Consider the following 72089-nt stretch of genomic DNA (forward strand, 5'->3'; position numbering starts at 1 on the left):
CAACCCGATTAGAACGGAATGGAATGGAATGGAATGGAATGGAACGGAATGGAACAGAATGGAATGGAACGGAACGGAACGGAAAGGAATGGAATGGAATGAACCCGAGTAGAACGGAATGGAATGGAATGGAATGGAATGGATTCGAATGGAATGGAATGGAATACAATGGAATCAACCCGAGTAGAATGGAATGGAATGGAATGGAATGGAATGGAATGGAATGGAATGGAGCGGAACGGAATGGAACGGAACGGAACGGAATGGAACGGAATTCAAAGGAACGGAACGGAATTCAATGGAAAGGAAAGGAATGGAACGGAATGGAACGGAATGGAACGGAATGGAATGGAATGGAATGGAACGGAATTCAATGGAATGGAATGGAATGGAATGGAATTCAATGGAATCGAATGGAATTGAATGGAGTGGAATGGAATTCCATGGAATCGAATGGAATGGAATGGAATGGAATTAAATGGAATGGAATTCAATGGAATGGAATGGAATGGAATGGAATAGAATGGAATGGAATGGAATGGAATGGAATGGATTTCAATGGAATGGAATGGAATGGAATCGAATGCAATCGAATGGAATGGAATGGAATGGAATGGAATGGAATGGAATAGAATGGAATCAACCCGAGTAGAACGGAAATGAATGCAACGGAATGGAACGGAACGGAACGGAACGGAACGGAGTGGAATGGAATGGAATGGAACGGAATTCAATGGAATGGAATGGAATGAAATGGAATTCAATGGAATGGAATGGAATGGAATGGAATGGAATGGAATTCAATGGAATGGAATGGAATGGAATCGAATGGAATCGAATGAAATCGAATGGAATCGATTGGAATGGAATGGAATCAAATGGAATGGAATGGAATAGAATGGAATCAACCCGAGTAGAACGGAATGGAATGGAATGGAATGGAATGGAATGGAATGGATTGGAATTCAATGGAATGGAATGGAATGGAATGGAATGGAATGGAATGGAATCGAATGGAATGGAATGGAATAGAATGGAATCAACCCGAGTAGAACGGAATGGAATGGAATGGAATGGAATGGAATGGATTGGAATTCAACGGAATGGAATGGAATCGAATGGAATGGAATGGAATGGAATTAAATGGAATGGAATTCAATGGAATTCAATGGAATGGAATGGAATGGAATGGAATGGAATGGAATGGAATGGAATGGAATGGAATAGAATGGAATCAACCCGAGTAGAACGGAACGGAATGCAACGGAACGTAACGGAACGGAACGGAACTGAACGGAACGGAATGGAAAGGAATCGAACGGAATTCAATGGAATGGAATGGAATGAAATGGAATTCAATGGAATGGAATGGAATGGAATGGAATGGAATGGAATGGAATGGAATAGAATGGAATTCAATGGAATGGAATGGAATGGAATGGAATGGAATGGAATTCAATGGAATGGAATGGAATGGAATCGAATGGAATGGAATGGAATGGAATGGAATGGAATGGAATGGAATGGAATAGAATGGAATTCAATGGAATGGAATGGAATGGAATGGAATGGAATGGAATGGAATTCAATGGAATGGAATGGAATGGAATCGAATGGAATGGAATGGAATCGAATGGAATCGAATGGAATGGAATGGAATAGAATGGAATCAACCCGAGTAGAACGGAGCGGAACACAACGGAACGGAACGGAACGGAATGGAATGGAACGGAATTCAATGGAATGGAATGGAATGGAATGGAATGGAATGGAATCGAATGGAATCGAATGGAATCGAATGGAATCGAATGGAATCGAACGGAATGGAATGGAATAGAATGGAATCAACCCTAGTAGAACGGAAGGGAACGGAACTGAACGGAACGGAACGGAACGGAACTGAACGGAATGGAATGGAATAGAATGGTGTCAACCCGATTAGAACGGAATGGAATGGAATGGAATGGAATGGAACGGAATGGAACAGAATGGAATGGAACGGAACGGAACGGAAAGGAATGGAATGGAATGCACCCGAGTAGAACGGAATGGAATGGAATGGAATGGATTCGAATGGAATGGAATGGAATACAATGGAATCAACCCGAGTAGAATGGAATGGAATGGAATGGAATGGAATGGAATGGAATGGAATGGAATGGAACGGAACAGAACGGAATGGAACAGAACGGAACGGAATGGAACGGAATTCAAAGTAATGGAACGGAATTCAATGGAATGGAATGGAATGGAACGGAATGGAACGGAATGGAACGGAATGGAATGGAATGGAATGGAAGGGAATTCAATGGAATGGAATGGAATGGAACGGAATTCAATGGAATGGAATGGAATGGAATGGAGTGGAATGGAATGGAATTCAATGGAATCGAATGGAATGGAATGGAATGGAATTAAATGGAATGGAATTCAATGGAATTCAATGGAATGGAATGGAATGGAATGGAATGGAATGGAATGGAATGGAATGGAATGGAATTCAATGGAATGGAATGGAATGGAATCGAATGGAATCGAATGGAATCGAATGGAATGGAATGGAATAGAATGGAATCAACCCGAGTTGAACGGAACGGAATGCAACGGAACGGAACGGAACGGAACGGAACGGAACGGAACGGAATGGAATGGAACGGAATTCAATGGAATGGAATGGAATGAAATGGAATTCAATGGAATGGAATGGAATGGAATGGAATGGAATGGAATGGAATGGAATGGAATTCAATGGAATGGAATGGAATGGAATGGAATGGAATGGAATCGAATGGAATCGAATGGAATGGAATGGAATAGAATGGAATCAACCCGAGTAGAACGGAACGCAACGGAACGGAACGGAACGGAACGGAATGGAACGGAATGGTATGGAACGGAATTCAATGGAATGGAATGGAATGGAATGGAATGGAATGGAATCGAATGGAATCGAATGGAATCGAATGGAATCGAATGGAATCGAATGGAATGGAATGGAATAGAATGGAATCAACCCCAGTAGAACGCAAGGGAACGGAACGGAACGGAACGGAACGGAATGGAATGGAATAGAATGGAATCAACCCGAGTAGAACGGAATGGAATGGAATGGAATGGAATGGAACGGAATGGAACAGAATGGAATGGAACGGAACGGAACGGAAAGGAATGGAATGGAATGAACCCGAGTAGAACGGAATGGAATGGAATGGAATGGAATGGAATGGAATGGAACGGAACGGAACGGAACGGAACGGAATGGAACGGAACGGAACGGAATGGAACGGAATTCAAAGGAATGGAACGGAATTCAATGGAATGGAATGGAAAGGAATGGAATTCAATGGAATCGAATGGAATGGAATGGAGTGGAATGGAATTCAATGGAATGGAATGGAATGGAATCGAATAGAATCAAATGGAATCGATTGGAATCGAATGGAATGGAATGGAAAAGAATGGAATCAACCCGAGTAGAACGGAAAGGAATGCAACGGAACGGAACGGAACGGAACGGAACGGAATGGAATGGAATGGAACGGAATTCAATGGAATGGAATGGAATGAAATGGAATTCAATGGAATGGAATAGAATGGAATGGAATGGAATGGAATGGAATTAAATGGAATGGAATTCAATGGAATTCAATGGAATGGAATGGAACGGAATGGAATGCAATGGAATGGAATGGAATGGAATGGAATGGAATGGAATGGATTTCAATGGAATGGAATGGAATCGAATAGAATCAAATGGAATCGATTGGAATCGAATGGAATGGAATGGAAAAGAATGGAATCAACCCGAGTAGAACGGAAAGGAATGCAACGGAACGGAACGGAACGGAACGGAACGGAATGGAATGGAATGGAACGGAATTCAATGGAATGGAATGGAATGAAATGGAATTCAATGGAATGGAATAGAATGGAATGGAATGGAATGGAATGGAATGGAATGGAATTCAATGGAATGGAATGGAATGGAATCGAATGGAATCGAATGGAATCGAATGGAATCGATTGGAATGGAATGGAATCGAATGGAATGGAATGCAATAGAATGGAATCAACCCGAGTAGAACGGAATGGAATGGAATGGAATGGAATGGAATGGAATGGAATGGAATTCAATGGAATGGAATGGAATGGAATGGAATGGAATGGAATGGAATGGATTGGAATTCAATGGAATGGAATGGAGTCGAATGGAATGGAATGGAATGGAATTAAATGGAATGGAATTCAATGGAATTCAATGGAATGGAATGGAATGGAATGGAATGGAATGGAATGGAATGGAATGGAATGGAATGAAATTCAATGGAATGGAATGGAATCGAATGAAATCGAATGGAATCGAATGGAATCGAATGGAATCTAATGGAATGGAATGGAATAGAATGGAATCAACCCGAGTAGAACGGAACGGAACGCAACGGAACGGAACGGAACGGAACGGAACGGAACGCAATGGAATGGAATGGAACGGAATTCAATGGAATGGAACGGAATGGAATGGAATTCTATGGAATGGAATGGAATGGAATGGAATGGAATGGAATGGAATGGAGTGGAATGGAATGGAATGGAATGGAGTGGAATGGAATTCCATGGAATCGAATGGAATGGAAGGGAATGGAATTAACTGGAATGGAATTCAATGGAATTCAATGGAATGGAATGGAATGGAATGGAAAGGAATGGAATGGAATGGAATGGAATGGAATTCAATGGAATAGAATGGAATGGAATCGAATGGAATCGAATGGAATCGAATGGAATGGAATGGAATAGAATGGAATCAACCCGAGTAGAACGGAACGGAATGCAACGGAACGGAACGGAACAGAACGGAACGGAACGGAACGGAACGGAATGGAATCGAATGGAACGGAATTCAATGGAATGGAATGGAATGAAATGGAATGGAATGGAATGGAATTCCATGGAATGGAATGGAATGGAATCGAATGGAATCGAGTGGAATCGAATGGAATCGAATGGAATCGAATGGAATCGAATGGAATGGAATGGAATGGAATTCCATGGAATGGAATGGAATGGAATCGAATGGAATCGAGTGGAATCGAATGGAATCGAATGGAATCGAATGGAATCGAATGGAATGGAATGGAATAGAATGGAATGGAATGGAATGGAATTCAATGGAATGGAATGGAATGGAATGGAATGGAATGGAATGGAATTCCATGGAATGGAATGGAATGGAATCGAATGGAATCGAGTGGAATCGAATGGAATCGAATGGAATCGAATGGAATCGAATGGAATGGAATGGAATAGAATGGAATCAACCCGAGTAGAACGGAACGGAACGCAACGGAACGGAACGGAACGGAACGGAACGGAATGGAATGGAACGGAATTCAATGGAATGGAATGGAATGGAATGGAATGGAATGGAATGGAATGGAATGGAATGGAATGGAATCGAATGGAATCGAATGGAATCGAATGGAATCGAATGGAATGGAATGGAATAGAATGGAATCAACCCCAGTAGAACGCAAGGGAACGGAACGGAACGGAACGGAACGGAATGGAATGGAATAGAATGGAATCAACCCGATTAGAACGGAATGGAATGGAATGGAATGGAATGGAACGGAATGGAACAGAATGGAATGGAACGGAACGGAACGGAAAGGAATGGAATGGAATGAACCCGAGTAGAACGGAATGGAATGGAATGGAATGGAATGGATTTGAATGGAATGGAATGGAATACAATGGAATCAACCCGAGTAGAATGGAATGGAATGGAATGGAATGGAATGGAATGGAATGGAATGGAATGGAGCGGAACGGAATGGAACGGAACGGAACGGAATGGAACGGAATTCAAAGGAACGGAACGGAATTCAATGGAAAGGAAAGGAATGGAACGGAATGGAACGGAATGGAACGGAATGGAATGGAATGGAATGGAACGGAATTCAATGGAATGGAATGGAATGGAATGGAATTCAATGGAATCGAATGGAATTGAATGGAGTGGAATGGAATTCCATGGAATCGAATGGAATGGAATGGAATGGAATTAAATGGAATGGAATTCAATGGAATGGAATGGAATGGAATGGAATAGAATGGAATGGAATGGAATGGAATGGATTTCAATGGAATGGAATGGAATGGAATCGAATGCAATCGAATGGAATGGAATGGAATGGAATGGAATGGAATGGAATAGAATGGAATCAACCCGAGTAGAACGGAAATGAATGCAACGGAATGGAACGGAACGGAACGGAACGGAACGGAGTGGAATGGAATGGAATGGAACGGAATTCAATGGAATGGAATGGAATGAAATGGAATTCAATGGAATGGAATGGAATGGAATGGAATGGAATGGAATGGAATGGAATTCAATGGAATGGAATGCAATGGAATCGAATGGAATCGAATGAAATCGAACGGAATCGATTGGAATGGAATGGAATCGAATGGAATGGAATGGAATAGAATGGAATCAACCCGAGTAGAACGGAATGCAATGGAATGGAATGGAATGGAATGGAATGGATTGGAATTCAATGGAATGGAATGGAATGGAATGGAATGGAATGGAATGGAATCGAATGGAATGGAATGGAATAGAATGGAATCAACCCGAGTAGAACGGAATGGAATGGAATGGAATGGAATGGAATGGAATGGATTGGAATTCAACGGAATGGAATGGAATCGAATGGAATGGAATGGAATGGAATTAAATGGAATGGAATTCAATGGAATTCAATGGAATGGAATGGAATGGAATGGAATGGAATGGAATGGAATGGAATGGAATGGAATGGAATAGAATGGAATCAACCCGAGTAGAACGGAACGGAATGCAACGGAACGTAACGGAACGGAACGGAACTGAACGGAACGGAATGGAATGGAATGGAACGGAATTCAATGGAATGGAATGGAATGAAATGGAATTCAATGGAATGGAATGGAATGGAATCGAATGGAATCGAGTGGAATCGAATGGAATCGAATGGAATCGAATGGAATCGAATGGAATGGAATGGAATAGAATGGAATGGAATGGAATGGAATCGAATGGAATGGAATGGAATGGAATGGAATTCCATGGAATGGAATGGAATGGAATCGAATGGAATCGAGTGGAATCGAATGGAATCGAATGGAATCGAATGGAATCGAATGGAATGGAATGGAATAGAATGGAATGGAATGGAATGGAATTCAATGGAATGGAATGGAATGGAATGGAATGGAATGGAATGGAATTCCATGGAATGGAATGGAATGGAATCGAATGGAATCGAGTGGAATCGAATGGAATCGAATGGAATCGAATGGAATCGAATTGAATGGAATGGAATAGAATGGAATCAACCCGAGTAGAACGGAACGGAACGCAACGGAACGGAACGGAACGGAACGGAACGGAACGGAATGGAATGGAACGGAATTCAATGGAATGGAATGGAATGGAATGGAATGGAATGGAATGGAATGGAATGGAATGGAATCGAATGGAATCGAATGGAATCGAATGGAATCGAATGGAATGGAATGGAATAGAATGGAATCAACCCCAGTAGAACGCAAGGGAACGGAACGGAACGGAACGGAACGGAATGGAATGGAATAGAATGGAATCAACCCGATTAGAACGGAATGGAATGGAATGGAATGGAATGGAACGGAATGGAACAGAATGGAATGGAACGGAACGGAACGGAAAGGAATGGAATGGAATGAACCCGAGTAGAACGGAATGGAATGGAATGGAATGGAATGGATTTGAATGGAATGGAATGGAATACAATGGAATCAACCCGAGTAGAATGGAATGGAATGGAATGGAATGGAATGGAATGGAATGGAATGGAATGGAGCGGAACGGAATGGAACGGAACGGAACGGAATGGAACGGAATTCAAAGGAACGGAACGGAATTCAATGGAAAGGAAAGGAATGGAACGGAATGGAACGGAATGGAACGGAATGGAATGGAATGGAATGGAACGGAATTCAATGGAATGGAATGGAATGGAATGGAATTCAATGGAATCGAATGGAATTGAATGGAGTGGAATGGAATTCCATGGAATCGAATGGAATGGAATGGAATGGAATTAAATGGAATGGAATTCAATGGAATGGAATGGAATGGAATGGAATAGAATGGAATGGAATGGAATGGAATGGAATGGATTTCAATGGAATGGAATGGAATGGAATCGAATGCAATCGAACGGAATGGAATGTAATGGAATGGAATGGAATGGAATAGAATGGAATCAACCCGAGTAGAACGGAAATGAATGCAACGGAATGGAACGGAACGGAACGGAACGGAACGGAGTGGAATGGAATGGAATGGAACGGAATTCAATGGAATGGAATGGAATGAAATGGAATTCAATGGAATGGAATGGAATGGAATGGAATGGAATGGAATGGAATGGAATTCAATGGAATGGAATGGAATGGAATCGAATGGAATCGAATGAAATCGAATGGAATCGATTGGAATGGAATGGAATCGAATGGAATGGAATGGAATAGAATGGAATCAACCCGAGTAGAACGGAATGGAATGGAATGGAATGGAATGGAATGGAATGGAATGGAATGGATTGGAATTCAATGGAATGGAATGGAATGGAATGGAATGGAATGGAATGGAATCGAATGGAATGGAATGGAATAGAATGGAATCAACCCGAGTAGAACGGAATGGAATGGAATGGAATGGAATGGAATGGAATGGATTGGAATTCAACGGAATGGAATGGAATCGAATGGAATGGAATGGAATGGAATTAAATGGAATGGAATTCAATGGAATTCAATGGAATGGAATGGAATGGAATGGAATGGAATGGAATGGAATGGAATGGAATAGAATGGAATCAACCCGAGTAGAACGGAACAGAATGCAACGGAACGTAACGGAACGGAACGGAACTGAACGGAACGGAATGGAATGGAATGGAACGGAATTCAATGGAATGGAATGGAATGAAATGGAATTCAATGGAATGGAATGGAATGGAATGGAATGGAATGGAATGGAATGGAATAGAATGGAATTCAATGGAATGGAATGGAATGGAATGGAATGGAATGGAATAGAATGGAATCAACCCGAGTAGAACGGAAATGAATGCAACGGAATGGAACGGAACGGAACGGAACGGAACGGAGTGGAATGGAATGGAATGGAACGGAATTCAATGGAATGGAATGGAATGAAATGGAATTCAATGGAATGGAATGGAATGGAATGGAATGGAATGGAATGGAATGGAATGGAATTCAATGGAATGGAATGGAATGGAATCGAATGGAATCGAATGAAATCGAATGGAATCGATTGGAATGGAATGGAATCGAATGGAATGGAATGGAATAGAATGGAATCAACCCGAGTAGAACGGAACGGAATGCAACGGAACGTAACGGAACGGAACGGAACTGAACGGAACGGAATGGAATGGAATGGAACGGAATTCAATGGAATGGAATGGAATGAAATGGAATTCAATGGAATGGAATGGAATGGAATGGAATGGAATGGAATGGAATGGAATAGAATGGAATTCAATGGAATGGAATGGAATGGAATGGAATGGAATGGAATTCAATGGAATGGAATGGAATGGAATCGAATGGAATGGAATGGAATGGAATGGAATGGAATGGAATGGAATGGAATAGAATGGAATTCAATGGAATGGAATGGAATGGAATGGAATGGAATGGAATTCAATGGAATGGAATGGAATGGAATCGAATGGAATGGAATGGAATCGAATGGAATCGAATGGAATCGAATGGAATGGAATGGAATAGAATGGAATCAACCCGAGTAGAACGGAGCGGAACACAACGGAACGGAACGGAACGGAATGGAATGGAACGGAATTCAATGGAATGGAATGGAATGGAATGGAATGGAATGGAATCGAATGGAATCGAATGGAATCGAATGGAATCGAATGGAATCGAACGGAATGGAATGGAATAGAATGGAATCAACCCTAGTAGAACGGAAGGGAACGGAACTGAACGGAACGGAACGGAACGGAACTGAACGGAATGGAATGGAATAGAATGGTGTCAACCCGATTAGAACGGAATGGAATGGAATGGAATGGAATGGAACGGAATGGAACAGAATGGAATGGAACGGAACGGAACGGAAAGGAATGGAATGGAATGCACCCGAGTAGAACGGAATGGAATGGAATGAAATGGATTCGAATGGAATGGAATGGAATACAATGGAATCAACCCGAGTAGAATGGAATGGAATGGAATGGAATGGAATGGAATGGAATGGAATGGAATGGAACGGAACAGAACGGAATGGAACAGAACGGAACGGAATGGAACGGAATTCAAAGTAATGGAACGGAATTCAATGGAATGGAATGGAATGGAACGGAATGGAACGGAATGGAACGGAATGGAATGGAATGGAATGGAAGGGAATTCAATGGAATGGAATGGAATGGAACGGAATTCAATGGAATGGAATGGAATGGAATGGAGTGGAATGGAATGGAATTCAATGGAATCGAATGGAATGGAATGGAATGGAATTAAATGGAATGGAATTCAATGGAATTCAATGGAATGGAATGGAATGGAATGGAATGGAATGGAATGGAATGGAATGGAATGGAATTCAATGGAATGGAATGGAATGGAATCGAATGGAATCGAATGGAATCGAATGGAATGGAATGGAATAGAATGGAATCAACCCGAGTTGAACGGAACGGAATGCAACGGAACGGAACGGAACGGAACGGAACGGAACGGAACGGAATGGAATGGAACGGAATTCAATGGAATGGAATGGAATGAAATGGAATTCAATGGAATGGAATGGAATGGAATGGAATGGAATGGAATGGAATGGAATGGAATGGAATTCAATGGAATGGAATGGAATGGAATGGAATGGAATCGAATGGAATCGAATGGAATGGAATGGAATAGAATGGAATCAACCCGAGTAGAACGGAACGCAACGGAACGGAACGGAACGGAACGGAATGGAACGGAATGGTATGGAACGGAATTCAATGGAATGGAATGGAATGGAATGGAATGGAATGGAATCGAATGGAATCGAATGGAATCGAATGGAATCGAATGGAATCGAATGGAATGGAATGGAATAGAATGGAATCAACCCCAGTAGAACGCAAGGGAACGGAACGGAACGGAACGGAACGGAATGGAATGGAATAGAATGGAATCAACCCGAGTAGAACGGAATGGAATGGAATGGAATGGAATGGAACGGAATGGAACAGAATGGAATGGAACGGAACGGAACGGAAAGGAATGGAATGGAATGAACCCGAGTAGAACGGAATGGAATGGAATGGAATGGAATGGAATGGAATGGAACGGAACGGAACGGAACGGAACGGAATGGAACGGAACGGAACGGAATGGAACGGAATTCAAAGGAATGGAACGGAATTCAATGGAATGGAATGGAAAGGAATGGAATTCAATGGAATCGAATGGAATGGAATGGAGTGGAATGGAATTCAATGGAATGGAATGGAATGGAATCGAATAGAATCAAATGGAATCGATTGGAATCGAATGGAATGGAATGGAAAAGAATGGAATCAACCCGAGTAGAACGGAAAGGAATGCAACGGAACGGAACGGAACGGAACGGAACGGAATGGAATGGAATGGAACGGAATTCAATGGAATGGAATGGAATGAAATGGAATTCAATGGAATGGAATAGAATGGAATGGAATGGAATGGAATGGAATTAAATGGAATGGAATTCAATGGAATTCAATGGAATGGAATGGAACGGAATGGAATGCAATGGAATGGAATGGAATGGAATGGAATGGAATGGAATGGAATGGATTTCAATGGAATGGAATGGAATCGAATAGAATCAAATGGAATCGATTGGAATCGAATGGAATGGAATGGAAAAGAATGGAATCAACCCGAGTAGAACGGAAAGGAATGCAACGGAACGGAACGGAACGGAACGGAACGGAATGGAATGGAATGGAACGGAATTCAATGGAATGGAATGGAATGAAATGGAATTCAATGGAATGGAATAGAATGGAATGGAATGGAATGGAATGGAATGGAATGGAATTCAATGGAATGGAATGGAATGGAATCGAATGGAATCGAATGGAATCGAATGGAATCGATTGGAATGGAATGGAATCGAATGGAATGGAATGCAATAGAATGGAATCAACCCGAGTAGAACGGAATGGAATGGAATGGAATGGAATGGAATGGAATGGAATGGAATTCAATGGAATGGAATGGAATGGAATGGAATGGAATGGAATGGAATGGATTGGAATTCAATGGAATGGAATGGAGTCGAATGGAATGGAATGGAATGGAATTAAATGGAATGGAATTCAATGGAATTCAATGGAATGGAATGGAATGGAATGGAATGGAATGGAATGGAATGGAATGGAATGGAATGAAATTCAATGGAATGGAATGGAATCGAATGAAATCGAATGGAATCGAATGGAATCGAATGGAATCTAATGGAATGGAATGGAATAGAATGGAATCAACCCGAGTAGAACGGAACGGAACGCAACGGAACGGAACGGAACGGAACGGAACGGAACGCAATGGAATGGAATGGAACGGAATTCAATGGAATGGAACGGAATGGAATGGAATTCTATGGAATGGAATGGAATGGAATGGAATGGAATGGAATGGAATGGAGTGGAATGGAATGGAATGGAATGGAGTGGAATGGAATTCCATGGAATCGAATGGAATGGAAGGGAATGGAATTAACTGGAATGGAATTCAATGGAATTCAATGGAATGGAAAGGAATGGAATGGAAAGGAATGGAATGGAATGGAATGGAATGGAATTCAATGGAATAGAATGGAATGGAATCGAATGGAATCGAATGGAATCGAATGGAATGGAATGGAATAGAATGGAATCAACCCGAGTAGAACGGAACGGAATGCAACGGAACGGAACGGAACAGAACGGAACGGAACGGAACGGAACGGAATGGAATCGAATGGAACGGAATTCAATGGAATGGAATGGAATGAAATGGAATGGAATGGAATGGAATTCCATGGAATGGAATGGAATGGAATCGAATGGAATCGAGTGGAATCGAATGGAATCGAATGGAATCGAATGGAATCGAATGGAATGGAATGGAATGGAATGGAATTCCATGGAATGGAATGGAATGGAATCGAATGGAATCGAGTGGAATCGAATGGAATCGAATGGAATCGAATGGAATCGAATGGAATGGAATGGAATAGAATGGAATGGAATGGAATGGAATTCAATGGAATGGAATGGAATGGAATGGAATGGAATGGAATGGAATTCCATGGAATGGAATGGAATGGAATCGAATGGAATCGAGTGGAATCGAATGGAATCGAATGGAATCGAATGGAATCGAATGGAATGGAATGGAATAGAATGGAATCAACCCGAGTAGAACGGAACGGAACGCAACGGAACGGAACGGAACGGAACGGAACGGAATGGAATGGAACGGAATTCAATGGAATGGAATGGAATGGAATGGAATGGAATGGAATGGAATGGAATGGAATGGAATCGAATGGAATCGAATGGAATCGAATGGAATCGAATGGAATGGAATGGAATAGAATGGAATCAACCCCAGTAGAACGCAAGGGAACGGAACGGAACGGAACGGAACGGAATGGAATGGAATAGAATGGAATCAACCCGATTAGAACGGAATGGAATGGAATGGAATGGAATGGAACGGAATGGAACAGAATGGAATGGAACGGAACGGAACGGAAAGGAATGGAATGGAATGAACCCGAGTAGAACGGAATGGAATGGAATGGAATGGAATGGATTTGAATGGAATGGAATGGAATACAATGGAATCAACCCGAGTAGAATGGAATGGAATGGAATGGAATGGAATGGAATGGAATGGAATGGAATGGAATGGAGCGGAACGGAATGGAACGGAACGGAACGGAATGGAACGGAATTCAAAGGAACGGAACGGAATTCAATGGAAAGGAAAGGAATGGAACGGAATGGAACGGAATGGAACGGAATGGAATGGAATGGAATGGAACGGAATTCAATGGAATGGAATGGAATGGAATGGAATTCAATGGAATCGAATGGAATTGAATGGAGTGGAATGGAATTCCATGGAATCGAATGGAATGGAATGGAATGGAATTAAATGGAATGGAATTCAATGGAATGGAATGGAATGGAATGGAATAGAATGGAATGGAATGGAATGGAATGGAATGGATTTCAATGGAATGGAATGGAATGGAATCGAATGCAATCGAATGGAATGGAATGGAATGGAATGGAATGGAATGGAATAGAATGGAATCAACCCGAGTAGAACGGAAATGAATGCAACGGAATGGAACGGAACGGAACGGAACGGAACGGAGTGGAATGGAATGGAATGGAACGGAATTCAATGGAATGGAATGGAATGAAATGGAATTCAATGGAATGGAATGGAATGGAATGGAATGGAATGGAATGGAATGGAATTCAATGGAATGGAATGCAATGGAATCGAATGGAATCGAATGAAATCGAACGGAATCGATTGGAATGGAATGGAATCGAATGGAATGGAATGGAATAGAATGGAATCAACCCGAGTAGAACGGAATGCAATGGAATGGAATGGAATGGAATGGAATGGATTGGAATTCAATGGAATGGAATGGAATGGAATGGAATGGAATGGAATGGAATCGAATGGAATGGAATGGAATAGAATGGAATCAACCCGAGTAGAACGGAATGGAATGGAATGGAATGGAATCGAATGGAATGGATTGGAATTCAACGGAATGGAATGGAATCGAATGGAATGGAATGGAATGGAATTAAATGGAATGGAATTCAATGGAATTCAATGGAATGGAATGGAATGGAATGGAATGGAATGGAATGGAATGGAATGGAATGGAATGGAATAGAATGGAATCAACCCGAGTAGAACGGAACGGAATGCAACGGAACGTAACGGAACGGAACGGAACTGAACGGAACGGAATGGAATGGAATGGAACGGAATTCAATGGAATGGAATGGAATGAAATGGAATTCAATGGAATGGAATGGAATGGAATCGAATGGAATCGAGTGGAATCGAATGGAATCGAATGGAATCGAATGGAATCGAATGGAATGGAATGGAATAGAATGGAATGGAATGGAATGGAATCGAATGGAATGGAATGGAATGGAATGGAATTCCATGGAATGGAATGGAATGGAATGGAATGGAATTCCATGGAATGGAATGGAATGGAATCGAATGGAATCGAGTGGAATCGAATGGAATCGAATGGAATCGAATGGAATCGAATGGAATGGAATGGAATAGAATGGAATGGAATGGAATGGAATTCAATGGAATGGAATGGAATGGAATGGAATGGAATGGAATGGAATTCCATGGAATGGAATGGAATGGAATCGAATGGAATCGAGTGGAATCGAATGGAATCGAATGGAATCGAATGGAATCGAATGGAATGGAATGGAATAGAATGGAATCAACCCGAGTAGAACGGAACGGAACGCAACGGAACGGAACGGAACGGAACGGAACGGAACGGAATGGAATGGAACGGAATTCAATGGAATGGAATGGAATGGAATGGAATGGAATGGAATGGAATGGAATGGAATGGAATCGAATGGAATCGAATGGAATCGAATGGAATCGAATGGAATGGAATGGAATAGAATGGAATCAACCCCAGTAGAACGCAAGGGAACGGAACGGAACGGAACGGAACGGAATGGAATGGAATAGAATGGAATCAACCCGATTAGAACGGAATGGAATGGAATGGAATGGAATGGAACGGAATGGAACAGAATGGAATGGAACGGAACGGAACGGAAAGGAATGGAATGGAATGAACCCGAGTAGAACGGAATGGAATGGAATGGAATGGAATGGATTTGAATGGAATGGAATGGAATACAATGGAATCAACCCGAGTAGAATGGAATGGAATGGAATGGAATGGAATGGAATGGAATGGAATGGAATGGAGCGGAACGGAATGGAACGGAACGGAACGGAATGGAACGGAATTCAAAGGAACGGAACGGAATTCAATGGAAAGGAAAGGAATGGAACGGAATGGAACGGAATGGAACGGAATGGAATGGAATGGAATGGAACGGAATTCAATGGAATGGAATGGAATGGAATGGAATTCAATGGAATCGAATGGAATTGAATGGAGTGGAATGGAATTCCATGGAATCGAATGGAATGGAATGGAATGGAATTAAATGGAATGGAATTCAATGGAATGGAATGGAATGGAATGGAATAGAATGGAATGGAATGGAATGGAATGGAATGGATTTCAATGGAATGGAATGGAATGGAATCGAATGCAATCGAACGGAATGGAATGTAATGGAATGGAATGGAATGGAATCGAATGGAATCGAATGGAATCGAATGGAATGGAATGGAATAGAATGGAATCAACCCGAGTTGAACGGAACGGAATGCAACGGAACGGAACGGAACGGAACGGAACGGAACGGAACGGAATGGAATGGAACGGAATTCAATGGAATGGAATGGAATGAAATGGAATTCAATGGAATGGAATGGAATGGAATGGAATGGAATGGAATGGAATGGAATGGAATGGAATTCAATGGAATGGAATGGAATGGAATGGAATGGAATCGAATGGAATCGAATGGAATGGAATGGAATAGAATGGAATCAACCCGAGTAGAACGGAACGCAACGGAACGGAACGGAACGGAACGGAATGGAACGGAATGGTATGGAACGGAATTCAATGGAATGGAATGGAATGGAATGGAATGGAATGGAATCGAATGGAATCGAATGGAATCGAATGGAATCGAATGGAATCGAATGGAATGGAATGGAATAGAATGGAATCAACCCCAGTAGAACGCAAGGGAACGGAACGGAACGGAACGGAACGGAATGGAATGGAATAGAATGGAATCAACCCGAGTAGAACGGAATGGAATGGAATGGAATGGAATGGAACGGAATGGAACAGAATGGAATGGAACGGAACGGAACGGAAAGGAATGGAATGGAATGAACCCGAGTAGAACGGAATGGAATGGAATGGAATGGAATGGAATGGAATGGAACGGAACGGAACGGAACGGAACGGAATGGAACGGAACGGAACGGAATGGAACGGAATTCAAAGGAATGGAACGGAATTCAATGGAATGGAATGGAAAGGAATGGAATTCAATGGAATCGAATGGAATGGAATGGAGTGGAATGGAATTCAATGGAATGGAATGGAATGGAATCGAATAGAATCAAATGGAATCGATTGGAATCGAATGGAATGGAATGGAAAAGAATGGAATCAACCCGAGTAGAACGGAAAGGAATGCAACGGAACGGAACGGAACGGAACGGAACGGAATGGAATGGAATGGAACGGAATTCAATGGAATGGAATGGAATGAAATGGAATTCAATGGAATGGAATAGAATGGAATGGAATGGAATGGAATGGAATTAAATGGAATGGAATTCAATGGAATTCAATGGAATGGAATGGAACGGAATGGAATGCAATGGAATGGAATGGAATGGAATGGAATGGAATGGAATGGAATGGATTTCAATGGAATGGAATGGAATCGAATAGAATCAAATGGAATCGATTGGAATCGAATGGAATGGAATGGAAAAGAATGGAATCAACCCGAGTAGAACGGAAAGGAATGCAACGGAACGGAACGGAACGGAACGGAACGGAATGGAATGGAATGGAACGGAATTCAATGGAATGGAATGGAATGAAATGGAATTCAATGGAATGGAATAGAATGGAATGGAATGGAATGGAATGGAATGGAATGGAATTCAATGGAATGGAATGGAATGGAATCGAATGGAATCGAATGGAATCGAATGGAATCGATTGGAATGGAATGGAATCGAATGGAATGGAATGCAATAGAATGGAATCAACCCGAGTAGAACGGAATGGAATGGAATGGAATGGAATGGAATGGAATGGAATGGAATTCAATGGAATGGAATGGAATGGAATGGAATGGAATGGAATGGAATGGATTGGAATTCAATGGAATGGAATGGAGTCGAATGGAATGGAATGGAATGGAATTAAATGGAATGGAATTCAATGGAATTCAATGGAATGGAATGGAATGGAATGGAATGGAATGGAATGGAATGGAATGGAATGGAATGAAATTCAATGGAATGGAATGGAATCGAATGAAATCGAATGGAATCGAATGGAATCGAATGGAATCTAATGGAATGGAATGGAATAGAATGGAATCAACCCGAGTAGAACGGAACGGAACGCAACGGAACGGAACGGAACGGAACGGAACGGAACGCAATGGAATGGAATGGAACGGAATTCAATGGAATGGAACGGAATGGAATGGAATTCTATGGAATGGAATGGAATGGAATGGAATGGAATGGAATGGAATGGAGTGGAATGGAATGGAATGGAATGGAGTGGAATGGAATTCCATGGAATCGAATGGAATGGAAGGGAATGGAATTAACTGGAATGGAATTCAATGGAATTCAATGGAATGGAATGGAATGGAATGGAAAGGAATGGAATGGAATGGAATGGAATGGAATTCAATGGAATAGAATGGAATGGAATCGAATGGAATCGAATGGAATCGAATGGAATGGAATGGAATAGAATGGAATCAACCCGAGTAGAACGGAACGGAATGCAACGGAACGGAACGGAACAGAACGGAACGGAACGGAACGGAACGGAATGGAATCGAATGGAACGGAATTCAATGGAATGGAATGGAATGAAATGGAATGGAATGGAATGGAATTCCATGGAATGGAATGGAATGGAATCGAATGGAATCGAGTGGAATCGAATGGAATCGAATGGAATCGAATGGAATCGAATGGAATGGAATGGAATGGAATGGAATTCCATGGAATGGAATGGAATGGAATCGAATGGAATCGAGTGGAATCGAATGGAATCGAATGGAATCGAATGGAATCGAATGGAATGGAATGGAATAGAATGGAATGGAATGGAATGGAATTCAATGGAATGGAATGGAATGGAATGGAATGGAATGGAATGGAATTCCATGGAATGGAATGGAATGGAATCGAATGGAATCGAGTGGAATCGAATGGAATCGAATGGAATCGAATGGAATCGAATGGAATGGAATGGAATAGAATGGAATCAACCCGAGTAGAACGGAACGGAACGCAACGGAACGGAACGGAACGGAACGGAACGGAATGGAATGGAACGGAATTCAATGGAATGGAATGGAATGGAATGGAATGGAATGGAATGGAATGGAATGGAATGGAATCGAATGGAATCGAATGGAATCGAATGGAATCGAATGGAATGGAATGGAATAGAATGGAATCAACCCCAGTAGAACGCAAGGGAACGGAACGGAACGGAGCGGAACGGAATGGAATGGAATAGAATGGAATCAACCCGATTAGAACGGAATGGAATGGAATGGAATGGAATGGAACGGAATGGAACAGAATGGAATGGAACGGAACGGAACGGAAAGGAATGGAATGGAATGAACCCGAGTAGAACGGAATGGAATGGAATGGAATGGAATGGATTTGAATGGAATGGAATGGAATACAATGGAATCAACCCGAGTAGAATGGAATGGAATGGAATGGAATGGAATGGAATGGAATGGAATGGAATGGAATGGAGCGGAACGGAATGGAACGGAACGGAACGGAATGGAACGGAATTCAAAGGAACGGAACGGAATTCAATGGAAAGGAAAGGAATGGAACGGAATGGAACGGAATGGAACGGAATGGAATGGAATGGAATGGAACGGAATTCAATGGAATGGAATGGAATGGAATGGAATTCAATGGAATCGAATGGAATTGAATGGAGTGGAATGGAATTCCATGGAATCGAATGGAATGGAATGGAATGGAATTAAATGGAATGGAATTCAATGGAATGGAATGGAATGGAATGGAATAGAATGGAATGGAATGGAATGGAATGGAATGGATTTCAATGGAATGGAATGGAATGGAATCGAATGCAATCGAATGGAATGGAATGGAATGGAATGGAATGGAATGGAATAGAATGGAATCAACCCGAGTAGAACGGAAATGAATGCAACGGAATGGAACGGAACGGAACGGAACGGAACGGAGTGGAATGGAATGGAATGGAACGGAATTCAATGGAATGGAATGGAATGAAATGGAATTCAATGGAATGGAATGGAATGGAATGGAATGGAATGGAATGGAATGGAATTCAATGGAATGGAATGCAATGGAATCGAATGGAATCGAATGAAATCGAACGGAATCGATTGGAATGGAATGGAATCGAATGGAATGGAATGGAATAGAATGGAATCAACCCGAGTAGAACGGAATGCAATGGAATGGAATGGAATGGAATGGAATGGATTGGAATTCAATGGAATGGAATGGAATGGAATGGAATGGAATGGAATGGAATCGAATGGAATGGAATGGAATAGAATGGAATCAACCCGAGTAGAACGGAATGGAATGGAATGGAATGGAATCGAATGGAATGGATTGGAATTCAACGGAATGGAATGGAATCGAATGGAATGGAATGGAATGGAATTAAATGGAATGGAATTCAATGGAATTCAATGGAATGGAATGGAATGGAATGGAATGGAATGGAATGGAATGGAATGGAATGGAATGGAATAGAATGGAATCAACCCGAGTAGAACGGAACGGAATGCAACGGAACGTAACGGAACGGAACGGAACTGAACGGAACGGAATGGAATGGAATGGAACGGAATTCAATGGAATGGAATGGAATGAAATGGAATTCAATGGAATGGAATGGAATGGAATCGAATGGAATCGAGTGGAATCGAATGGAATCGAATGGAATCGAATGGAATCGAATGGAATGGAATGGAATAGAATGGAATGGAATGGAATGGAATCGAATGGAATGGAATGGAATGGAATGGAATTCCATGGAATGGAATGGAATGGAATGGAATGGAATTCCATGGAATGGAATGGAATGGAATCGAATGGAATCGAGTGGAATCGAATGGAATCGAATGGAATCGAATGGAATCGAATGGAATGGAATGGAATAGAATGGAATGGAATGGAATGGAATTCAATGGAATGGAATGGAATGGAATGGAATGGAATGGAATGGAATTCCATGGAATGGAATGGAATGGAATCGAATGGAATCGAGTGGAATCGAATGGAATCGAATGGAATCGAATGGAATCGAATGGAATGGAATGGAATAGAATGGAATCAACCCGAGTAGAACGGAACGGAACGCAACGGAACGGAACGGAACGGAACGGAACGGAACGGAATGGAATGGAACGGAATTCAATGGAATGGAATGGAATGGAATGGAATGGAATGGAATGGAATGGAATGGAATGGAATGGAATCGAATGGAATCGAATGGAATCGAATGGAATCGAATGGAATGGAATGGAATAGAATGGAATCAACCCCAGTAGAACGCAAGGGAACGGAACGGAACGGAACGGAACGGAATGGAATGGAATAGAATGGAATCAACCCGATTAGAACGGAATGGAATGGAATGGAATGGAATGGAACGGAATGGAACAGAATGGAATGGAACGGAACGGAACGGAAAGGAATGGAATGGAATGAACCCGAGTAGAACGGAATGGAATGGAATGGAATGGAATGGATTTGAATGGAATGGAATGGAATACAATGGAATCAACCCGAGTAGAATGGAATGGAATGGAATGGAATGGAATGGAATGGAATGGAATGGAATGGAGCGGAACGGAATGGAACGGAACGGAACGGAATGGAAAGGAATTCAAAGGAACGGAACGGAATTCAATGGAAAGGAAAGGAATGGAACGGAATGGAACGGAATGGAACGGAATGGAATGGAATGGAATGGAACGGAATTCAATGGAATGGAATGGAATGGAATGGAATTCAATGGAATCGAATGGAATTGAATGGAGTGGAATGGAATTCCATGGAATCGAATGGAATGGAATGGAATGGAATTAAATGGAATGGAATTCAATGGAATGGAATGGAATGGAATGGAATAGAATGGAATGGAATGGAATGGAATGGAATGGATTTCAATGGAATGGAATGGAATGGAATCGAATGCAATCGAACGGAATGGAATGTAATGGAATGGAATGGAATGGAATAGAATGGAATCAACCCGAGTAGAACGGAAATGAATGCAACGGAATGGAACGGAACGGAACGGAACGGAACGGAGTGGAATGGAATGGAATGGAACGGAATTCAATGGAATGGAATGGAATGAAATGGAATTCAATGGAATGGAATGGAATGGAATGGAATGGAATGGAATGGAATGGAATTCAATGGAATGGAATGGAATGGAATCGAATGGAATCGAATGAAATCGAATGGAATCGATTGGAATGGAATGGAATCGAATGGAATGGAATGGAATAGAATGGAATCAACCCGAGTAGAACGGAATGGAATGGAATGGAATGGAATGGAATGGAATGGAATGGATTGGAATTCAATGGAATGGAATGGAATGGAATGGAATGGAATGGAATGGAATCGAATGGAATGGAATGGAATAGAATGGAATCAACCCGAGTAGAACGGAATGGAATGGAATGGAATGGAATGGAATGGAATGGATTGGAATTCAACGGAATGGAATGGAATCGAATGGAATGGAATGGAATGGAATTAAATGGAATGGAATTCAATGGAATTCAATGGAATGGAATGGAATGGAATGGAATGGAATGGAATGGAATGGAATGGAATGGAATAGAATGGAATCAACCCGAGTAGAACGGAACAGAATGCAACGGAACGTAACGGAACGGAACGGAACTGAACGGAACGGAATGGAATGGAATGGAACGGAATTCAATGGAATGGAATGGAATGAAATGGAATTCAATGGAATGGAATGGAATGGAATGGAATGGAATGGAATGGAATGGAATAGAATGGAATTCAATGGAATGGAATGGAATGGAATGGAATGGAATGGAATAGAATGGAATCAACCCGAGTAGAACGGAAATGAATGCAACGGAATGGAACGGAACGGAACGGAACGGAACGGAGTGGAATGGAATGGAATGGAACGGAATTCAATGGAATGGAATGGAATGAAATGGAATTCAATGGAATGGAATGGAATGGAATGGAATGGAATGGAATGGAATGGAATGGAATTCAATGGAATGGAATGGAATGGAATCGAATGGAATCGAATGAAATCGAATGGAATCGATTGGAATGGAATGGAATCGAATGGAATGGAATGGAATAGAATGGAATCAACCCGAGTAGAACGGAATGGAATGGAATGGAATGGAATGGAATGGAATGGATTGGAATTCAATGGAATGGAATGGAATGGAATGGAATGGAATGGAATGGAATGGAATCGAATGGAATGGAATGGAATAGAATGGAATCAACCCGAGTAGAACGGAATGGAATGGAATGGAATGGAATGGAATGGAATGGAATGGATTGGAATTCAACGGAATGGAATGGAATCGAATGGAATGGAATGGAATGGAATTAAATGGAATGGAATTCAATGGAATTCAATGGAATGGAATGGAATGGAATGGAATGGAATGGAATGGAATGGAATGGAATGGAATAGAATGGAATCAACCCGAGTAGAACGGAACGGAATGCAACGGAACGTAACGGAACGGAACGGAACTGAACGGAACGGAATGGAATGGAATGGAACGGAATTCAATGGAATGGAATGGAATGAAATGGAATTCAATGGAATGGAATGGAATGGAATGGAATGGAATGGAATGGAATGGAATGGAATTCAATGGAATGGAATGGAATGGAATGGAATGGAATCGAATGGAATCGAATGGAATGGAATGGAATAGAATGGAATCAACCCGAGTAGAACGGAACGCAACGGAACGGAACGGAACGGAACGGAATGGAACGGAATGGTATGGAACGGAATTCAATGGAATGGAATGGAATGGAATGGAATGGAATGGAATCGAATGGAATCGAATGGAATCGAATGGAATCGAATGGAATCGAATGGAATGGAATGGAATAGAATGGAATCAACCCCAGTAGAACGCAAGGGAACGGAACGGAACGGAACGGAACGGAATGGAATGGAATAGAATGGAATCAACCCGAGTAGAACGGAATGGAATGGAATGGAATGGAATGGAACGGAATGGAACAGAATGGAATGGAACGGAACGGAACGGAAAGGAATGGAATGGAATGAACCCGAGTAGAACGGAATGGAATGGAATGGAATGGAATGGAATGGAATGGAACGGAACGGAACGGAACGGAACGGAATGGAACGGAACGGAACGGAATGGAACGGAATTCAAAGGAATGGAACGGAATTCAATGGAATGGAATGGAAAGGAATGGAATTCAATGGAATCGAATGGAATGGAATGGAGTGGAATGGAATTCAATGGAATGGAATGGAATGGAATCGAATAGAATCAAATGGAATCGATTGGAATCGAATGGAATGGAATGGAAAAGAATGGAATCAACCCGAGTAGAACGGAAAGGAATGCAACGGAACGGAACGGAACGGAACGGAACGGAATGGAATGGAATGGAACGGAATTCAATGGAATGGAATGGAATGAAATGGAATTCAATGGAATGGAATAGAATGGAATGGAATGGAATGGAATGGAATTAAATGGAATGGAATTCAATGGAATTCAATGGAATGGAATGGAACGGAATGGAATGCAATGGAATGGAATGGAATGGAATGGAATGGAATGGAATGGATTTCAATGGAATGGAATGGAATCGAATAGAATCAAATGGAATCGATTGGAATCGAATGGAATGGAATGGAAAAGAATGGAATCAACCCGAGTAGAACGGAAAGGAATGCAACGGAACGGAACGGAACGGAACGGAACGGAATGGAATGGAATGGAACGGAATTCAATGGAATGGAATGGAATGAAATGGAATTCAATGGAATGGAATAGAATGGAATGGAATGGAATGGAATGGAATGGAATGGAATTCAATGGAATGGAATGGAATGGAATCGAATGGAATCGAATGGAATCGAATGGAATCGATTGGAATGGAATGGAATCGAATGGAATGGAATGCAATAGAATGGAATCAACCCGAGTAGAACGGAATGGAATGGAATGGAATGGAATGGAATGGAATGGAATGGAATTCAATGGAATGGAATGGAATGGAATGGAATGGAATGGAATGGAATGGATTGGAATTCAATGGAATGGAATGGAGTCGAATGGAATGGAATGGAATGGAATTAAATGGAATGGAATTCAATGGAATTCAATGGAATGGAATGGAATGGAATGGAATGGAATGGAATGGAATGGAATGGAATGAAATTCAATGGAATGGAATGGAATCGAATGAAATCGAATGGAATCGAATGGAATCGAATGGAATCTAATGGAATGGAATGGAATAGAATGGAATCAACCCGAGTAGAACGGAACGGAACGCAACGGAACGGAACGGAACGGAACGGAACGGAACGCAATGGAATGGAATGGAACGGAATTCAATGGAATGGAACGGAATGGAATGGAATTCTATGGAATGGAATGGAATGGAATGGAATGGAATGGAATGGAATGGAGTGGAATGGAATGGAATGGAATGGAGTGGAATGGAATTCCATGGAATCGAATGGAATGGAAGGGAATGGAATTAACTGGAATGGAATTCAATGGAATTCAATGGAATGGAATGGAATGGAATGGAAAGGAATGGAATGGAATGGAATGGAATGGAATTCAATGGAATAGAATGGAATGGAATCGAATGGAATCGAATGGAATCGAATGGAATGGAATGGAATAGAATGGAATCAACCCGAGTAGAACGGAACGGAATGCAACGGAACGGAACGGAACAGAACGGAACGGAACGGAACGGAACGGAATGGAATCGAATGGAACGGAATTCAATGGAATGGAATGGAATGAAATGGAATGGAATGGAATGGAATTCCATGGAATGGAATGGAATGGAATCGAATGGAATCGAGTGGAATCGAATGGAATCGAATGGAATCGAATGGAATCGAATGGAATGGAATGGAATGGAATTCCATGGAATGGAATGGAATGGAATCGAATGGAATCGAGTGGAATCGAATGGAATCGAATGGAATCGAATGGAATCGAATGGAATGGAATGGAATAGAATGGAATGGAATGGAATGGAATTCAATGGAATGGAATGGAATGGAATGGAATGGAATGGAATGGAATTCCATGGAATGGAATGGAATGGAATCGAATGGAATCGAGTGGAATCGAATGGAATCGAATGGAATCGAATGGAATCGAATGGAATGGAATGGAATAGAATGGAATCAACCCGAGTAGAACGGAACGGAACGCAACGGAACGGAACGGAACGGAACGGAACGGAATGGAATGGAACGGAATTCAATGGAATGGAATGGAATGGAATGGAATGGAATGGAATGGAATGGAATGGAATGGAATCGAATGGAATCGAATGGAATCGAATGGAATCGAATGGAATGGAATGGAATAGAATGGAATCAACCCCAGTAGAACGCAAGGGAACGGAACGGAACGGAACGGAACGGAATGGAATGGAATAGAATGGAATCAACCCGATTAGAACGGAATGGAATGGAATGGAATGGAATGGAACGGAATGGAACAGAATGGAATGGAACGGAACGGAACGGAAAGGAATGGAATGGAATGAACCCGAGTAGAACGGAATGGAATGGAATGGAATGGAATGGATTTGAATGGAATGGAATGGAATACAATGGAATCAACCCGAGTAGAATGGAATGGAATGGAATGGAATGGAATGGAATGGAATGGAATGGAATGGAGCGGAACGGAATGGAACGGAACGGAACGGAATGGAACGGAATTCAAAGGAACGGAACGGAATTCAATGGAAAGGAAAGGAATGGAACGGAATGGAACGGAATGGAACGGAATGGAATGGAATGGAATGGAACGGAATTCAATGGAATGGAATGGAATGGAATGGAATTCAATGGAATCGAATGGAATTGAATGGAGTGGAATGGAATTCCATGGAATCGAATGGAATGGAATGGAATGGAATTAAATGGAATGGAATTCAATGGAATGGAATGGAATGGAATGGAATAGAATGGAATGGAATGGAATGGAATGGAATGGATTTCAATGGAATGGAATGGAATGGAATCGAATGCAATCGAATGGAATGGAATGGAATGGAATGGAATGGAATGGAATAGAATGGAATCAACCCGAGTAGAACGGAAATGAATGCAACGGAATGGAACGGAACGGAACGGAACGGAACGGAGTGGAATGGAATGGAATGGAACGGAATTCAATGGAATGGAATGGAATGAAATGGAATTCAATGGAATGGAATGGAATGGAATGGAATGGAATGGAATGGAATGGAATTCAATGGAATGGAATGCAATGGAATCGAATGGAATCGAATGAAATCGAACGGAATCGATTGGAATGGAATGGAATCGAATGGAATGGAATGGAATAGAATGGAATCAACCCGAGTAGAACGGAATGCAATGGAATGGAATGGAATGGAATGGAATGGATTGGAATTCAATGGAATGGAATGGAATGGAATGGAATGGAATGGAATGGAATCGAATGGAATGGAATGGAATAGAATGGAATCAACCCGAGTAGAACGGAATGGAATGGAATGGAATGGAATGGAATGGAATGGATTGGAATTCAACGGAATGGAATGGAATCGAATGGAATGGAATGGAATGGAATTAAATGGAATGGAATTCAATGGAATTCAATGGAATGGAATGGAATGGAATGGAATGGAATGGAATGGAATGGAATGGAATGGAATGGAATAGAATGGAATCAACCCGAGTAGAACGGAACGGAATGCAACGGAACGTAACGGAACGGAACGGAACTGAACGGAACGGAATGGAATGGAATGGAACGGAATTCAATGGAATGGAATGGAATGAAATGGAATTCAATGGAATGGAATGGAATGGAATCGAATGGAATCGAGTGGAATCGAATGGAATCGAATGGAATCGAATGGAATCGAATGGAATGGAATGGAATAGAATGGAATGGAATGGAATGGAATCGAATGGAATGGAATGGAATGGAATGGAATTCCATGGAATGGAATGGAATGGAATCGAATGGAATCGAGTGGAATCGAATGGAATCGAATGGAATCGAATGGAATCGAATGGAATGGAATGGAATAGAATGGAATGGAATGGAATGGAATTCAATGGAATGGAATGGAATGGAATGGAATGGAATGGAATGGAATTCCATGGAATGGAATGGAATGGAATCGAATGGAATCGAGTGGAATCGAATGGAATCGAATGGAATCGAATGGAATCGAATGGAATGGAATGGAATAGAATGGAATCAACCCGAGTAGAACGGAACGGAACGCAACGGAACGGAACGGAACGGAAAGGAACGGAACGGAATGGAATGGAACGGAATTCAATGGAATGGAATGGAATGGAATGGAATGGAATGGAATGGAATGGAATGGAATGGAATCGAATGGAATCGAATGGAATCGAATGGAATCGAATGGAATGGAATGGAATAGAATGGAATCAACCCCAGTAGAACGCAAGGGAACGGAACGGAACGGAACGGAACGGAATGGAATGGAATAGAATGGAATCAACCCGATTAGAACGGAATGGAATGGAATGGAATGGAATGGAACGGAATGGAACAGAATGGAATGGAACGGAACGGAACGGAAAGGAATGGAATGGAATGAACCCGAGTAGAACGGAATGGAATGGAATGGAATGGAATGGATTTGAATGGAATGGAATGGAATACAATGGAATCAACCCGAGTAGAATGGAATGGAATGGAATGGAATGGAATGGAATGGAATGGAATGGAATGGAATGGAGCGGAACGGAATGGAACGGAACGGAACGGAATGGAACGGAATTCAAAGGAACGGAACGGAATTCAATGGAAAGGAAAGGAATGGAACGGAATGGAACGGAATGGAACGGAATGGAATGGAATGGAATGGAACGGAATTCAATGGAATGGAATGGAATGGAATGGAATTCAATGGAATCGAATGGAATTGAATGGAGTGGAATGGAATTCCATGGAATCGAATGGAATGGAATGGAATGGAATTAAATGGAATGGAATTCAATGGAATGGAATGGAATGGAATGGAATAGAATGGAATGGAATGGAATGGAATGGAATGGATTTCAATGGAATGGAATGGAATGGAATCGAATGCAATCGAACGGAATGGAATGTAATGGAATGGAATGGAATGGAATAGAATGGAATCAACCCGAGTAGAACGGAAATGAATGCAACGGAATGGAACGGAACGGAACGGAACGGAACGGAGTGGAATGGAATGGAATGGAACGGAATTCAATGGAATGGAATGGAATGAAATGGAATTCAATGGAATGGAATGGAATGGAATGGAATGGAATGGAATGGAATGGAATTCAATGGAATGGAATGGAATGGAATCGAATGGAATCGAATGAAATCGAATGGAATCGATTGGAATGGAATGGAATCGAATGGAATGGAATGGAATAGAATGGAATCAACCCGAGTAGAACGGAATGGAATGGAATGGAATGGAATGGAATGGAATGGAATGGATTGGAATTCAATGGAATGGAATGGAATGGAATGGAATGGAATGGAATGGAATCGAATGGAATGGAATGGAATAGAATGGAATCAACCCGAGTAGAACGGAATGGAATGGAATGGAATGGAATGGAATGGAATGGATTGGAATTCAACGGAATGGAATGGAATCGAATGGAATGGAATGGAATGGAATGGAATGGAATGGAATTCAATGGAATTCAATGGAATGGAATGGAATGGAATGGAATGGAATGGAATGGAATGGAATGGAATGGAATAGAATGGAATCAACCCGAGTAGAACGGAACAGAATGCAACGGAACGTAACGGAACGGAACGGAACTGAACGGAACGGAATGGAATGGAATGGAACGGAATTCAATGGAATGGAATGGAATGAAATGGAATTCAATGGAATGGAATGGAATGGAATGGAATGGAATGGAATGGAATGGAATAGAATGGAATTCAATGGAATGGAATGGAATGGAATGGAATGGAATGGAATAGAATGGAATCAACCCGAGTAGAACGGAAATGAATGCAACGGAATGGAACGGAACGGAACGGAACGGAACGGAGTGGAATGGAATGGAATGGAACGGAATTCAATGGAATGGAATGGAATGAAATGGAATTCAATGGAATGGAATGGAATGGAATGGAATGGAATGGAATGGAATGGAATGGAATTCAATGGAATGGAATGGAATCGAATCGAATGGAATCGAATGAAATCGAATGGAATCGATTGGAATGGAATGGAATCGAATGGAATGGAATGGAATAGAATGGAATCAACCCGAGTAGAACGGAACGGAATGCAACGGAACGTAACGGAACGGAACGGAACTGAACGGAACGGAATGGAATGGAATGGAACGGAATTCAATGGAATGGAATGGAATGAAATGGAATTCAATGGAATGGAATGGAATGGAATGGAATGGAATGGAATGGAATGGAATAGAATGGAATTCAATGGAATGGAATGGAATGGAATGGAATGGAATGGAATTCAATGGAATGGAATGGAATGGAATCGAATGGAATGGAATGGAATGGAATGGAATGGAATGGAATGGAATGGAATAGAATGGAATTCAATGGAATGGAATGGAATGGAATGGAATGGAATGGAATTCAATGGAATGGAATGGAATGGAATCGAATGGAATGGAATGGAATCGAATGGAATCGAATGGAATCGAATGGAATGGAATGGAATAGAATGGAATCAACCCGAGTAGAACGGAGCGGAACACAACGGAACGGAACGGAACGGAATGGAATGGAACGGAATTCAATGGAATGGAATGGAATGGAATGGAATGGAATGGAATCGAATGGAATCGAATGGAATCGAATGGAATCGAATGGAATCGAACGGAATGGAATGGAATAGAATGGAATCAACCCTAGTAGAACGGAAGGGAACGGAACTGAACGGAACGGAACGGAACGGAACTGAACGGAATGGAATGGAATAGAATGGTGTCAACCCGATTAGAACGGAATGGAATGGAATGGAATGGAATGGAACGGAATGGAACAGAATGGAATGGAACGGAACGGAACGGAAAGGAATGGAATGGAATGCACCCGAGTAGAACGGAATGGAATGGAATGGAATGGATTCGAATGGAATGGAATGGAATACAATGGAATCAACCCGAGTAGAATGGAATGGAATGGAATGGAATGGAATGGAATGGAATGGAATGGAACGGAACAGAACGGAATGGAACAGAACGGAACGGAATGGAACGGAATTCAAAGTAATGGAACGGAATTCAATGGAATGGAATGGAATGGAACGGAATGGAACGGAATGGAACGGAATGGAATGGAATGGAATGGAAGGGAATTCAATGGAATGGAATGGAATGGAACGGAATTCAATGGAATGGAATGGAATGGAATGGAGTGGAATGGAATGGAATTCAATGGAATGGAATGGAATGGAATGGAATGGAATCGAATGGAATCGAATGGAATGGAATGGAATAGAATGGAATCAACCCGAGTAGAACGGAACGCAACGGAACGGAACGGAACGGAACGGAATGGAACGGAATGGTATGGAACGGAATTCAATGGAATGGAATGGAATGGAATGGAATCGAATGGAATCGAATGGAATCGAATGGAATCGAATGGAATCGAATGGAATGGAATGGAATAGAATGGAATCAACCCCAGTAGAACGCAAGGGAACGGAACGGAACGGAACGGAACGGAATGGAATGGAATAGAATGGAATCAACCCGAGTAGAACGGAATGGAATGGAATGGAATGGAATGGAACGGAATGGAACAGAATGGAATGGAACGGAACGGAACGGAAAGGAATGGAATGGAATGAACCCGAGTAGAACGGAATGGAATGGAATGGAATGGAATGGAATGGAATGGAACGGAACGGAACGGAACGGAACGGAATGGAACGGAACGGAACGGAATGGAACGGAATTCAAAGGAATGGAACGGAATTCAATGGAATGGAATGGAAAGGAATGGAATTCAATGGAATCGAATGGAATGGAATGGAGTGGAATGGAATTCAATGGAATGGAATGGAATGGAATCGAATAGAATCAAATGGAATCGATTGGAATCGAATGGAATGGAATGGAAAAGAATGGAATCAACCCGAGTAGAACGGAAAGGAATGCAACGGAACGGAACGGAATGGAATGGAATGGAACGGAATTCAATGGAATGGAATGGAATGAAATGGAATTCAATGGAATGGAATAGAATGGAATGGAATGGAATGGAATGGAATTAAATGGAATGGAATTCAATGGAATTCAATGGAATGGAATGGAACGGAATGGAATGCAATGGAATGGAATGGAATGGAATGGAATGGAATGGAATGGATTTCAATGGAATGGAATGGAATCGAATAGAATCAAATGGAATCGATTGGAATCGAATGGAATGGAATGGAAAAGAATGGAATCAACCCGAGTAGAACGGAAAGGAATGCAACGGAACGGAACGGAACGGAACGGAACGGAATGGAATGGAATGGAACGGAATTCAATGGAATGGAATGGAATGAAATGGAATTCAATGGAATGGAATAGAATGGAATGGAATGGAATGGAATGGAATGGAATGGAATTCAATGGAATGGAATGGAATGGAATCGAATGGAATCGAATGGAATCGAATGGAATCGATTGGAATGGAATGGAATCGAATGGAATGGAATGCAATAGAATGGAATCAACCCGAGTAGAACGGAATGGAATGGAATGGAATGGAATGGAATGGAATGGAATGGAATTCAATGGAATGGAATGGAATGGAATGGAATGGAATGGAATGGAATGGATTGGAATTCAATGGAATGGAATGGAGTCGAATGGAATGGAATGGAATGGAATTAAATGGAATGGAATTCAATGGAATTCAATGGAATGGAATGGAATGGAATGGAATGGAATGGAATGGAATGGAATGGAATGAAATTCAATGGAATGGAATGGAATCGAATGAAATCGAATGGAATCGAATGGAATCGAATGGAATCTAATGGAATGGAATGGAATAGAATGGAATCAACCCGAGTAGAACGGAACGGAACGCAACGGAACGGAACGGAACGGAACGGAACGGAACGCAATGGAATGGAATGGAACGGAATTCAATGGAATGGAACGGAATGGAATGGAATTCTATGGAATGGAATGGAATGGAATGGAATGGAATGGAATGGAATGGAGTGGAATGGAATGGAATGGAATGGAGTGGAATGGAATTCCATGGAATCGAATGGAATGGAAGGGAATGGAATTAACTGGAATGGAATTCAATGGAATTCAATGGAATGGAATGGAATGGAATGGAAAGGAATGGAATGGAATGGAATGGAATGGAATTCAATGGAATAGAATGGAATGGAATCGAATGGAATCGAATGGAATCGAATGGAATGGAATGGAATAGAATGGAATCAACCCGAGTAGAACGGAACGGAATGCAACGGAACGGAACGGAACAGAACGGAACGGAACGGAACGGAACGGAATGGAATCGAATGGAACGGAATTCAATGGAATGGAATGGAATGAAATGGAATGGAATGGAATGGAATTCCATGGAATGGAATGGAATGGAATCGAATGGAATCGAGTGGAATCGAATGGAATCGAATGGAATCGAATGGAATCGAATGGAATGGAATGGAATGGAATGGAATTCCATGGAATGGAATGGAATGGAATCGAATGGAATCGAGTGGAATCGAATGGAATCGAATGGAATCGAATGGAATCGAATGGAATGGAATGGAATAGAATGGAATGGAATGGAATGGAATTCAATGGAATGGAATGGAATGGAATGGAATGGAATGGAATGGAATTCCATGGAATGGAATGGAATGGAATCGAATGGAATCGAGTGGAATCGAATGGAATCGAATGGAATCGAATGGAATCGAATGGAATGGAATGGAATAGAATGGAATCAACCCGAGTAGAACGGAACGGAACGCAACGGAACGGAACGGAACGGAACGGAACGGAATGGAATGGAACGGAATTCAATGGAATGTAATGGAATGGAATGGAATGGAATGGAATGGAATGGAATGGAATGGAATCGAATGGAATCGAATGGAATCGAATGGAATGGAATGGAATAGAATGGAATCAACCCCAGTAGAACGCAAGGGAACGGAACGGAACGGAACGGAACGGAATGGAATGGAATAGAATGGAATCAACCCGATTAGAACGGAATGGAATGGAATGGAATGGAATGGAACGGAATGGAACAGAATGGAATGGAACGGAACGGAACGGAAAGGAATGGAATGGAATGAACCCGAGTAGAACGGAATGGAATGGAATGGAATGGAATGGATTTGAATGGAATGGAATGGAATACAATGGAATCAACCCGAGTAGAATGGAATGGAATGGAATGGAATGGAATGGAATGGAATGGAGCGGAACGGAATGGAACGGAACGGAACGGAATGGAACGGAATTCAAAGGAACGGAACGGAATTCAATGGAAAGGAAAGGAATGGAACGGAATGGAACGGAATGGAACGGAATGGAATGGAATGGAATGGAACGGAATTCAATGGAATGGAATGGAATGGAATGGAATTCAATGGAATCGAATGGAATTGAATGGAGTGGAATGGAATTCCATGGAATCGAATGGAATGGAATGGAATGGAATTAAATGGAATGGAATTCAATGGAATGGAATGGAATGGAATGGAATAGAATGGAATGGAATGGAATGGAATGGAATGGAATGGATTTCAATGGAATGGAATGGAATGGAATCGAATGCAATCGAATGGAATGGAATGGAATGGAATGGAATGGAATGGAATAGAATGGAATCAACCCGAGTAGAACGGAAATGAATGCAACGGAATGGAACGGAACGGAACGGAACGGAACGGAGTGGAATGGAATGGAATGGAACGGAATTCAATGGAATGGAATGGAATGAAATGGAATTCAATGGAATGGAATGGAATGGAATGGAATGGAATGGAATGGAATGGAATTCAATGGAATGGAATGGAATGGAATCGAATGGAATCGAATGAAATCGAACGGAATCGATTGGAATGGAATGGAATCGAATGGAATGGAATGGAATAGAATGGAATCAACCCGAGTAGAACGGAATGCAATGGAATGGAATGGAATGGAATGGAATGGATTGGAATTCAATGGAATGGAATGGAATGGAATGGAATGGAATGGAATGGAATCGAATGGAATGGAATGGAATAGAATGGAATCAACCCGAGTAGAACGGAATGGAATGGAATGGAATGGAATGGAATGGAATGGATTGGAATTCAACGGAATGGAATGGAATCGAATGGAATGGAATGGAATGGAATTAAATGGAATGGAATTCAATGGAATTCAATGGAATGGAATGGAATGGAATGGAATGGAATGGAATGGAATGGAATGGAATGGAATGGAATAGAATGGAATCAACCCGAGTAGAACGGAACGGAATGCAACGGAACGTAACGGAACGGAACGGAACTGAACGGAACGGAATGGAATGGAATGGAACGGAATTCAATGGAATGGAATGGAATGAAATGGAATTCAATGGAATGGAATGGAATGGAATCGAATGGAATCGAGTGGAATCGAATGGAATCGAATGGAATCGAATGGAATCGAATGGAATGGAATGGAATAGAATGGAATGGAATGGAATGGAATCGAATGGAATGGAATGGAATGGAATGGAATTCCATGGAATGGAATGGAATGGAATCGAATGGAATCGAGTGGAATCGAATGGAATCGAATGGAATCGAATGGAATCGAATGGAATGGAATGGAATAGAATGGAATGGAATGGAATGGAATTCAATGGAATGGAATGGAATGGAATGGAATGGAATGGAATGGAATTCCATGGAATGGAATGGAATGGAATCGAATGGAATCGAGTGGAATCGAATGGAATCGAATGGAATCGAATGGAATCGAATGGAATGGAATGGAATAGAATGGAATCAACCCGAGTAGAACGGAACGGAACGCAACGGAAAGGAACGGAACGGAACGGAACGGAACGGAATGGAATGGAACGGAATTCAATGGAATGGAATGGAATGGAATGGAATGGAATGGAATGGAATGGAATGGAATGGAATGGAATCGAATGGAATCGAATGGAATCGAATGGAATCGAATGGAATGGAATGGAATAGAATGGAATCAACCCCAGTAGAACGCAAGGGAACGGAACGGAACGGAACGGAACGGAATGGAATGGAATAGAATGGAATCAACCCGATTAGAACGGAATGGAATGGAATGGAATGGAATGGAACGGAATGGAACAGAATGGAATGGAACGGAACGGAACGGAAAGGAATGGAATGGAATGAACCCGAGTAGAACGGAATGGAATGGAATGGAATGGAATGGATTTGAATGGAATGGAATGGAATACAATGGAATCAACCCGAGTAGAATGGAATGGAATGGAATGGAATGGAATGGAATGGAATGGAATGGAATGGAATGGAGCGGAACGGAATGGAACGGAACGGAACGGAATGGAACGGAATTCAAAGGAACGGAACGGAATTCAATGGAAAGGAAAGGAATGGAACGGAATGGAACGGAATGGAACGGAATGGAATGGAATGGAATGGAACGGAATTCAATGGAATGGAATGGAATGGAATGGAATTCAATGGAATCGAATGGAATTGAATGGAGTGGAATGGAATTCCATGGAATCGAATGGAATGGAATGGAATGGAATTAAATGGAATGGAATTCAATGTAATGGAATGGAATGGAATGGAATAGAATGGAATGGAATGGAATGGAATGGAATGGATTTCAATGGAATGGAATGGAATGGAATCGAATGCAATCGAACGGAATGGAATGTAATGGAATGGAATGGAATGGAATAGAATGGAATCAACCCGAGTAGAACGGAAATGAATGCAACGGAATGGAACGGAACGGAACGGAACGGAACGGAGTGGAATGGAATGGAATGGAACGGAATTCAATGGAATGGAATGGAATGAAATGGAATTCAATGGAATGGAATGGAATGGAATGGAATGGAATGGAATGGAATGGAATTCAATGGAATGGAATGGAATGGAATCGAATGGAATCGAATGAAATCGAAAGGAATCGATTGGAATGGAATGGAATCGAATGGAATGGAATGGAATAGAATGGAATCAACCCGAGTAGAACGGAATGGAATGGAATGGAATGGAATGGAATGGAATGGAATGGATTGGAATTCAATGGAATGGAATGGAATGGAATGGAATGGAATGGAATGGAATCGAATGGAATGGAATGGAATAGAATGGAATCAACCCGAGTAGAACGGAATGGAATGGAATGGAATGGAATGGAATGGAATGGATTGGAATTCAACGGAATGGAATGGAATCGAATGGAATGGAATGGAATGGAATTAAATGGAATGGAATTCAATGGAATTCAATGGAATGGAATGGAATGGAATGGAATGGAATGGAATGGAATGGAATGGAATGGAATGGAATAGAATGGAATCAACCCGAGTAGAACGGAACAGAATGCAACGGAACGTAACGGAACGGAACGGAACTGAACGGAACGGAATGGAATGGAATGGAACGGAATTCAATGGAATGGAATGGAATGAAATGGAATTCAATGGAATGGAATGGAATGGAATGGAATGGAATGGAATGGAATGGAATGGAATAGAATGGAATTCAATGGAATGGAATGGAATGGAATGGAATGGAATAGAATGGAATCAACCCGAGTAGAACGGAAATGAATGCAACGGAATGGAACGGAACGGAACGGAACGGAACGGAGTGGAATGGAATGGAATGGAACGGAATTCAATGGAATGGAATGGAATGAAATGGAATTCAATGGAATGGAATGGAATGGAATGGAATGGAATGGAATGGAATTCAATGGAATGGAATGGAATGGAATCGAATGGAATCGAATGAAATCGAATGGAATCGATTGGAATGGAATGGAATCGAATGGAATGGAATGGAATAGAATGGAATCAACCCGAGTAGAACGGAATGGAATGGAATGGAATGGAATGGAATGGAATGGATTGGAATTCAATGGAATGGAATGGAATGGAATGGAATGGAATGGAATGGAATCGAATGGAATGGAATGGAATAGAATGGAATCAACCCGAGTAGAACGGAATGGAATGGAATGGAATGGAATGGAATGGAATGGATTGGAATTCAACGGAATGGAATGGAATCGAATGGAATGGAATGGAATGGAATTAAATGGAATGGAATTCAATGGAATTCAATGGAATGGAATGGAATGGAATGGAATGGAATGGAATGGAATGGAATGGAATGGAATAGAATGGAATCAACCCGAGTAGAACGGAACGGAATGCAACGGAACATAACGGAACGGAACGGAACTGAACGGAACGGAATGGAATGGAATGGAACGGAATTCAATGGAATGGAATGGAATGAAATGGAATGGAATGGAATGGAATTCCATGGAATGGAATGGAATGGAATCGAATGGAATCGAGTGGAATCGAATGGAATCGAATGGAATCGAATGGAATCGAATGGAATGGAATGGAATGGAATGGAATTCCATGGAATGGAATGGAATGGAATCGAATGGAATCGAGTGGAATCGAATGGAATCGAATGGAATCGAATGGAATCGAATGGAATGGAATGGAATAGAATGGAATGGAATGGAATGGAATGGAATTCAATGGAATGGAATGGAATGGAATGGAATGGAATGGAATGGAATTCCATGGAATGGAATGGAATGGAATCGAATGGAATCGAGTGGAATCGAATGGAATCGAATGGAATCGAATGGAATCGAATGGAATGGAATGGAATAGAATGGAATCAACCCGAGTAGAACGGAACGGAACGCAACGGAACGGAACGGAACGGAACGGAACGGAATGGAATGGAACGGAATTCAATGGAATGGAATGGAATGGAATGGAATGGAATGGAATGGAATGGAATGGAATGGAATGGAATCGAATGGAATCGAATGGAATGGAATGGAATGGAATGGAATAGAATGGAATCAACCCCAGTAGAACGCAAGGGAACGGAACGGAACGGAACGGAACGGAATGGAATGGAATAGAATGGAATCAACCCGATTAGAACGGAATGGAATGGAATGGAATGGAATGGAACGGAATGGAACAGAATGGAATGGAACGGAACGGAACGGAAAGGAATGGAATGGAATGAACCCGAGTAGAACGGAATGGAATGGAATGGAATGGAATGGATTTGAATGGAATGGAATGGAATACAATGGAATCAACCCGAGTAGAATGGAATGGAATGGAATGGAATGGAATGGAATGGAATGGAGCGGAACGGAATGGAACGGAACGGAACGGAATGGAACGGAATTCAAAGGAACGGAACGGAATTCAATGGAAAGGAAAGGAATGGAACGGAATGGAACGGAATGGAACGGAATGGAATGGAATGGAATGGAACGGAATTCAATGGAATGGAATGGAATGGAATGGAATTCAATGGAATCGAATGGAATTGAATGGAGTGGAATGGAATTCCATGGAATCGAATGGAATGGAATGGAATGGAATTAAATGGAATGGAATTCAATGTAATGGAATGGAATGGAATGGAATAGAATGGAATGGAATGGAATGGAATGGAATGGATTTCAATGGAATGGAATGGAATGGAATCGAATGCAATCGAACGGAATGGAATGTAATGGAATGGAATGGAATGGAATAGAATGGAATCAACCCGAGTAGAACGGAAATGAATGCAACGGAATGGAACGGAACGGAACGGAACGGAACGGAGTGGAATGGAATGGAATGGAACGGAATTCAATGGAATGGAATGGAATGAAATGGAATTCAATGGAATGGAATGGAATGGAATGGAATGGAATGGAATGGAATGGAATTCAATGGAATGGAATGGAATGGAATCGAATGGAATCGAATGAAATCGAAAGGAATCGATTGGAATGGAATGGAATCGAATGGAATGGAATGGAATAGAATGGAATCAACCCGAGTAGAACGGAATGGAATGGAATGGAATGGAATGGAATGGAATGGAATGGATTGGAATTCAATGGAATGGAATGGAATGGAATGGAATGGAATGGAATGGAATCGAATGGAATGGAATGGAATAGAATGGAATCAACCCGAGTAGAACGGAATGGAATGGAATGGAATGGAATGGAATGGAATGGATTGGAATTCAACGGAATGGAATGGAATCGAATGGAATGGAATGGAATGGAATTAAATGGAATGGAATTCAATGGAATTCAATGGAATGGAATGGAATGGAATGGAATGGAATGGAATGGAATGGAATGGAATGGAATAGAATGGAATCAACCCGAGTAGAACGGAACAGAATGCAACGGAACGTAACGGAACGGAACGGAACTGAACGGAACGGAATGGAATGGAATGGAACGGAATTCAATGGAATGGAATGGAATGAAATGGAATTCAATGGAATGGAATGGAATGGAATGGAATGGAATGGAATGGAATGGAATAGAATGGAATTCAATGGAATGGAATGGAATGGAATGGAATGGAATGGAATAGAATGGAATCAACCCGAGTAGAACGGAAATGAATGCAACGGAATGGAACGGAACGGAACGGAACGGAACGGAGTGGAATGGAATGGAATGGAACGGAATTCAATGGAATGGAATGGAATGAAATGGAATTCAATGGAATGGAATGGAATGGAATGGAATGGAATGGAATGGAATGGAATTCAATGGAATGGAATGGAATGGAATCGAATGGAATCGAATGAAATCGAATGGAATCGATTGGAATGGAATGGAATCGAATGGAATGGAATGGAATAGAATGGAATCAACCCGAGTAGAACGGAATGGAATGGAATGGAATGGAATGGAATGGAATGGATTGGAATTCAATGGAATGGAATGGAATGGAATGGAATGGAATGGAATGGAATCGAATGGAATGGAATGGAATAGAATGGAATCAACCCGAGTAGAACGGAATGGAATGGAATGGAATGGAATGGAATGGAATGGATTGGAATTCAACGGAATGGAATGGAATCGAATGGAATGGAATGGAATGGAATTAAATGGAATGGAATTCAATGGAATTCAATGGAATGGAATGGAATGGAATGGAATGGAATGGAATGGAATGGAATGGAATGGAATAGAATGGAATCAACCCGAGTAGAACGGAACGGAATGCAACGGAACGTAACGGAACGGAACGGAACTGAACGGAACGGAATGGAATGGAATGGAACGGAATTCAATGGAATGGAATGGAATGAAATGGAATTCAATGGAATGGAATGGAATGGAATGGAATGGAATGGAATGGAATGGAATAGAATGGAATTCAATGGAATGGAATGGAATGGAATGGAATGGAATGGAATTCAATGGAATGGAATGGAATGGAATCGAATGGAATGGAATGGAATCGAATGGAATCGAATGGAATCGAATGGAATGGAATGGAATAGAATGGAATCAACCCGAGTAGAACGGAGCTGAACACAACGGAACGGAACGGAACGGAACGGAACGGAATGGAATGGAACGGAATTCAATGGAATGGAATGGAATGGAATGGAATGGAATGGAATCGAATGGAATCGAATGGAATCGAATGGAATCGAACGGAATGGAATGGAATAGAATGGAATCAACCCTAGTAGAACGGAAGGGAACGGAACTGAACGGAACGGAACGGAACGGAACAGAACGGAATGGAATGGAATAGAATGGTGTCAACCCGATTAGAACGGAATGGAATGGAATGGAATGGAATGGAACGGAATGGAACAGAATGGAATGGAACGGAACGGAACGGAAAGGAATGGAATGGAATGCACCCGAGTAGAACGGAATGGAATGGAATGGAATGGATTCGAATGGAATGGAATGGAATACAATGGAATCAACCCGAGTAGAATGGAATGGTATGGAATGGAATGGAATGGAATGGAATGGAATGGAATGGAATGGAATGGAACGGAACAGAACGGAATGGAACAGAACGGAACGGAATGGAACGGAATTCAAAGTAATGGAACGGAATTCAATGGAATGGAATGGAATGGAACGGAATGGAACGGAATGGAACGGAATGGAATGGAATGGAATGGAAGGGAATTCAATGGAATGGAATGGAATGGAACGGAATTCAATGGAATGGAATGGAATGGAATGGAGTGGAATGGAATGGAATTCAATGGAATCGAATGGAATGGAATGGAATGGAATTAAATGGAATGAAATTCAATGGAATTCAATGGAATGGAATGGAATGGAATGGAATGGAATGGAATGGAATGGAATGGAATGGAATTCTATGGAATGGAATGGAATGGAATCGAATGGAATCGAATGGAATCGAATGGAATGGAATGGAATAGAATGGAATCAACCCGAGTTGAACGGAACGGAATGCAACGGAACGGAACGGAACGGAATGGAACGGAATGGTATGGAACGGAATTCAATGGAATGGAATGGAATGGAATGGAATGGAATGGAATCGAATGGAATCGAATGGAATCGAATGGAATCGAATGGAATCGAATGGAATGGAATGGAATAGAATGGAATCAACCCCAGTAGAACGCAAGGGAACGAAACGGAACGGAACGGAACGGAATGGAATGGAATAGAATGGAATCAACCCGATTAGAACGGAATGGAATGGAATGGAATGGAATGGAACGGAATGGAACAGAATGGAATGGAACGGAACGGAACGGAAAGGAATGGAATGGAATGAACCCGAGTAGAACGGAATGGAATGGAATGGAATGGAATGGAATGGAATGGAACGGAACGGAACGGAACGGAACGGAATGGAACGGAACGGAACGGAATGGAACGGAATTCAAAGGAATGGAACGGAATTCAATGGAATGGAATGGAAAGGAATGGAATTCAATGGAATCGAATGGAATGGAATGGAGTGGAATGGAATTCAATGGAATCGAATGGAATGGAATGGAATGGAATTAAATGGAATGGAATTCAATGGAATTCAATGGAATGGAATGGAACGGAATGGAATGCAATGGAATGGAATGGAATGGAATGGAATGGAATGGATTTCAATGGAATGGAATGGAATGGAATCGAATAGAATCAAATGGAATCGAATGGAATCGAATGGAATGGAATGGAAAAGAATGGAATCAACCCGAGTAGAACGGAAAGGAATGCAACGGAACGGAATGGAACGGAACGGAACGGAATGGAATGGAATGGAACGGAATTCAATGGAATGGAATGGAATGAAATGGAATTCAATGGAATGGAATAGAATGGAATGGAATGGAATGGAATGGAATGGAATGGAATTCAATGGAATGGAATGGAATGGAATCGAATGGAATCGAATGGAATCGAATGGAATCGATTGGAATGGAATGGAATCGAATGGAATGGAATGCAATAGAATGGAATCAACCCGAGTAGAACGGAATGGAATGGAATGGAATGGAATGGAATGGAATGGAATGGAATTCAATGGAATGGAATGGAATGGAATGGAATGGAATGGAATGGAATGGATTGGAATTCAATGGAATGGAATGGAATCGAATGGAATGGAATGGAATGGAATTAAATGGAATGGAATTCAATGGAATTCAATGGAATGGAATGGAATGGAATGGAATGGAATGGAATGGAATGGAATGGAATGGAATGGAATGAAATTCAATGCAATGGAATGGAATCGAACGAAATCGAATGGAATCGAATGGAATCGAATGGAATCTAATGGAATGGAATGGAATAGAATGGAATCAACCCGAGTAGAACGGAACGGAACGCAACGGAACGGAACGGAACGGAACGGAACGGAACGCAATGGAATGGAATGGAACGGAATTCAATGGAATGGAACGGAATGGAATGGAATTCTATGAAATGGAATGGAATGGAATGGAATGGAATGGAATGGAATGGAATTCAATGGAATGGAATGGAGTGGAATGGAATTCAATGGAATCGAATGGAATGGAATGGAATGGAATAGAATGGAATCGAATGGAATCGAAAGGATTCGAATGGGATCTAATGGAATGGAATGGAATGGAATGGAATGGAATGGAACGGAATTATATGGAATGGAATGGAATGGAATTCTATGGAATGGAATGGAATTCAATGGAATGGAATGGAATGGAATGGAATTCAATGGAAAGGAATTCAATGGAATTCAATGGAATGGAATGGAATGGAATGGAATGGAATGGCATGGAATTCAATGGAATTGAATGGAATGGAATGGAATGGAATCGAATGGAATGGAATGGAAACGAATGGAATCGAATGGAATCGAACGGAATGGAATGGAATAGAATGGAATCAACCCAAGTGGAACGGAACGGAACGGAACGGAACGGAACGGAAAGGAGTGGAATAGAATGGAATCAAACCGAGTAGAACGGAATGGAATGGAATGGAATTGAATGGAACGGAATGGAACAGAATGGAATGGAACGGAATGGAATGGAATTCAATGGAATGGAATGGAATGGAATGGAGTGGAATGGAATTCCATGGAATCGAATGGAATGGAATGGAATGGAATGGAATTAAATGGAATGGAATTCAATGGAATTCAATGGAATGGAATGGAATGGAATGGAAAGGAATGGAATGGAATGGAATGGAATGGAATTCAATGGAATGGAATGGAATGGAATCGAATGGAATCGAATGGAATCGAATGGAATGGAATGGAATAGAATGGAATCAACCCGAGTAGAACGGAACGGAATGCAACGCAACGGGACGGAACGGAACGGAACGGAACGGAACGGAATGGAATGGAATGGAACGGAATTCAATGGAATGGAATGGAATGAAATGGAATTTAATGGAATGGAATGGAATGGAATGGAATGGAATGGAATGGAATGGAATCGAATGGAATGGAATGGAGTGGAATGGAATTCAATGGAATCGAATGGAATGGAACGGAATGGAATGGAATGGAATGGAACGAAATTCAATGGAATGGAATGGAATGGAATGGAATTCAATGGAATCGAATAGAATGGAACGGAGTGGAATGGAATTCCATGGAATCGAATGGAATGGAATTCAATGGAATGGAATTCAATGGAATTCAATGGAATAGAATGGAATGGAATGGAATGGAATGGAATGGAACGGAATGGAATGGATTTCAATGGAATGGAATGGAATGGAATCGAATGGAATCGAATGGAATGGAATGGAATGGAATGGAATGGAATGGAATAGAATGGAATCAACCCGAGTAGAACGGAATGGAAGGCAACGGAACGGAACGGAACGGAACGGAACGGAATGGAATGGAATGGAATGGAAAGGAATTCAATGGAATGGAATGGAATGAAATGGAATTCAATGGAATGGAATGGAATGGAGTGGAATGGAATGGAATGGAATGGAATTCAATGGAATGGAATGGAATGGATTCGAATGGAATCGAATGGAATCGAACGGAATCGATTGGAATGGAATGGAATAGAATGGAATCAACCCGAGTAGAACGGAATGGAATGGAATGGAATGGAATGGAATGGAATGGAATGGATTGGAATTCAATGGAATGGAATGGAATGGAATGGAATGGAATGGAATGGAATGGAATGGAATCGAATGGAATGGAATGGAATAGAATGGAATCAACCCGAGTAGAACGGAATGGAATGGAATGGAATGGAATGGAATGGAATGGATTGGAATTCAATGGAATGGAATGGAATCGAATGGAATGGAATGGAATGGAATTAAATGGAATGGAATTCAATGGAATTCAATGGAATGGAATGGAATGTAATGGAATGGAATGGAATGGAATGGAATGGAATCAACCCGAGTAGAACGGAATGGAATGGAATGGAATGGAATGGAATGGAATTCAATGGAATGGAACGGAATGGAATGGAATTCAATGGAATGGAACGGAATTCTATGGAATGGAATGGAATGGAATTCATTGGAATGGAATGGAATCGAATGGAATGGAATGGAATGGAATTAAATGGAATGGAATTCAATGGAATTCAATGGAATGGAATGGAATGGAATGGAATGGAATGGAATGGAATGGAATGGAATGGAATGGAATGAAATTCAATGGAATGGAATGGAATCGAATGGAATCGAATGGAATCGAATGGAATCGAATGGAATCTAATGGAATCGAATGGAATAGAATGGAATCAACCCAAGTAGAACGGAACGGAACGCAACGGAACGGAACGGAACGGAACGGAACGGAACGGAATGGAATGGAATGGAACGGAATTCAATGGAATGGAATGGAATGGAATGGAATTCAATGGAATGGAATGGAATGGAATGGAATGGAATGGAATGGAATTCAATGGAATGGAATAGAATGGAATGGAATGGAATGGAATGGAATGGAATGGAACGGAATTCTATGGAATGGAATGGAATGGAATTCAATGGAATGGAATGGAATGGAATGGAATGGAATGGAATGGAATGGAATGGAATTCAATGGAAAGGAATTCAATGGAATTCAATGGAATGGAATGGAATGGAATGGAATGGAATGGCATGGAATTCAATGGAATTGAATGGAATGGAATGGAATGGAATCGAATGGAATGGAATGGAAACGAATGGAATCGAATGGAATCGAATGGAATCGAATGGAATGGAATGGAATAGAATGGAATCAACCCAAGTGGAATGGAACGGAACGGAACGGTACCGAACGGAACGGAACGGAATGGAGTGGAATAGAATGGAATCAAACCGAGTAGAACGGAATGGAATGGAATGGAACTGAATGGAACGGAATGGAACAGAACGGAATGGAACGGAATGGAACGGAACGGAATGGAATGGAATGAACCCGAGTAGAACGGAATGGAATGGAATGGAATGGAATCGAATGGAATGGAATGGAATAGAATGGAGTCAACCTCAGTAGAACGGAATGGAACGGAATGGAACGGAATGGAACGGAATGGAACGGAATTCAATGGAATGGAATGGAATGGAATGGATTTCAATGGAATGGAATGGAATTCAATGGAATGGAACGGAATGGAATGGAACGGAACGGAACGGAATGGAACGGAACGGAACGGAATGGAATTCAATGGAATGGAATGGAATGGAATGGAATGGAATGGAATTCAATGGAATGGAATTCAATGGAATGGAATGGAATGGAACGGAATGGAATGGAATGGAATGGAATGGAATGGAATGGAATGGAACGGAATTCAATGGAATGGTATGGAATGGAATGGAATTCAATGGAATGGAATGGAATGGAATGCAATGTAATGGAATGGAATGGAATGGAATCGAATGGAATCGAATGGAATCGAATGGAATCGAATGGAATCGAATGGAATGGAATGGAATGGAATGGAATAGAATGGAATCAACCCCAGTAGAACGGAAGGGAACGGAATGGAACGGAACGGAACGGAACGGAACGGAATGGAAGGGAATAGAATGGAATCAACCCGATTAGAACGGAATGGAATGGAATGGAATGGAATGGAAAGGAACAGAATGGAATGGAACGGAACGGAACGGAAAGGAATGGAATGGAATGAACCCGAATAGAACGGAATGGAATGGAATGGCATGGAATGGAATTGAATGGATTCGAATGGAATGGAATGGAATACAATGGAATCAACCCGAGTAGAATGGAATGGAATGGAATGGAATGGAATGGAATGGAATGGAATGGAATGGAATGGAACGGAACGGAACCGAATGGAACGGAACGGAACGGAATGGAACGGAATTCAAAGGAATGGAACGGAATTCAATGGAATGGAACGGAAAGGAACGGAATGGAACGGAATGGAACGGAATGGAAAGGAATGGAATGGAATTCAATGGAATCGAATGGAATGGAATGGAGTGGAATGGAATTCAATGGAATCGAATGGAATGGAATGGAATAGAATGGAATCAACCCGAGTAGAATGGAACGGAATGCAACGGAACGGAACGGAACGGAACGGAATGGAATGGAATGGAACAGAATTCAATGGAATGGAATGGAATGAAATGGAATTCAATGGAATGGAATTGAAAGGAATGGAATGGAATGTAATGGAATCGAATGGAATGGAATGGAATGAAATGGAATGGAATGGAATGGAATGGAATGGAATGGAATGGAATGGAATGGAATGGAATGTACCCGAGTAGAATGCAATGGAATGGAATGGAATGGAATGGAATGGAACGGAACGGAACGGAACGAAACGGAAAGGAACGGAACAGAATGGAATGCAATGGAATGGAATGGGATGGAATGCAGTGGAATGCAATGGAATGCAGTGGAATGGAATGGAATGGAATGGAATGGAATGGAATGGAATGGAATGGAAATGGAACGGGAGTGGAAATGGAACGGGAGTGGAAATGGAACGGGAGTGGAAATGGAACGGGAGTGGAAAGGTAACGGGAGTGGAAATGGAACGGGAGTGGAAATGGAACGGGAGTGGAAATGGAATGGGAGTGGAATGGGAATGGGAGTGGAAATGGAAGGGGAGTGGAAATGGAACGGGAGTGGAAATGGAACGGGAGTGGAAATGGAAACGGGAGTGGAAATGGAACGGGAGTGGAAATGGAACGGGAGTGGAAATGGAACGGGAGTGGAAATGGAACGGGAGTGGAAATGGAAAGGGAGTGGAAATGGAACGGGAGTGGAAATGGAACGGGAGTGGAAATGGAACGGGAGTGGTAATGGAACGGGAGTGGAAATGGAAGGGGAGTGGAAATGGAACGGGAGTGGAAATGGAACGGGATAGGAAATGGAACGGGAGTGTAAATGGAACGGGAGTGTAAATGGAACGGGAGTGGAAATGGAACGGGAGTGGAAATGGAAGGGGAGTGGAAATGGAACGGGAGTGGAAATGGAACGGGAGTGGAAATGGAACGGGAGTGGAAATGGAAGGGGAGTAGAAATGGAAGGGGAGTGGAAATGGAAAGGGAGTGGAAATGGAACGGGAGTGGAAATGGAACGGGAGTGGAAATGGAACGGGAGTGGAAATGGAACGGGAGTGGAAATGGAACGGGAGTGGAAATGGAACGGGAGTGGAATGGGAATGGGAGTGGAAATGGAATGGGAGTGGAAATGGAACGGGAGAGGAAATGGAAGGGGAGTGGAAATGGAATGGGAGTGGAAATGGAATGGGAGTGGAAATGGAATGGGAGTGGAAATGGAATGGGAGTGGAAATGGAATGGGAGTGGAAATGGAATGGGAGTGGCATGGGAATGGGAGTGGAAATGGGAATGGGAATGGGAATGGAATGGGAATGGAATGGAATGGAATGGAATGGAATGGAATGCAATGCAATGGAATGGAATGGAATGGAATGTACCCGAGTAGAATGCAATGGAATGCAATGGAATGGAATGGAATGGAACGGAACGGAACGGAACAGAACGGAACGGAACGGAACAGAATGGAATGCAATGGAATGGAATGGAATGGAATGCAGTGGAATGCAATGGAATGCAGTGGAATGGAAAGGAATGGAATGGAATGGAATGGAATGGAATGGAATGGAATGGAATCTACCTGACTAGAATGGAATGGAATGGAAATGGAATGGGAGTGGAAATGGAATGGGAGTGGAAATGGAATGGGAGTGGAAATGGAATGGGAGTGGAAATGGAATGGGAGTGGAAATGGAATGGGAGTGGAATGGGAATGGGAGTGGAAATGGGAATTGAATGGAATGGGAATGGAATGGAATGGAATGGTATGGAATGGAATGGAATGGAATGGAATGGAATGGAATGGAATGTACCCGAGTAGAATGCAATGGAATGGAATGGAATGGAATGGAATGGAATGGAATTCCAAGGAACGGAATGGAATTCCATGGAATGGAATTCAATGGAATGGAATGGAATGGAATGGAATGGAATGGAATGGAATTCAATGGAATGGAATGGAATGGAATCGAATGGAATCGAATGGAATCGATTGGAATCGAATGGAATCGAATGGAATGGAATGGAATAGAATGGAATCAACCCGAGTAGAACGGAATGGAATGGAATGGAATGGAATGGAATGGAATGGAATGGAATGGAATGGAATGGAATGGAATGGAATGTACCCGAGTAGAATGCAATGGAATGGAATGGAATGGAATGGAATGGAACGGAACGGAACGGAACGGAACGGAACCGAACAGAACGGAACAGAATGGAATGCAATGGAATGGAATGGGATGGAATGCAGTGGAATGCAATGGAGTGCAGTGGAATGGAAAGGAATGGAATGGAATGGAATGGCATCTACCTGACTAGAATGGAATGGAATGGAAATGGAATGGGAGTGGAAATGGAATGGGAGTGGAAATGGAATGGGAATGGAAATGGAATGGGAGTGGAAATGGAATGGGAGTGGAAATGGAATGGGAGTGGAAATGGAATGGGAGTGGAAATGGAATGGGAGTGGAAATGGAATGGGAGTGGAAATGGAATGGGAGTGGAAATGGAATGGGAGTGGAAATGGAATGGGACTGTAATGGGAATGGAATGGAATGGAATGGAATGGAATGGAATGGAATGGAATGGAATGTACCCGAGTAGAATGCAATGGAATGGAATGGAATGGAATGGAACGGAACGGAACGGAACGGAACGGAACGGAACAGAATGGATTGCAATGGAATGGAAAGAAATGGAATGCAGTGGAATGCATTGGAATGCAGTGGAATGGAAAGGAATGGAATGGAATGGAATTCAATGGAATGGAATGGAATGGAAAGGAATGGAATGGAATTGAATGGAATGGAATTCAATGGAATAGAATGGAATGGAATCGAATGGAATCGAATGGAATCGAATGGAATCGAATGGAATCGAATGGAAAGGAATGGAATAGAATGGAATCAACCCGAGTAGAACGGAATGGAATGGAATGAAATGGAATGGAATGGAATGGAATGGAATGGAATTCAATGGAATTCAATGGAATGGAATGGAATGGAATGGAGTGGAGTGGAGTGGATTGGAGTGGAGTGGAGTGGAGTGGAGTGGAGTGGAGTGGAGTGGAGTGGAATGGAATAGAGTGGAAAGGAATGGAATGGAATGGAATGGAATGGAATGGAATGGAATGGAATGGAATTCAATGGAATGGAATGGAATGGAATGGAATGCAATTCAATGGAATGGAATGGAATGGAATCGAATGGAATCGATTGGAATCGAATGGAATCGAATGGAATGGAATGGAATAGAATGGAATCAACCCGAGTAGAACGGAATGGAATGGAATGGAATGGAATGGAATGGAATGGAATGGAATGGAATGGAATTCAATGGAATCGAATGGAATGGAATGGAGTGGAATGGAATGGAATGGAATGGAATGGAATGGAATGGAATGGAATGGAATGGAATTCAATGGAATGGAATGGAATGGAATCGAATGGAATCGAATGGAATCGATTGGAATCGAATGGAATCGAATGGAATGGAATGGAATAGAATGGAATCAACCCGAGTAGAACGGAATGGAATGGAATGGAATGGAATGGAATGGAATGGAATGGAATGGAACGGAACGGAATTCAATGGAATCGAATGGAATGGAATGGAGTGGAATGGAATTCAATGGAATCGAATGGAATGGAATGTACCCAAGTAGAATGCAATGGAATGGAATGGAATGGAATGGAACGGAACGCAACGGAACGGAACGGAACGGAACGGAACAGAATGGAATGCAATGGAATGGAATGGGATGGAATGAAGTGGAATGCAATGGAATGCAGTGGAATGGAATGGAATAGAATGGAATGGAATGGAATGGAATGGAAAGGAATGGAATGGAATGGAATAGAATGGAATGGAATGGAATGTACCCGAGTAGAATGCAATGGAATGGAATCGAATGGAATGGAATGGAATGGAATGGAACGGAACGGAACGGAAAGGAACGGAACGGAAGGGAAGAGAATGGAATGCAATGGAATGGAATGGGATGGAATGCAGTGGAATGCAATGGAATGCAGTGGAATGGAATGGAATGGAATGGAATGGAATGGAATGGAATGGAATCTACCTGACTAGAATGGAATGGAATGGAAATGGAAAGGGAGTGGAAATGGAATGGGAGTGGAAATGGAATAGGAGTGGAAATGGAATGGGAGTGGAAATGGAATGGGAGTGGAAATGGAATGGGAGTGGAAATGGAATGGGATTGGAAATGGAATGGGGGTGGAAATGGAATGGGAGTGGAAATGGAATGGGGGTGGAAATGGAATGGGAGTGGAAATGGAATGGGAGTGGAAATGGAATGGGAGTGGAAATGGAGTGGGTGTGGAAATGGATTGGGAGTGGAAATGGAATGGGAGTGGAAATGTAATGGGAGTGGAAATGGAATGGGAGTGGAAATGGAATGGGAGTGGAAATGGAATGGGAGTGGAAATGGAATGGGAGTGGAAATGGAATGGGAGTGGAAATAGAATGGGAGTGGAAATGGAATGGGAGTGGAAATGGAATGGGAGTGGAAATGGAATGGGAGTGGAAATGGAATGGGAGTGGAAATGGAATGGGAGTGGAAATGGAATGGGAGTGGAAATGGAATGGGAGTGGAAATGGAATGGGAGTGGAAATGGAATGGGAGTGGAATGGGAATGGGAGTGGAAATGGAATGGGAGTGGAATGGGAATGGAATGGAAATGGAGTGGAATGGAAATAATGGAATGGAATGGAATGGAAGGGAATGGAATGGAATGGAATGGAATGGAATGGAATGGAAAGGAATGGAATGGAATGGAATGTACCCGAGTAGAATGCAATGGAATGGAATGGAATGGAATGGAACGGAACGGAACGGAACAGAACGGAACGGAACGGAACAGAATGGAATGCAAAGGAATGGAATGGAATGGAATGCATTGGAATGAAATGGAATGCAGTGGAATGGAAAGGAATGGAATGGAATGGAATGGAATGGAATGGAATGGAATGGAATCTACCTGACTAGAATGGAATGGAATGGAAATGGAATGGGAGTGGAAATGTAATGGGAGTGGAAATGGAATGGGAGTGGAAATGGAATGGGAGTGGAAATGGAATGGGAGTGGAAATGGAATGGGAGTGGAAATGGAATGGGAGTGGAATGGGAATGGGAGTGGAAATGGGAATGGGAATGGGAATGGAATGGGAATGGAATGGAATGGAATGGAATGGAATGGAATGGAATGGAATGTACCCGAATAGAATGCAATGGAATGGAATGGAATGGAATGGAATCAACCCGAGTAGAACGGAACGGAATGCAACGGAACAGAACGGAACAGAACGGAACGGAATGGAATGGAATGGAACGGAATTCAGTGGAATGGAATGGAATGGAATCGAATGGAATCGAGTGGAATCGAATGGAATCGAATGGAATCGAATGGAATCGAATGGAATGGAATGGAATAGAATGGAATCAACCCGAGTAGAACGGAACGGAACGGAACGGAACGGAACGGAACGGAATGGAACGGAATTCAATGGAATGGAATGGAATGGAATGGAATGGAATCGAATGGAATCAAATGGAATCGAATGGAATCGAATGGAATCAACCCGAGTAGAACGGAACGGAACGCAACGGAACGGAACGGAACGCAATGGAATGGAACGGAATTCAATGGAATGGAATGGAATGGAATGGAATGGAATGGAATGGAATCGAATGGAATCGAATGGAATCGAATGGAATCGAATGGAATGGAATGGAATAGAATGGAATCAACCCCAGTAGAACGCAAGGGAACGGAACGGAACGGAACGGAACGGAATGGAATGGAATAGAATGGAATCAACCTGATTAGAACGGAATGGAATGGAATGGAATGGAATGGAATAGAACGGAATGGAACAGAATGGAATGGAACGGAACGGAACGGAAAGGAATGGAATGGAATGAACCCGAGTAGAACGGAATGGAATGGAATGGAATGGAATGGAATGGAATGGAATGGATTCGAATGGAATGGAATGGAATACAATGGAATCAACCCGAGTAGAATGGAATGGAACGGAATGGAATGGAATGGAATGGAATGGAATGGAACGGAACGGAACGGAACAGAACGGAACGGAATGGAACGCAATTCAAAGGAATGGAACGGAATTCAATGAAATGGAACGGAAACGAACGGAATGGAACGGAATAGAACGGAATGGAATGGAATGGAATGGAATTCAATGGAATCGAATGGAATGGAATGGAGTGGAATGGAATTCAATGGAATCGAATTGAATGGAATCGAATGGAATTAAATGGAATGGAATTCAATGGAATTAAATGGAATGGAATGGAATGGAATGGAATGGAATGGAATGGAATTCAATGGAATGGAATGGAATGGAATCGAATGGAATCGAATGGAATCGAATGGAATCGAATGGAATGGAATGGAATAGAATGGAATCAACCCCAGTAGAACGGAACGGAATGCAACGGAACAGAACGGAACAGAACGGAACGGAATGGAATGGAATGGAACGCAATTCAATGGAATGGAATGGAATGGAATCGAATGGAATCGAGTGGAATCGAATGGAATCGAATGGAATCGAATGGAATCGAATGGAATGGAATGGAATAGAATGGAATCAACCCGAGTAGAACGGAACGGAACGCAACGGAACGGAACGGAACGGAACGGAACAGAACGGAATGGAACGGAATTCAATGGAATGGAATGGAATGGAATGGAATGGAATCGAATGGAATAGAATGGAATCGAATGGAATCAACCCGAGTAGAACGGAACGGAACGCAACGGAACGGAACGGAACGGAATGGAATGGAACGGAATTCAATGGAATGGAATGGAATGGAATGGAATGGAATGGAATCGAATGGAATCGAATGGAATCGAATGGAATCGAATGGAATGGAATGGAATAGAATGGAATCAACCCCAGTAGAACGCAAGGGAACGGACCGGAACGGAACGGAACGGAATGGAATGGAATAGAATGGAATCAACCTGATTAGAACGGAATGGAATGGAATGGAATGGAATGGAATGGAATAGAACGGAATGGAACAGAATGGAATGGAACGGAACGGAACGGAAAGGAATGGAATGGAATGAACCCGAGTAGAACGGAATGGAATGGAGTGGAATGGAATGGATTCGAATGGAATGGAATGGAATACAATGGAATCAACCCGAGTAGAATGGAATGGAATGGAATGGAATGGAATGGAATGGAATGGAATGGAATGGAATGGAACGGAACGGAACGGAATGGAACGGAACGGAACGGAATGGAACGGAATTCAAAGGAATGGAACAGAATTCAATGGAATGGAAAGGAATGGAACGGAATGGAACGGAATGGAACGGAATGGAATGGAATGGAATGGAACGGAATTCAATGGAATGGAATGGAATGGAATGGAATTCAATGGAATCGAATGGAATGGAAAGGAGTGGAATGGAATTCAATGGAATCGAATGGAATGGAATGGAATGGAATTAAATGGAATGGAATTCAATGGAATTCAATGGAATGGAATGGAATGGAATGGAATGGAATGGAATGGAATGGAATGGAATCGAATGGAATCGAATGGAATCGAATGGAATGGAATGGAATGGAATGGAATAGAATGGAATCAACCCGAGTAGAACGGAAAGGAATGCATCGGAACGGAACGGAACGGAACGGAACGGAACGGAATGGAATGGAACGGAATTCAATGGAATGGAATGGAATGAAATGGAATTCAATGGAATGGAATGGAATGGAATGGAATGGAATGGAATTCAATGGAATGGAATGGAATGGAATCGAATGGAATCGAATGGAATCGAATGGAATCGATTGGAATGGAATGGAATGGAATGCAATCGAATGGAATGGAATGGAATAGAATGGAATCAACCCGAGTAGAACGGAATGGAATGGAATGGAATGGAATGGAATGGAATGGAATGGATTCGAATGGAATGGAATGGAATACAATGGAATCAACCCGAGTAGAATGGAATGGAATGGAATGGAATGGAATGGAATGGAATGGAATGGAATGGAACGGAACGGAACGGAATGGAACGGAACGGAACGGAAAGGAACGGAATTCAAAGGAATGGAACGGAATTCAATGGAATGGAAAGGAATGGAACGGAATGGAACGGAATGGAACGGAATGGAATGGAATGGAATGGAACGGAATTCAATGGTATGGAATGGAATGGAATGGAATTCAATGGAATCGAATGGAATGGAATGGAGTGGAATGGAATTCAATGGAATCGAATGGAATGGAATGGAATGGAATTGAATGGAATGGAATTCAATGGAATTCAATGGAATTCAATGGAATGGAATGGAATGGAATGGAATGGAATGGAATGGAATGGAACGGAACGGAACGGAACAGAACGGAACGGAATGGAACGCAATTCAAAGGAATGGAACGGAATTCAATGAAATGGAACGGAAAGGAACGGAATGGAACGGAATGGAACGGAATGGAATGGAATGGAATGGAATTCAATGGAATCGAATGGAATGGAATGGAGTGGAATGGAATTCAATGGAATCGAATTGAATGGAATGGAATGGAATTAAATGGAATGGAATTCAATGGAATTCAATGGAATGGAATGGAATGGAATGGAATGGAATGGAATGGAATGGAATGGAATGGAATTCAATGGAATGGAATGGAATGGAATCGAATGGAATCGAATGGAATCGAATGGAATCGAATGGAATGGAATGGAATAGAATGGAATCAACCCGAGTAGAACGGAACGGAATGCAACGGAACAGAACGGAACAGAACGGAACGGAATGGTATGGAATGGAACGGAATTCAGTGGAATGGAATGGAATGGAATCGAATGGAATCGAGTGGAATCGAATGGAAACGAATGGAATCGAATGGAATCGAATGGAATGGAATGGAATAGAATGGAATCAACCCGAGTAGAACGGAACGGAACGGAACAGAACGGAACGGAATGGAACGGAATTCAATGGAATGGAATGGAATGGAATGGAATGGAATCGAATGGAATCAAATGGAATCGAATGGAATCGAATGGAATCAACCCGAGTAGAACGGAATGGAACGCAACGGAACAGAACGGAACGCAATGGAATGGAACGGAATTCAATGGAATGGAATGGAATGGAATGGAATGGAATGGAATCGAATGGAATCGAATGGAATCGAATGGAATCGAATGGAATGGAATGGAATAGAATGGAATCAACCCCAGTAGAACGCAAGGGAACGGAACGGAACGGAACGGAACGGAATGGAATGGAATAGAATGGAATCAACCTGATTAGAACGGAATGGAATGGAATGGAATGGAATGGAATGGAATAGAACGGAATGGAACAGAATGGAATGGAACGGAACGGAACGGAAAGGAATGGAATGGAATGAACCCGAGTAGAACGGAATGGAATGGAATGGAATGGAATGGAATGGAATGGAATGGATTCGAATGGAATGGAATGGAATACAATGGAATCAACCCGAGTAGAATGGAATGGAATGGAATGGAATGGAATGGAATGGAATGGAACGGAACGGAACGGAACAGAACGGAACGGAATGGAACGCAATTCAAAGGAATGGAACGGAATTCAATGAAATGGAATGGAAACGAACGGAATGGAACGGAATAGAACGGAATGGAATGGAATGGAATGGAATTCAATGGAATCGAATTTAATGGAATGGAGTGGAATGGAATTCAATGGAATCGAATTGAATGGAATGGAATGGAATTAAATGGAATGGAATTCAATGGAATTCAATGGAATGGAATGGAATGGAATGGAATGGAATGGAATGGAATGGAATGGAATGGAATTCAATGGAATGGAATGGAATGGAATCGAATGGAATCGAATGGAACCGAATGGAATCGAATGGAATGGAATGGAATAGAATGGAATCAACCCGAGTAGAACGGAACGGAATGCAACGGAACAGAACGGAACAGAACGGAACGGAATGGAATGGAATGGAACGCAATTCAATGGAATGGAATGGAATGGAATCGAATGGAATCGAGTGGAATCGAATGGAATCGAATGGAATCGAATGGAATCGAATGGAATGGAATGGAATAGAATGGAATCAACCCGAGTAGAACGGAACGGAACGCAACAGAACGGAACGGAACGGAACGGAACGGAACGGAATGGAACGGAATTCAATGGAATGGAATGGAATGGAATCGAATGGAATCGAATGGAATCGAATGGAATCGAATGGAATCGAATGGAATCAACCCGAGTAGAATGGAACGGAACGCAACGGAACGGAACGGAACGGAATGGAATGGAACGGAATTCAATGGAATGGAATGGAATGGAATGGAATGGAATGGAATCGAATGGAATCGAATGGAATCGAATGGAATCGAATGGAATGGAATGGAATAGAATGGAATCAACCCCAGTAGAACGCAAGGGAACGGACCGGAACGGAACGGAACGGAATGGAATGGAATAGAATGGAATCAACCTGATTAGAACGGAATAGAATGGAATGGAATGGAATGGAATAGAACGGAATGGAACAGAATGGAATGGAACGGAACGGAACGGAAAGGAATGGAATGGAATGAACCCGAGTAGAACGGAATGGAATGGAGTGGAATGGAATGGATTCGAATGGAATGGAATGGAATACAATGGAATCAACCCGAGTAGAATGGAATGGAATGGAATGGAATGGAATGGAACGGAACGGAACGGAATGGAACGGAACGGAACGGAATGGAACGGAATTCAAAGGAATGGAACAGAATTCAATGGAATGGAAAGGAATGGAACGGAATGGAACGGAATGGAACGGAATGGAATGGAATGGAATGGAACGGAATTCAATGGAATGGAATGGAATGGAATGGAATTCAATGGAATCGAATGGAATGGAAAGGAGTTGAATGGAATTCAATGGAATCGAATGGAATGGAATGGAATGGAATTAAATGGAATGGAATTCAATGGAATTCAATGGAATGGAATGGAATGGAATGGAATGGAATGGAATGGAATGGAATGGAATCGAATGGAATCGAATGGAATGGAATGGAATGGAATGGAATAGAATGGAATCAACCCGAGTAGAACGGAAAGGAATGCATCGGAACGGAACGGAACGGAACGGAATTCAATGGAACGGAATGGAATGGAACGGAATTCAATGGAATGGATTGGAATGAAATGGAATTCAATGGAATGGAATGGAATGGAATGGAATGGAATGGAATTCAATGGAATGGAATGGAATGGAATCGAATGGAATCGAATGGAATCGAATGGAATCGATTGGAATGGAATGGAATGGAATGCAATCGAATGGAATGGAATGGAATAGAATGGAATCAACCCGAGTAGAACGGAATGGAATGGAATGGAATGGAATGGAATGGAATGGAATGGAATGGCTTCGAATGGAATGGAATGGAATACAATGGAATCAACCCGAGTAGAATGGAATGGAATGGAATGGAATGGAATGGAATGGAATGGAATGGAATGGAACGGAACGGAACGGAATGGAACGGAACGGAACGGAAAGGAACGGAATTCAAAGGAATGGAACGGAATTCAATGGAATGGAAAGGAATGGAACGGAATGGAACGGAATGGAACGGAATGGAATGGAATGGAATGGAACGGAAATCAATGGAATGGAATGGAATGGAATGGAATTCAATGGAATCGAATGGAATGGAATGGAGTGGAATGGAATTCAATGGAATCGAATGGAATGGAATGGAATGGAATTGAATGGAATGGAATTCAATGGAATTCAATGGAATTCAATGGAATGGAATGGAATGGAATGGAATGGAATGGAATGGAATGGAATGGATTTCAATGGAATGGAATGGAATGGAATCGAATGGAATCGAATGGAATCGAATGGAATGGAATGGAATGGAATGGAATAGAATGGAATCAACCCGAGTAGAACGGAAAGGAATGCAACGGAACGGAACGGAACGGAACGGAACGGAACGGAATGGAATGGAATGGAACGGAATTCAATGGAATGGAATGGAATGAAATGGAATTCAATGGAATGGAATGGAATGGAATGGAATGGAATTCAATGGAATGGAATGGAATGGAATCGAATGGAATCGAATGGAATCGAATGGAATCGATTGGAATGGAATGGAATGGAATGGAATCGAATGGAATGGAATGGAATAGAATGAAATCAACCCGAGTAGAACGGAATGGAATGGAATGGAATGGAATGGAATGGAATGGAATGGATTGGAATTCAATGGAATGGAATGGAATGGAATCGAATGGAATCGAATGGAATCGAATGGAATCGAATGGAATGGAATGGAATAGAATGGAATCAACCCGAGTAGAACGGAACGGAATGCAACGGAACGGAACGGAACGGAAAGGAACGGAACGGAACGGAATGGAATGGAATGGAACTGAATTCAATGGAATGGAATGGAATGAAATGGAATTCAATGGAATGGAATGGAATGGAATGGAATGGAATGGAATGGAATGGAATGGAATTCAATGCAATGGAACGGAATTCAATGGAATGGAACGGAATGGAATGGAATGGAACGGAACGGAAGGGAATGGAACGGAACGGAACGGAATGGAATGGAATGAACCCGAGTAGAACGGAATGGAATGGAATGGAATGGAATGGAATGGAATGGAATGGAATCGAATGGAATGGAATGGAATAGAATGGAGTCAACCTGAGTAGAACGGAATGGAACGGAATGGAACGGAGTGGAACGGAATGGAACGGAATTCAATGGAATGGAACGGAATGGAATGGATTTCAATGGAATGGAACGGAATTCAATGGAATGGAACGGAATGGAATGGAACGGAACGGAACTGAGTGGAATTCAATGGAATGGAATGGAATGGAATGGAATGGAATGGAATTCAATGGAATGGAATGGAATTCAATGGAATGGAATGGAATGGAATGGAATGGAATGGAATGGAATGGAATCGAATAGAATCGAATGGAATCGAATGGAATGGAATGGAATAGAATGGAATCAACCCCAGTAGAACGGAAGGGAACGGAACGGAACGGAACGGAACGGAACGGAACGGAATGGAAGGGAATTGAATGGAATCAACCCGATTAGAACGGAATGGAATGGAATGGAATGGAATGGAACGGAATGGAACAGAATGGAATGGAACAGAACGGAACGGAAAGGAATGGAATGGAATGAACCCGAGTAGAACGGAATGGAATGGAATGGAATGGAATGGAATGGAATGGATTCGAATGGAATGGAATGGAATACAATGGAATCAACCCGAGTAGAATGGAATGGAATGGAATGGAATGGAATGGAATGGAACGGAACGGAACGGAACAGAACGGAACGGAATGGAACGCAATTCAAAGGAATGGAACGGAATTCAATGAAATGGAACGGAAAGGAACGGAATGGAACGGAATGGAACGGAATGGAATGGAATGGAATGGAATTCAATGGAATCGAATGGAATGGAATGGAGTGGAATGGAATTCAATGGAATCGAATTGAATGGAATGGAATGGAATTAAATGGAATGGAATTCAATGGAATTCAATGGAATGGAATGGAATGGAATGGAATGGAATGGAATGGAATGGAATTCAATGGAATGGAATGGAATGGAATCGAATGGAATCGAATGGAATCGAATGGAATCGAATGGAATGGAATGGAATAGAATGGAATCAACCCGAGTAGAACGGAATGGAATGGAATGGAATGGAATGGAACGGAATGGAACAGAATGGAATGGAACGGAACGGAACGGAAAGGAATGGAATGGAATGAACCTGAGTAGAACGGAATGGAATGGAATGGAATGGAATGGATTCGAATGGAATGGAAAGGAATACAATGGAATCAACCCGAGTAGAATGGAATGGAATGGAATGGAATGGAATGGAATGGAATGGAATGGAACGGAACGGAACGGAATGGAACGGAACGGAACGGAATGGAACGGAATTCAAAGGAATGGAACGGAATTCAATGGAATGGAAAGGAATGGAACGGAATGGAACGGAATGGAACGGAATGGAATGGAATGGAATGGAACGGAATTCAATGGAATGGAATGGAATGGAATGGAATTCAATGGAATCGAATGGAATGGAAAGGAGTGGAATGGAATTCAATGGAATCAAATGGAATGGAATGGAATGGAATTAAATGGAATGGAATTCAATGGAATTCAATGGAATGGAATGGAATGGAATGGAATGGAATGGAATGGAATCGAATGGAATCGAATGGAATAGAATGGAATGGAATGGAATGGAATGGAATAGAATGGAATCAACCAGAGTAGAAAGGAAAGGAATGCATCGGAACGGAACGGAACGGAACGGAACGGAACGGAATGGAATGGAACGGAATTCAATGGAATGGAATGGAATGAAATGGAATTCAATGGAATGGAATGGAATGGAATGGAATGGAATCGAATGGAATCGAATGGATTCGATTGGAATGGAATGGAATGGAATGGAATCGAATGGAATGGAATGGAATAGAATGGAATCAACCCGAGTAGAACGGAATGGAATGGAATGGAATGGAATGGAATGGAATGGATTCGAATGGAATGGAATGGAATACAATGGAATCAACCCGAGAAGAATGGAATGGAATGGAATGGAATGGAATGGAATGGAATGGAACGGAACGGAACGGAACGGAATGGAACGGAGCGGAACGGAAAGGAACGGAATTCAAAGGAATGGAACGGAATTCAATGGAATGGAAAGGAATGGAACGGAATGGAACGGAATGGAACGGAATGGAATGGAATGGAATGGAAACGAATTCAATGGTATGGAATGGAATGGAATGGAATTCAATGGAATCGAATGGAATGGAATGGAGTGGAATGGAATTCAATGGAATCGAATGGAATGTAATGGAATGGAATTGAATGGAATGGAATTCAATGGAATTTAATGGAATGGAATGGAATGGAATGGAATGGAATGGAATGGAATGGAATGGAATGGAATGGAATGGATTTCAATGGAATGGAATGGAATGGAATCGAATGGAATCGAATGGAATCGAATGGAATGGAATGGAATTGAATGGAATCAACCCAAGTGGAACGGAACAGAACGGAACGGAACGGAACGGAACGGAACGGAATGGAGTGGAACAGAATGGAATCAAACCGAGTAGAACGGAATGGAATGGAATGGAATTGAATGGAACGGAATGGAACAGAACGGAATGGAACGGAACGGAACGGAATGGAATGGAATGGAATGAACCCGAGTAGAACGGAATGGAATGGAATGGAATGGAATGGAATGGAATGGAATGGAATCGAATGGAATGGAATGGAATAGAATGGAGTCAACCTGAGTAGAACGGAATGGAACGGAATGGAACGGAATGGAACGGAATGGAACGGAATTCAATGGAATCGAACGGAATGGAATGGATTTCAATGGAATGGAACGGAATTCAATGGAGTGGAACGGAATGGAATGGAACGGAACGGAACGGAATGGAACGGAACGGAACGGAATGGAATTCAATGGAATGGAATGGAATGGAATGGAATGGAATGGAATGGAATGGAATCGAATGGAATCGAATGGAATCGAATGGAATCGAATGGAATCGAATGTTATCGAATGGAATGGAATGGAATAGAATGGAATCAACCCCAGTAGAACGGAAGGGAACAGAACGGAACGGAACGGAACGGAACGGAATGGAAGGGAATAGAATGGAATCAACCCGATTAGAACGGAATGGAATGGAATGGAATGGAATGGAACGGAATGGAACAGAATGGAATGGAACGGAACAGAACGGAAAGGAATGGAATGGAATGAACCCGAGTAGAAAGGAATGGAATGGAATGGAATGGATTGGAATGGATTCGAATGGAATGGAATGGAATACAATGGAATCAACCCGAGTAGAATGGAATGGAATGGAATGGAATGGAATGGAATGGAATGGAATGGAACGGAACGGAACGGAATGGAACGTAACGGAACGGAATGGAACGGAATTCAAAGGAATGGAAAGGAATTCAATGGAATGGAACGGAAAGGAACGGAATGGAACGGAATGGAACGGAATGGAATGGAATGGAATGGAATTCAATGGAATCGAATGGAATGGAATGGAGTGGAATGGAATTCAATGGAATCGAACTGAATGGAATGGAATGGAATTAAATGGAATGGAATTCAATGGAATTCAATGGAATGGAATGGAATGGAATGGAATGGAATGGAATGGAATGGAATGGAATTCAATGTAATGGAATGGAATGGAATCTAATGGAATCGAATGGAATCGAATGGAATCGAATGGAATGGAATGGAATAGAATGGAATCAACCCGAGTGGAACGGAACGGAATGCAACGGAACGGAACGGAACGGAACGGAACGGAATGAAATGGAATGGAACGGAATTCAATGGAATGGAATGGAATGAAATGGAATTCAACGGAACGGAATGGAATGGAATGGAATGGAATGGAATGGAATGGAATGGAATTCAATGGAATGGAATGGAATGGAATGGAATGGAATGGAATGGAATCGAATGGAATCGAATGGAATCGAATGGAATCGAATGGAATCAACCCGAGTAGAACGGAACGGAACGCAACGGAACGGAACGGAACGGAATGGAATGGAACGGAATTCAGTGGAATGGAATGGAATGGAATGGAATGGAATGGAATGGAATGGAATCGAATGGAATGGAATGGAATCGAATGGAATCGAATGGAATGGAATGGAATAGAATGGAATTAACCCCAGTAGAACGCAAGGGAACGGAACGGAACGGAACGGAACGGAATGGAATGGAATAGAATGGAATCAACCTGATTAGAACGGAATGGAATGGAATGGAATGGAATGGAATAGAACGGAATGGAACAGAATGGAATGGAACGGAACGGAACGGAAAGGAATGGAATGGAATGAACCCGAGTAGAACGGAATGGAATGGAATGGAATGGAATGGATTCGAATGGAATGGAATGGAATACAATGGAATCAACCCGAGTAGAATGGAATGGAATGGAATGGAATGGAATGGAATGGAATGGAACGGAACGGAACGGAACGGAATGGAACGGAACGGAACGGAAAGGAACGGAATTCAAAGGAATGGAACGGAATTCAATGGAATGGAAAGGAATGGAACGGAATGGAACGGAATGGAACTGAATTCAAAGGAATGGAACGGAATTCAATGGAATGGAAAAGGAATGGAACGCAATGGAACGGAATGGAACGGAAAGGAATGGAATGGAATGGAACGGAATTCAATGGAATGGAATGCAATGGAATGGAATTCAATGGAATCGAATGGAATGGAAAGGAGTGGAATGGAATTCAATGGAATCGAATGGAATGGAATGGAATGGAATTAAATGGAATGGAATTCAATGGAATTCAATGGAATGGAATGGAATGGAATGGAATGGAATGGAATGGAATGGAATGGAATGGAATGGAATCGAATGGAATCGAATGGAATCGAATGGAATGGAATGGAATGGAATGGAATAGAATGGAATCAACCCGAGTAGAACGGAATGGAATGCATCGGAACGGAACGGAACGGAACGGAACGGAATGGAATGGAACGGAATTCAATGGAATGGAATGGAATGAAATGGAATTCAATGGAATGGAATGGAATGGAATGGAATGGAATGGAATCGAATGGAATCGAATGGAATCGATTGGAATGGAATGGAATGGAATGGAATCGAATGGAATGGAATGGAATAGAATGGAATCAACCCGAGTAGAACGGAATGGAATGGAATGGAATGGAATGGAATGGAATGGATTCGAATGGAATGGAATGGAATACAATGGAATCAACCCGAGTAGAATGGAATGGAATGGAATGGAATGGAATGGAATGGAATGGAACGGAACGGAACGGAACGGAATGGAACGGAACGGAATGGAAAGGAACGGAATTCAAAGGAATGGAACGGAATTCAATGGAATGGAAAGGAATGGAACGGAATGGAACGGAATGGAACGGAATGGAATGGAATGGAATGGAACCGAATTCAATGGTATGGAATGGAATGGAATGGAATTCAATGGAATCGAATGGAATGGAATGGAGTGGAATGGAATTCAATGGAATCGAATGGAATGGAATGGAATGGAATTGAATGGAATGGAATTCAATGGAATTCAATGGAATGGAATGGAATGGAATGGAATGGAATTGAATGGAATGGAATGGAATGGAATGGAATGGATTTCAATGGAATGGAATGGAATGGAATCGAATGGAATCGAATGGAATCGAATGGAATGGAATGGAATTGAATGGAATCAACCCAAGTGGAACGGAACAGAACGGAACGGAACGGAACGGAACGGAACGGAACGGAATGGAGTGGAACAGAATGGAATCAAACCGAGTAGAACGGAATGGAATGGAATGGAATTGAATGGAACGGAATGGAACAGAACGGAATACAACGGAACGGAACGGAACGGAATGGAATGGAATGAACCCGAGTAGAACGGAATGGAATGGAATGGAATGGAATGGAATGGAATCGAATGGAATGGAATGGAATAGAATGGAGTCAACCTGAGTAGAACGGAATGGAACGGAATGGAACGGAATGGAACGGAATGGAACGGAATTCAATGGAATCGAACGGAATGGAATGGATTTCAATGGAATGGAACGGAATTCAATGGAGTGGAACGGAATGGAATGGAACGGAACGGAACGGAATGGAACGGAACGGAACGGAATGGAATTCAATGGAATGGAATGGAATGGAATGGAATGGAATGGAATGGAATCGAATGGAATCGAATGGAATCGAATGGAATCGAATGTTATCGAATGGAATGGAATGGAATAGAATGGAATCAACCCCAGTAGAACGGAAGGGAACGGAACGGAACGGAACGGAACGGAACGGAATGGAAGGGAATAGAATGGAATCAACCCGATTAGAACGGAATGGAATGGAATGGAATGGAATGGAACGGAATGGAACAGAATGGAATGGAACGGAACGGAACGGAAAGGAATGGAATGGAATGAACCCGAGTAGAACGGAATGGAATGGAATGGAATGGATTGGAATGGATTCGAATGGAATGGAATGGAATACAATGGAATCAACCCGAGTAGAATGGAATGGAATGGAATGGAATGGAATGGAATGGAATGGAATGGAATGGAATGGAATGGAACGGAACGGAACGGAATGGAACGTAACGGAACGGAATGGAACGGAATTCAAAGGAATGGAAAGGAATTCAATGGAATGGAACGGAAAGGAACGGAATGGAACGGAATGGAACGGAATGGAATGGAATGGAATGGAATTCAATGGAATCGAATGGAATGGAATGGAGTGGAATGGAATTCAATGGAATTCAGTGGAATGGAATGGAATGGAATGGAATGGAATGGAATGGAATGGAATTCAATGGAATGGAATCGAATGGAATCGAATGGAATCGAATGGAATCGAATGGAATCGAATGGAATGGAATGGAATAGAATGGAATCAACCCGAGTAGAACGGAACGGAATGCAACGGAACGGAACGGAACGGAACGGAACGGAATGAAATGGAATGGAACGGAATTCAATGGAATGGAATGGAATGAAATGGAATTCAACGGAACGGAATGGAATGGAATGGAATGGAATGGAATGGAATGGAATGGAATTCAATGGAATGGAATGGAATGGAATCGAATGGAATCGAGTGGAATCGAATGGAATCGAATGGAATCGAATGGAATCGAATGGAATGGAATGGAATAGAATGGAATCAACCCGAGTAGAACGGAATGGAACGCAACGGAACGGAACGGAACGGAACGGAACGGAACGGAATGGAATGGAACGGAATTCAATGGAATGGAATGGAATGGAATGGAATGGAATGGAATCGAATGGAATCGAATGGAATCGAATGGAATCGAATGGAATCAACCCGAGTAGAACGGAACGGAACGCAACGGAACGGAACGGAACGGAATGGAATGGAACGGAATTCAATGGAATGGAATGGAATGGAATGGAATGGAATGGAATCGAATGGAGTCGAATGGAATCGAATGGAAACGAATGGAATGGAATGGAATAGAATGGAATCAACCCCAGTAGAACGCAAGGGAACGGAACGGAACGGAACGGAACGGAATGGAATGGAATAGAATGGAATCAACCTGATTAGAACTGAATGGAATGGAATGGAATGGAATAGAATAGAACGGAATGGAACAGAATTGAATGGAACGGAACGGAACGGAAAGGAATGGAATGGAATGAACCCGAGTAGAACGGAATGGAATGGAATGGAATGGAATGGATTCGAATGGAATGGAATGGAATACAATGGAATCAACCCGAGTAGAATGGAATGGAATGGAATGGAATGGAATGGAATGGAATGGAATGGAATGGAACGGAACGGAACGGAATGGAACCGAACGGAACGGAATGGAACGGAATTCAAAGGAATGGAACGGAATTCAATGGAATGGAAAGGAATGGAACGGAATGGAACGGAATGGAACGGAATGGAATGGAATGGAATGGAACGGAATTCAATGGAATGGAATGGAATGGAATGGAATTCAATGGAATCGAATGGAATGGAAAGGAGTGGAATGGAATTCAATGGAATCGAATGGAATGGAAAGGAATGAAATTAAATGGAATGGAATTCAATGGAATTCAATGGAATGGAATGGAATGGAATGGAATGGAATGGAATGGAATCGAATGGAATCGAATGGAAACGAATGGAATGGAATGGAATGGAATGGAATAGAATGGAATCAACCCGAGTAGAACGGAAAGGAATGCATCGGAACGGAACGGAACGGAACGGAGCGGAACGGAATGGAATGGAACGGAATTCAATGGAATGGAATGGAATGAAATGGAATTCAATGGAATGGAATGGAATGGAATGGAATGGAATGGATTGGAATTCAATGGAATGGAATGGAATGGAATGGAATGGAATGGAATCGAATGGAATGGAATGGAATAGAATGGAATCAACCCGAGTAGAACGGAAAGGAATGGAATGGAATGGAATGGAATGGATTGGAATTCAATGGAATGGAATGGAATCGAATGGAATGGAATGGAATGGAATTAAATGGAATGGAATTCAATGGAATTCAATGGAATGGAATGGAATGGAATGGAACGGAATTCAATGGAATGGAATGGAATGGAATGGAATGGAATGGAATCGAATGGAATCGAATGGATTCGAATGGAATCGAATGGAATCAACCCGAGTAGAACGGAACGGAACGCAACGGAACGGAACGGAACGGAATGGAATGGAACGGAATTCAATGGAATGGAATGGAATGGAATGGAATGGAATGGAATCGAATGGAATCGAATGGAATCGAATGGAATCGAATGGAATGGAATGGAATAGAATGGAATCAACCCGAGTAGAACGGAATGGAATGGAATGGAATGGAATGGAATGGAATGGAATGGAATGGAATGGAATGGAATGGAATAGAATGGAATCAACCCGAGTAGAACGGAATGGAATGGAATTGAATGGAATGTAACCGAGTAGAACGGAACGGAATGGAATTCAATGGAATGGAATGGAATGGAATGGAATTCAATGGAATGGAACGGAATTCAATGGAATGGAACGGAATGGAATGGAATGGAACGGAACGGAATGGAACGGAACGGAACGGAACGGAATGGAATGGAATGAACCCGAGTAGAACGGAATGGAATGGAATGGAATGGAATGGAATGGAATGGAATGGAATGGAATGGAATCGAATGGAATGGAATGGAATAGAATGGAGTCAACCTGAGTAGAACGGAATGGAACGGAATGGAACGGAATGGAACGGAATGGAACGGAATTCAATGGAATGGAACGGAATGGAATGGATTTCAATGGAATGGAACGGAATTCAATGGAATGGAACGGAATGGAATGGAATGGAACGGAACGGAATGGAACGGAACGGAACTGAATGGAATTCAATGGAATGGAATGGAATGGAATGGAATGGAATGGAATGGAATGGAATTCAATGGAATGGAATGGAATTCAATGGAATGGAATGGAATGGAATGGAATGGAATGGAATGGAATCGAATAGAATCGAATGGAATCGAATGGAATCGAATGGTATCGAATGGAATGGAATGGAATAGAATGGAATCAACCCCAGTAGAACGGAAGGGAACGGAACGGAACGGAACGGAACGGAACGGAATGGAAGGGAATAGAATGGAATCAACCCGATTAGAACGGAATGGAATGGAATGGAATGGAATGGAACGGAATGGAACAGAATGGAATGGAACGGAACGCAACAGAAAGGAATGGAATGGAATGAACCCGAGTAGAACGGAATGGAATGGAATGGAATGGAATGGAATGGAATGGATTCGAATGGAATGGAATGGAATACAATGGAATCAACCCGAGTAGAATGGAATGGAATGGAATGGAATGGAATGGAATGGAATGGAATGGAATGGAACGGAACGGAACGGAACAGAACGGAACGGAATGGAACGCAATTCAAAGGAATGGAACGGAATTCAATGAAATGGAACGGAAAGGAACGGAATGGAACGGAATGGAACGGAATGGAATGGAATGGAATGGAAATCAATGGAATCGAATGGAATGGAATGGAGTGGAAAGGAATTCAATGGAATCCAATTGAATGGAATGGAATGGAATTAAATGGAATGGAATTCAATGGAATTCAATGGAATGGAATGGAATGGAATGGAATGGAATGGAATGGAATGGAATGGAATGGAATGGAATTCAATGGAATGGAATGGAATGGAATCGAATGGAATCGAATGGAATCGAATGGAATCGAATGGAATGGAATGGAATAGAATGGAATCAACCAGAGTAGAACGGAACGGAATGCAACGGAACAGAACGGAACGGAACGGAACGGAATGGAATGGAATAGAACGGAATTCAATGGAATGGAATGGAATGGAATGGAATGGAATGGAATGGAATTCAATGGAATGGAATGGAATGGAATCGAATGGAATCGAATGGAATCGAATGGAATCGAATGGAATCGAATGGAATGGAATGGAATAGAATGGAATCAACCCGAGTAGAACGGAACGGAACTCAACGGAACGGAACGGAATGGAATGGAACGGAATTCTATGGAATGGAATGGAATGGAATGGAATGGAATGGAATGGAATGGAATCGAATGGAATCGAATGGAATCGAATGGAATCGAACGGAATGGAATGGAATGGAATGGAATAGAATGGAATCCACCCGAGTAGAACGGAACGGAATGGAATGGAATGGAATGGAACGGAATGGAACAGAATGGAATGGAACGGAACGGAACGGAAAGGAATGGAATGGAATGAACCCGAGTAGAACGGAATGGAATGGAATGGAGTGGAATGGAATGGATTCGAATGGAATGGAATGGAATACAATGGAATCAACCCGAGTAGAATGGAATGGAATGGAATGGAATGGAATGGAATGGAACGGAACGGAA

Source organism: Gorilla gorilla, chromosome 12 (assembly GCF_029281585.2).
Source record: "Gorilla gorilla gorilla isolate KB3781 chromosome 12, NHGRI_mGorGor1-v2.1_pri, whole genome shotgun sequence".
In the NCBI taxonomy this organism is placed as follows: Eukaryota; Metazoa; Chordata; class Mammalia; order Primates; family Hominidae; genus Gorilla; species Gorilla gorilla.